This window comes from Thalassophryne amazonica, chromosome 15 (genome assembly GCF_902500255.1).
Source record: "Thalassophryne amazonica chromosome 15, fThaAma1.1, whole genome shotgun sequence".
NCBI classification, from domain to species: Eukaryota; Metazoa; Chordata; class Actinopteri; order Batrachoidiformes; family Batrachoididae; genus Thalassophryne; species Thalassophryne amazonica.
This window is the reverse complement of record NC_047117.1, coordinates 89,853,754-89,925,842: the sequence shown is the minus strand read 5'-3', so window position 1 is coordinate 89,925,842 and position 72,089 is coordinate 89,853,754. Positions and strand designations below refer to the sequence as shown.

The following is a 72,089-nucleotide window of genomic DNA, read 5'->3' as shown; positions in this document are numbered from 1 at the left end:
AGGATTGATCTGTTGCATCTGAAGAAATCTCCCGTGGAAGAGAGCTAATGAAAATGTTTCTTATGGTTTTATACGCCCTAATTTCAGTAATGTTCGACTGCAAACTGCATTATTTGAAACATCGTGATTGCTGTCTCGGATGAAGACGCATTAAAACAGCTTCATTTTGCATTTTTCATCAAATCTGGGGTACTATGGCTTTAAAAGTGGCTTATCTCAGCAGTAGGTGGGTTTCCATTAAAGATTTGCACAAAAGTTAAATGATATTTTCAGAATGTTAACAAAACGCTCCAGTGAAATGACAGCATTTCTGCCTAGTGATGGACTCCAACTACTGGGTTTTGTCCTCTTGTGATAACTGACATTCTAACGAAGCTCTTGCAAGAACTGTCATTCCAGTCGTCAAGGGGATGGAAAGGTAAGTCTCACTAAATACTGAAAATTTTTTTGTTTGTTCTTTATCCCATCTTGGCGCAATATCATCTCTTATCAGGTTAAAAAGCTCTCTGTCTCTAACTCCACATACCTCATTGTGTATGTTAGAATATGCTGACTCCTTCTGTATGTTATGTGACCTGTAATAGTGGAAAAAAGTGTTTTGATTGCAGTTTGTGAAATATGGCTTTTTCGAATTAACTGAAAAAATTCTTTTGCTATATTTGAGGGTTTTTGTTCCCCAAAATACACTTGATGATCACAAGTTGATCATATCATTTATTTTCCATTCAGTAGCTGCGCTATTGCTCATGATTCCAGAGCTGAACCTTTTTTTAATATTTCACATTTGGTGAAATTACAGTGCATCCAGAAAGTATTCACAGGGCTTCACATTTCTCACCTTTGTTATGTTACAGCCTTATTCCACAATGGATGAAATTAATTCTACACACAACACCCCATAATGACAATGTGAATAAGTTTTAGTTTTTTAATTTTTTTTTTCAAATTTATTAAAAATAAAAACGTATACATAAATATTCACAGCCTTTGCCATGAAGCTCAGAATTGAGCTCAGGTGCCTCCTGTTTTCAGTGATCATCCTTGCAATATTTGTACAGCTTAACTGGAGTCTATCTGTGGTAAATTCAGCAGATTGGACATGATTTAGAAAGACACACACACCTGTCTACATACAACCCCAATTCCAATGACGTTGGGATGTTGTGTAAAATGTAAATAAAAACAGAATACAATGATTTGCAAATCCTCTTCAACCTATAATCAATTGAATACACCACAAACACAAGATATTTAATGTTCAAACTGATAAACGTTATTGTTTTTGTGCAAATATTTGCTCATTTTGAAATGGATGCCTGCAACATGTTTCAAAAAAGCTGGGACAGTGGTATGTTTACCACTGTATTACATCACCTTTCCTTCTAACAACACTCAATAAGCGTTTGGGAACTGAGGACACTAATTGTTGAAGCTTTGTAAGTGGAATTCTTTCCCATTCTTGCTTGATGTTAGACTTCAGTTGTTCAACAGATCGGGGTCTCCGTTGTCATATTTTGCACTTCATAATGCACCACACATTTTCAATGGGCGACAGGTCTGGACTGCAGGCAGGTCAGTCTAGTACCTGCACTCTTTTACTACGAAGCCACACTGTTGTAACACGTGCAGAATGTGGCTTGGCATTGTCTTGCTGAAATAAGCAGGGACGTCCCTGAAAAAGACGTTGCTTGGATGACAGCATGTGTTGCTCCAAAACCTGGATGTACCTTTCAGCATTGATGGTGCCATCACAGATGTGTAAGCTGCCCATGTCATGGGCACTAACACACCCCATACCATCACAGATGCTGGCTTTTGAACTTTTGAACTGCGCTGGTAACAATCTGGATGGTCTTTTTCCTCTTTTGTCTGGAGGACACGACGTCCATGATTTCCAAAAACAATTTGAAATGTGGACTCCACAGACCACAGCACACTTTTCCACTTTGCGTCTGTCCATTTCAAATGAGCTCGGGCCCAGAGAAGGCAGCAGTGCCACCTGAGGGATCGAAGGTCACGGGCATTCAATGTTGGTTTTTGGCCTTGTTGATTACAAGTAGAAAGTTCTCCAGATTCTCTGAATCTTGTGATTATATTATGACTGTAGATGATGGAATCCCTAAAGTCCTTGCAATTGAACATTGAGAAACATTGTTCTTAAACTGTTGGACTATTTTTTCACTCAGTTTTTCACAAAGTGGTGATCCTCACCCCATCTTTGTTTGTGAACAGCTGAGCCTTTTGGGGATGTTCCTTTTATACCCAATCATGACACTCACCTAAACAGGTATTCTTTGAGCATTCATCAACTTTCCCAGTCTTTTGTTGCCCCTGTCCCAACTTTTCTGAAATGTTTTGCAGGCATCCATTTCAAAATGAGCAAATATTTGCACAAAAACAATAAAGTTTATCAGTTTGAACATTAATGATCTTGTCTTTGTGCCGTATTCAATTGAATATAGGTTGAAAAGGATTTTCAAATCATTGTATTCCATTTTTATTTACATTTCACACAATGTCCCAACTTCATTGGAATTGAGGTTGTATAAGGTTGTACAGTTGACAGTGTATGTCAGAGCACAAACCAAGCATGAAATCAAAGGAATTGTCTGGAGACCTCCGAGACAGGATTGTCTCGAGGCACAAATCTGGGGAAGGATACAGAAACATTTCTGCTGCTTTTTGAAGGTCCCAATGAGTACAGTGGCCTTCATCATCCATAAATAGAAGATGTTCAGATCTACCAGGATGCTTCCTAGACCTGGCCCCCATCTAAATTGAGCATCAGGGGAGAAGGGCCTTAGTCAGGGAGGTGACCCAGAACCCGATGGTCACTCTGTCAGAGCTCCAGCATTCCTCTGTGGACAGAGGAGAACCTTCCAGAAGGACACCAATCTTTGCAGCAATGCACAAATCAGGCCTGTATGGTAGAGTGGCCAGATGGAAGCCACTCCTTAGTAAAAGGCACATGGCAGCCCACCTGGAGTTTGACAAAACACACCTGAAGGACTCTCAGACCAGGAGAAACAAAATTCTCTGGTCTGATGAGACAAAGATTGAACTCTTTAGCCAGGCGTCATGTTTGGAGGAAAGCAGGCACCATCCCTGCAGTGAAGCATGCTGGTGGCAGCATCATGCTGTGGGGATGTTTTTCAGTAGTAGGAACTGGGAGACTCTTCAGGATTGAGGGAACGATGAATGAATGCAGCAATGTACAGAGACATCCTGGATGAAAACCTGCTCCAGAGCGCTCTTGACCTCAGACTGGGGTGACGGTTCATCTTTCAGCAGGACAATGACCCTAAGCACACAGCCAAGATATCAAAGGAGTGACTTCAGGACAACTCTGTGAATGTCCTTGAGTGGCCCAGCCAGAGCCCAGACCTGAGTCTGATTGAACATCTCTGGAGAGATCTGAAAATGGCTGCGCACCGATGCTCCCCATCCAACCTGATGAAGCTTGTGAGGTGCTGCAAAGAGGAATGGGCCAAACTGTCCAAAAATAGGTGCACCAAGCTTGTGACATCATATTTGAGAAGATTTGAGGCTGTAATTGCTGCCAAAGGTGCATAAAGAAAATATTGAACAAAGGGTGTGAGCGCTAATGTACATGTGATTTCTAAGTTTTTTAAAAATTATTAATAAATTTGCAAAACAAAAAACCAAAAAAAACCTTTTTTCATGTTGTCATTATGGGGTGTTGTGAGTAGAATTTTAAGGGAAAAAAATGAATTTACTCCATTTTGGAATAAGGTGTAACCACATAACTAATGTGGAAAAAGTACATATGCATATGATAAATTATGTGCCTGCATCCATTTATGCCTAATCGATGGTAGTGTAAACCAAGTTTGTGCATGTGCATGTCATTTCATGGTGATTCCGATATATAAAAGAGGAGTCTTCAGGATTTTAGAATTCTGATGAAAAGCATGTTTATATGCACATTTGTCTTTGTGCAGAATAATTAAATATAGATAGATCATTTTTTTATTTTAATTGAGAAAAAACTGAACTTGGCACAATATCTACTTTTTTTTTTTACAACTGTATTGTTATTTTACACATATCTTCCTGGCTAACAGTACTGTGGCAGGCCTGCATATGCATGTTTGAGTAACTGCCATCAGCCCAAACAAGCCATTTGGAAATAACTAAGAAGAAGCAGAGTATCAATAATTCATGGAAGAGCTCAAGACATCTTGTGATACCATCTGCTGGTTACAGTTTAGTGCTTCATGTTAAAACATTTAATTTAATAATAATAACATTTAATAATGGTCGCTGATTAGGTCCCAAACACATTGTGAGTACAGAGATTGGATGGCCCTGAGAGGGGACCCCCTCACTCCATACTCCTACAGCACCTCCCACAGCATCTCCTGGTGTCGCAGGCCAAATGGTCCACCCCTAAAAATTGGTCCGCCCTGCCTCCACTGTGTATGTGTCATTTGCAACCACAGCAGCTCCTGTGAGATGGACTCTCTTTACCCAAAGCGATCAAATGGATTAATGTGATTATTAACCATCAGATGACAAGGTAAACCTCTTAAATAATTCTAAAGTCAGTTTTAAGCAGACACGAGGTGTTACTGGGTGATGCTTTGAAATAACGGACGTGCAGTGAACGCATCAGCTAACAGCTCATGGAGCCTTGGCGCTCTGATTACTTCCTCCACCTTTTATGATGAAATAATGCTGAATTTATGTGGAAATGACTGTTGTACAAAAGGTTCAGATATCTGTTGCTGAGACAAATGATGACTGGAGGCAGTTTGAAGCAGAAATGAGGTGAGGGTGGGTGGACCGATTTTTATGGGGTCCATTCGGTCTCTGACACCAGGGTACCTGATCACACACCTTTTCCAAGTCCAGAAAACACATGTACAGGCATACTCCCAGGCCCCCTGCAGGATCCTTGTGAGAGTGACGAGCTGGTTGGTTGTTCCATGACCAGGACGGAACCTGCATCGTTCCTCTTCAATAAGAGGTTTGAGTATCGGCCGAACCTCCTTTCCAGCAACCTGGAGTAGACTTTACCAGGGAGGCTGAGTAGTGTGATGCACCTGTCATTGGTGCACACTCTCTGGTCCGCCTTTTTTAAATATGGGGACCACCATCTCAGTTTGCCACTCCCTAGGTGCTGTCCCAGACCTCCACGTAATGTTGAAGAGACGTCTCATCCAAAACAGTCACTCCACACCCAGAGCCGAGCCTTCAGCATTTCTGTACGGATCTCATCAACCCCCGGGGCTTTGCCACTGTGGAATTCTTTAACTACCTCATTGACTTCCACTAGGGAAACTGATGCTCATCTTCCATCAGCTTCCAGCTCTGCCTCTACTACAGAGGACGCTCGCTCCATGATGCAGGAGTTCCTCAAAGTGTTCCGTCAGGACAAAACACACCTGAAGTACTCTCAGACCAGAAGTCCCGCCCTGACTTTATACAGCTTGGGTGGTTCCCTATTTTCCCCTCCTGAGGTGGCTCACAGTCCTCCAGAAGCACCTTGGTGCCAACCGAAAGTCCTTCTTCATGGTTGATCCGAACTTAGCCTCCCTTAAAGCAGAGGCTGCCACCCTTCAGGCTTGACGGTATCTCGCAACTGCCAATAGAGCCCTGCGAGATAACAGAAAAAATGCATTCAAAAAGTTGTCCAGTGTGATTTTTTTTTGTTTGTTTGTTTGTTTGTTTCGTTAATCAGCTGCCAGGTTTCATTATTGTATCATCCTTTGGATGAGTCTCCTTAAATCACTCTTTGCTGCTCGACACGGTACAGTGTGTGAGCATGCGTAGGAACAGACAGAAATTTAAACAGACGCACGGATCTGATCGCCTCTGTTTCTTGTCCTGTTCAGGGGCGGGATTAGTAGGATTAGTGATCTCATCTTGTGAAAACATTCACTCATCCCATTCATCAACTGTAAGCAAGTGTGAAGATAAACTTATGAAGCTTCACCTTTACCCTCTTCCTCAACATGTATTTCATCTGTCCCTCACTCCTTTCATCCCTTCACTGAACATGGCATTTCACGTTAATTTGCATCCATAAATCGTGTGTTTTATGTTGGTGTAAATGTGAATGTCAGTGGCCAAGAAGCACCGATCACACGTCTGAAGATGAAAACACAACAAAGACGTGCTGCAAAGAACTCTGACACTTTGACACATAAAGGTCACCATCAAATTAATACGCAACAAAGTGATTCATGACCTTATTGTATGTGCAAAGGGAGGGAGAAAAAGAGTAGTCAGACAAAGTTGCAGCTTTGATGCAAAAAACAAAAAAGGTTTCATAGTTTCTCCCAGCATTTGGACACAGTTTTCTTCCTGGTGTCATGACCCTGAAAAGAACTGCTTTTTGAAATCAGCCTAACAAGCTGCCCGTCCTCGTTTATTACCACTGACACCAAAACTTAATTTAAAAAAAAGAAAAAAAATTAGTCTGACCTCTTCCTTTGACACTGAAGGGATGTTGTGTCATATTCATCCTTCCTGTACGTCTTGATGATTCACTGTGGTGGCATTATGACATCATAAGGGATCATTAATGACCAAATCTCATTAAAGGACTCTTGGTAAGAGCTCTTCAGAGAACAGGAGCAATAACGACATGCGTGCACGAGTGGATTCCACTTCAGTCACCTCCTCCACTGCGTTTTGTTCACTCAAGCAGAATCAAGTCCCAAAAGCTTTGATCACAACAGCTCTCTTAACTAATAAGGTCTTTAATATAAACTTCAAACCGAAGTGACATAGATTCATAATTAAACATTACATTCAAAATTTAGAAGGATTTCTGCAAGTGTCACTATTATTTTGAAATCTTTTCTTTTTTTTTTCTTTTTTTTTTTTTTTTTGAATGTACAGTGACAGTGTGGATGAAAAAAAAGCTAAAAAATCAGACCACATTTTGGAAGAGTCAATGCAATATTATTTTATTTACCGTAATTTCCAGAGTATAAGTTGCACCAAAATACAAGTTACTTATAATAATTATTAATCACAAAAGTATGGTTTTTCTCTATATAAGACATATACAAGTATAAGTAGCAGGACCTTCCAAACGAGTATAATAAATGAGTAGAATTTAATGTAAAACAAAGCAGTGAATGTCACAGAGCTTATGTTTCTAATTATTAAAGTGTTCATTCTTTGTGTTCATACACACACACACACACACACACACACACACACACACACACACACACACACACACACACACACACACACACACACACACACACACACACACACACACATTATATCTAATTTTTTTCAGAACTGTAAGTTGTGGTTGTAAGGATACATTTTTATCTTCCATACTTCCTTCTATGAGGTCTGTCCAAAAAGTATCGTACCTTTTTATTTTATTCAAAAACTATATGGATTTGAATCACGTGTGATTGCATCAGCCAAGCTTGAACCTTCGTGCGCATGCGTGAGTTTTTCCACGCCTGTCGGTTGCGTCATTCGCCTGTGGGCAGGCTTTGAGTGAGCACTGGTCCACCCCTCCCGTCGGATTTCTTTTGTCTGAGAACTTGCTGAGAGACTGCCGCTTTGCTCCATGAAATTTTTTTCAGAAACTGTTAGAGACAGGCAGTTGGAAACCATTCGAAAGATTCAGTTGGATATCGGTGAAGATTTTGTCGGCGTCACGCGGATTATGGACTGTTAAAACCTTTTTAAAGACGGCCCACAGCAGCGGAGGGCACACGGCACGCCGAGCGGCCATTAGATAGGCTGGAACGACCAGATCATTTCTAAACTGAACGCTGTGTTGATCCAGGACATCGTGTGACTACCACAGAAATGGCAAGAGAGCTGGACATAGCACTTTTGCGGCACATTCCACTGTTATAGGAGATTTTGTAATGAAAGACGTGCGGAGGATTTCGCGCGTCAGTACGAAGCAGCTCAGGACGCGCAGCAAAAAAACACCTCCGTCTTGGAAGTCTCACAGGACATGTTGGGGCATGTCCAGCTGTTACACAATTTCTCGGATACTCACTCGACTGAAAGCCATCGAAAGCCGTCTGAATCGTTTCCAACACGGAGGTGTTTTTTTGCTGCACGTCCTGAGCTGCTTCATGGACGGGTCCGTGCGTCGGGACGCAGCCGGCGCGGTGCGGCGGCACAGGAAAAACACCTCCGTGTTGATAACCATTTGTAAAATCCAGGCGGCTTTTGATGGCTTTCAGTGGAGTGAGTATATGAGAAATTGTTTAACAGCTGGATATGTTCCAACTCGTCCTTAAGGCTTCCAACGGAGGTGTTTTTCCTGTGGCGGAGCGTCGCGGCGGCTGCGAGCCGATGCTGCAATCCGCCTGCACGTCTTTCATTAAAAAAATCTCCTTTAACAGTGGAATATCCGGATAAAATGCTGAAACCGACTTCTTCTGAAACTTCTCTGTTCTCTCACGACGTCCTGGATCAATAGAGCCTGAAATGTGGAGGTTTTCAGCTTGAAACAGGCTGACGATGGCGCCTGGGAGTGCTGCACAACGTCTCGCTCTGTGGGAAGTCTTTAAAGCGACAGCATCACCTCAAAATCTCTCATCAGCCATTAAAATTTTCACCGAAAACCAGCTTAATTTTTCGAACCGTGTCCACTTCGATGTGTCTCACAGGTTTAGAAAAAAATTTGATCAAACAAAGCGCCAGTCTCTCAGCAACTTCTCAGACAAAGGAATTCCGACGAGGGGCTGGACGACTCCTCCCACAAGGAGTGCTCACAGGCAAATGACGTCACCGACAGGCGTGGAAAAACTCACGCATGCGCACGAGGGTTCAAGCATGTCTGACGTAAAAACATATGAATGAAATCCATATAGTTTTTGAAAAAAATAAAAAGGACCTATACTTTATTGACAGACCTCGTATATATAAAAAAATCCATATTAAAGAGAAAGTCTTAAAGTGACTGACGCTAAAGTAATGATTAGTGCATTATGATTCCACTGATAATGGAAACATGCACAATCATCAGCTCTGTGTGCATTGATTGTTTGCATCAGTTTTCCCCCTCATTCAGTGGCTTTTCTTGTGGTTCCAAATTTAGCAGGTTTTCTGTTCTCCACGTGTCAGATGACTGTTTCAGTTTAACATTTTGTGTAATTTCTTTGTTGTTCTACATGAAACAGCTCTGTGATAAAAATTAATCCATCTCTTTTGTGCTGGACACAGACTGGTTTACATGCAGATGACTGTTTGACCGTGTCTTCACTAGATCCATTCATGGCTAAAGATGGGTGTAGACAGCAGGCTCCTGCACGTGTGTACACTTTTACAGTGACTGACATTTCTAGAAGAGGACACAGTACATGCACAGCTTTATTACTCTGGCAAAAAGAAAAACGCACATCCACATTTCTGCTTTTGTACGTCTACACAGCTTTCATCGCAAAGTGCTTTCATTGATTAAGACCAGTTTTGAGGAAAGGGAGCGAGATTGTTCGTTAAATTACCTGCTCATGTGTTTAGTCTGGAACCAGTTTGAGTCCACTGATGTGAAAATTTAAAGGGACAATCCATAAATCAAAGTGTAAAATAACATTGCTTCTATTCTGAGGTGCTGAACACAGCACAGTTTCAAAGGCAAAAACCAGGACATGGACACCAAAACTAGGTTTTGTGTTGTCTTTGTGCTAGAACCACTCTGGTGTGTCCTTAGTCTCAAACCTCTGCACATGTTGGTGTGCAAACACAGCATGCACTTATCAGAAGGTGCAGTGTATGAGCAGAGGAACTAAAATAAGTAAGAAAGAGTCTGACTGAGTCATTCCTGTAACTCTGTCTGCAGAACATTTTTTGTGACAGCTTCACTGTGGAGGACTTTGGAGCGTGCACCTCTTATTACTGTGTGTACGTGTGTGCAGATGGCAAATGTGTGCACCTATCAAGGTGTGCATTCATGCGTGCAGGCAGTGAGACTTTGCAAGTCAGATCTTTGTCTTTTCATGCACAATATCTCTGTGACAGCTTCAGTGGGAAAGATGTCAAGCGGCAGATTGGAAATGACAGATTTATGTGTGTGTGTGTGTGTGTGTGTATGTCAAGGTAAGCGACTTTTTGTCTGTGTTCTTGTTGTGCACTTGTTTCTACTTAAAGGTCTTATTAGTCATCGTATCAAACAAAATGCGTGACAGTTTTACATTTTACTGCAGTGCTTCCCACACTGTGGTAGAAGTAGGACAAAGGGAACTTGAAGAACTTCTTTCTGGTTCTGCCACAAATGTACCTCTGGTACCTAAGACAGTTCATTGTTTGGTGAAAATCTGACATTTGACTCCAATGAACTTGACCAAGCTTCAATGACATTGACTTTGGCCCAAATGATCGACCTTTGGTGGACCTTGCCAGAGCAATTCCAGAATCAACCTCGAGTTGAGGACATAGGTTTACATACACCTTGACTAAATATGTTCAAGGTCAGTTTTCTGCTTTTGCACACACGTATGCCATTTTAGCAAATAGTGTATGTTAAGTCTGTTAGCACGTCTATTTTATCACAATATAAATGTGTTTGATACATATTCAATGGGGAAAAAATTTTAGTTTGAAAGGGTTTAGCCAATTTGTATGTAAATTTATGTCCGCAGTGGTACATATTGGTGGCGGATTTGGTTCAAATCAAGTTGAAAACCAAACTGAATGATGTCAACCCCAACGACCTTTGTCTAAATAAACCCCGCTAAAGTTATGGGGGTCATACTTCATCTATATTCCATGTTTAGAAGAAATGAGCTGAAGGACCTTGGAAGACGAGGCAAAAGACAAAAGCCAAGGACAAACATAACTTTGACCTCTAATAATTGATATTTGGTTAATGTGACCTCACATGGCCAATTTCAGAACTCATATGTGCCAAATTTTCATTTTTTTAGTGTTTAACACCAGTGACCTGGACCATTCATTTTCTACCTCTTATCTGGGTCTGGGTCACAGAGGCAGCAGACTAAGCAGCTCATCCCACACTTCCCTATCTTCAGCCAATTCCTGTAATTCTTTCCAGGGAATTCAGAGGAGTTTCCAAACTAGCTGGTGAATATAATCCCTCCAGCATGTCCTGGGTCTTCACCAGGGCCTCCTTCCAGTTGGACATGCTTGAAAGACCTCCCTGGGGAGACGACCAGCGGGCATCCTCAAAAGATGCCAGAACCACCTCAGCTGGCTCCTTTCCATCTGAAGAAGCAACAGCTCTATTCCGAGTCCCTCCCAGATAGTCGGACTTCACAGCTTGTCCAAGAGTGAAGCCCAGATACCCAACAGAGGAATCTCATTTCTGCCGTTTCAATCTGAGGTCTTATTCTTAATTCATTACCCAAGTTCACGATCTGGACCAGCAAGTAACAATTCCAGGCATGAAAATAAGACATGCTGAAAAATCCTAAAAATTGGCCGGGGGTGTGGAACCCGCTGTTGGAGCTCCTGGGTCTGAGGCAAAATTTGACTCATTTGAAGCCTTATTCTAGCAGCCAAGCAGATGCTTGAAAAAAGTCAGGAATACGTCGTCCAGATCATCAGAAAACATCCGTAATTCAGGAAAAATCATGAAAATCCTCATGACTGTACAACAAATCATAAGTCACCTCAAGACATTATAGTACATGAGTAAGTTTGAAACCAGTGGTTCCCAAAGTCAACAGCAGGTGGGTCATGAAAGGTCATTAATATTGAATGTAGCATATATATGCATGTGACCCCCCCCCCCACATACACACACACACACACACACACACACACACACACACACACACACACACACACACACACACACACTTTATCTTAGTCTTAAGTGTAAACCAACACTGTGATCGAAGTGTTGGTTGTGCTGCAGAAGATTTTCAGATTTCAAAGTGGGCTGTGGTATTCCTAAGTTTGGGAACAGCTGGTTTTGACCTTTACCCTCTTAAACAAACTTTCTGTCCATGTTTTATTGATGCTGGTGGACTGAAGGTGGCACTTGTTTAACAGCATCAGATCCTCTGCTTGTATTTGGGCAGCACGTTGCACCTTCAGGCCGCGGTGCCGTCACTCGTGTCTCATATCCCGGTGCAGTGAGCCGACATTGTTCCGTACTCACACCACTTCTCTACGTGTGACTCTCCAGCAGCGGGGCATCGGGACTGGCAGGACCTTCTTTGCTTTTCCGTATCATTGATAATCAGGCAGCTTGGAGGATGGAGGAGTGGAAAGGCACAGCGAAATGTTACTCTGTCACTGCAGCTGCTCCTGGCTGCCACGGCAACTGGGGCAGAAAATCAGACTTATCACTTTGTCACAATCAGAAATGAACTGCAACTTCTGCTCTCCTCCTCCCTCTGAAACTTTACCTTCATTTGTTTTTTCTGTCACAGTATGATGTGATTTTTATTTGCTTGTCTCCATCAGGTGGGTTTTATGGTGAAGTGTTTATTTTTGGCTTTCATTTTCTTTCAGGCTCCTCTGACTCCAGCCTGTGTATGTGCATGCGTGTATGTGCATGTGTGCGTAGGAAGCTGCCAGCTCTGAATCCTCTGAATCTACTGAACTTTTTAAGCGCTTACTTTTAGCATGCATGCAAAAAACACGAGAACATATCTGTGAAAGATATGAAACACCTGAAATTTCTGTTTCTCTCCACACCCACTCCAGTCTGTCCAACCTCTTCGAACACAAGTACTAACTGCAAGAGCACTCAGAGGGCACATATCTCTGCCGGCACAGGGTCACTCCGGAATTTTACACTGGGAGTAACAACAACATCACACTGTTGTCGTCTAATTTGTCAGAGTAGATTCAGGGCCTGATTCAGTGAAGGTTTGCACGTCTAGAACATTTTGCAAACACCACTGCACTCACATATGCACATGCACGCTGAGTTACGAAGAGTGGACATGTGTATAGAGTCTATTAAATGTGCAAAATAGTGCATATTGTCCATTTATCAAATTTGCCTTTATGAATATGCAATTTGGTGTTTGTCCACTCGAGTGCCCAAAATTCTGAAAGAACACATGCAAATAAGTGATGTTTGGACATGCAACATGATTTATCAAGGTCAAAGGGTAATAAGCCCTGCAATCGACTGGCATCCTGTCCAGAGTGTACCCCGCCCCTTGCCCAATGACTGTAATTTATAGGGCATCCAAAAAAAAAAAAAAAAATCTAAGCCCATGGTAATAAAGGCAAAAAAAACAAGAGTAGTCCCTTCTGGAAAATTAGCCAGTGAAATATTTCATGTCCACTTATCAATTAGTGTCTTATTTATTCTTCACCAGGGTGAAGCCGGGTACCTCTGCAAGTGAGACTGCAAGCAAAAGAAGCATAGCTTGGAAAACTGCATGGACACATTTCTCCATGTGCGTTTTAATTTTTGTACCATCACCTTGGCTCAGTTACAGTTGGCTAAAAGTTCACTTCTGCAGTCATCCAGACATAAAATTTAGCCTCATGTTAGACTAGACTGACACAGAAAAGAAACATGGGACATTAGGATCAAAGATAATTAAGGGTAAGTGTATAAAATAGCACAGATAGATGCACAGTGCTCTCTGCTGCAGTCTGTGACGTTATTTGCAGGGGGAAGATTTTAAATGGAAGAGAGAAAAACAGCATCACAAGGTAAATGAAAATCTGCTGTGACACAAGAGAAATGTTCAAAAAGAGGAGAGAAAGCAATAAAGAAAATGCACTCTTAGAATGCTCTTCTGTTTTTAAATAAAACTTGTTACCTCCATTTCCATCTGCTTAAATGAAATAAAGGTATATTGCAAAATGTTCTTTTTTTTTCTTCTTTTTTTTTTGGAGACATGCAACTTATACTCTAATGTGATTTATAATATGGAAAATTTGGTAAGACAGGCCAGTGCATTTTTTTTAACTGTCATTTTATAATTAATGCCTGATTGAGCATGCTCTTGAAAGTGTACAATGTTGCGTCTATCTGATGGCTCAAACTCATTCACCAGTTCCTTAGTTCGTTAATTCTTGGGTGTTAATTTGGGTCGTTCCAAGCTTCTCACATTTTTGTAAAATAGATTTTATAATTGCTCATGCAACCCAATTTCCACAAATCTTTCAATTTTCAATTTCAATTTATTTTCATTTATATAGCACCAAATCACAACAGAGTTGCCTCAAGGTGCTTCACACATGTAAGGTCTAACCTTACAACCCCCAGAGCAACAGTGGTAAAGAAAAACTCCCTCTGAGGAAGAAACCTCAAGTAGACCAGACTCAAAGAGGTGACCCTCTGCTTGGGCCATGATACAGACATAAATTACAGAACAATTCACAGAACAGTTCACGGAAGAATATACAAGAAATGACTTATAACCTATTGTTGAATCTTTTCAACAATTGGTTATAAGTCTGGTAGCGTGCTCTGGCGCCGTGCAGCACAACATCCAAAACTAAACTCCACAGAGCTGTCCAAGGTTCAGGGCTCAAGTTATTTCTCATTCCACCCACACAATGCAACCAGAAAGTATTCACAAAGTTTCACTTTGTCCACATTTTGTTATGTTACAACTTTATTCCAAAGTGGAGTAAATTCATTTTTTTTTCCCCTTCAAATTGTACTCACAACACCCCATAATGACAACATGACAATTTTTTTTATTTTTTGCATATATATATATATATATATATATATATATATATATATATATATATATATATATATATATATATATATATATATATATACGTATATAGTATTCCTACCCTTTGCCCAATACTTGTATCCACGACCTTGCTCAATGCATCTTTGGCAGCAATTACAGCCTCAAGTCTTCTTGAATATGATGTCACAAGCTTGGTGCACCTATTGTTGGGTAGTTTGGTCCATTTCTCTTTGCAGCACCTCTCAAGCTCCATCAGGTTGGATGGGGAATGTCGGTGCACAGACATTTTCAGATCTCTCCAGAGATGCTCAATCGGATTCACATCTGGGCTCTGGCTGGGCCACTCAAGGACATTCACAGAGTTGTCCTGAAGCCACTCCTTTGATATCTTGGCTGTGTGCTTAGGGTCATTGTCCTGCTGAAAGATAAACCGTTGCCCCAGTCTGAGGTCAAGAGCACTCTGGAGCAGGTTTTCATCCAGGATGTCTCTGTACGTTGCTGCATTCATCTTTCCCTCAATCCTGCTTATCAAGTGCAATCAAGTCACTTAAACACCACAAAAACCCTCGAGTGGCAAAAGTGACCTGACTAATTTTTGAAATTAAATGAGATTTGAAGTGGAAATGAACTAATTACTTCATTAGTCTGATATATGAAGACAAGTGGGATAATAAATGTTTCACAGCTTGTGTGCAGGAATACAGAGGAGTTTGTCAGGTTAGCAGGGACGATGTGCTGAGGTTTATATATACGTATATGATATGTTTGTGCGTATGTTAGTGTTCACGTGTGTTTGTGTGGGTTTGAGGCTGAGAAGCTTGCTGGGAGTCACAGCAACAGACCAAGCATACGTCTAAACAAACGGTGGCTTAATGAGACACACAAAGCTACCAAACATTACAAAATTTTGAACATGTGACCTGCATGCACCCTGTGTGATTTCAAGCCAGCTGTAGGGTGTCTCAACAAAATGTACCCAAAAATACTCTGAAATATGAATACCAGGAAATGGTTTTACTGGGAAATAATGGTGGTTTTCTCATTTCAGAAACCATAAAGCTTGTTCTGCAAGACATTAAATCCAGGAAAAATGCTGCAGTTGACCCTAATTCAGAGAACAAAAATCATCGAGCTCTGTGCAACTCATCCTAAGGGCTGACTTACATCTCTTTATATACAAAATTCAGTTTCAGAGGGAACTAACTACCCAGCAAATGGTAAGGAGACTTGAATTTGCTAGGTGGTTTTCCAGAAAACTGGAGACGGATGATTTGTTTCTTAGGAAACTTCAGATGAGGAGGTTACGTTGATCATGTGTTGTAAAAGATAAAAGGTTACAATATCAAAAAGGAAAGACTGAACCAAAAACTGTGAATTGGGGAGAAAATGACATGCTTCGTCCACATAATCATGCAGAAACTGTCTGATAATATTGATTGTTTTTTCTGTGCTGTCAAAATACTTTTGGGTCAATTTCTTTGAGACACCCTATATAAAAAGACCCCTTGGATTCATGTTTGTTTTTGCAGTTTTACCATTAAGACTCAGGAGACTAGGAACTGTAAAGGATTTATTCTGTAGATTTGACAAATGAAAGATCGTCTTTGGGACTGGCTCTGCTCCAGACAGCATCTGGGTACATTGTACTTGAATCCTGCCATTGGAAGAAGGCAGGAACAGAGCCACCACTGCTACACTGAAAAAAGTGAAACACAGTGCACTTCATTCAAAGTACTTATTTACATTGGTCTAATGGAAAATTGTGGTTTCCAGTTTAAATCTGCTGGAATCACTTTACAAAATCAAATAAATATACATTGTGAGAAACTAAAAAAATTAGCTGTAACAAATTACATCAATTTTTTTAAATTGATCCAAAGTAGCATTTTTTTCAGTGTTGAATACCCGTGACCTTCGATCCCTCAGGCGGCACTGCTGTCTTCTCTGGGCCCAAGCTCATTTGAAATGGACAGACGCAAAGTGGGAAAGTGTGCTGTGGTCTGATGAGTCCACATTTCAAATTGTTTTTGGAAATCATGGACGCCGTGTTCTCTGGACAAAAGAGGAAAAAGACCATCTGGATTGTTACCAGTGCAAAGTTCAAAAGCCAGCATCTGTGATGGTATGGGGGTGTGTTAGTGCCCATGGCACGGACAACTTACACATCTGTGATGGTATGGGGGTGTGTTAGTGCCCATGGCACGGACAACTTACACATCTGTGATGGTATGGGGGTGTGTTAGTGCCCATGGCATGGACAACTTACACATCTGTGATGGCACCATCAATGCTGAAAGGTACATCCAGGTTTTGGAGCAACACATGCTGCCATCCAAGCAACGTCTTTTTAAGGGACGTCCCTGCTTATTTCAGCAAGACAATGCCAAGCCACATTCTGCACATGTTACAACAGCATGGCTTCGTAGTAAAAGAGTACGGGTACTAGACTGGCCTGCCTGCAGTCCAGACCTGTCGCCCATTGAAAATTTGTGGGGCATTATGATGTTTGTTTTTGCAGTTTTACCATTAAGACTCAGGAGACTAGGAACCGTAAAGGATTTATTCTGTAGATTTGACAAATAAAAGATTGTCTTTGGGACTGGCTCTGTTCCAGACAGCATCTGGGTACATTGTACTTGAATCCTGCTATTGGAAGAAGGCAGGGACAGAGCCACCACTGCCCACCTTCCAGCATCAGACAGGGACCAAGTGGTGGCAGTGGGGTAGAGGAGGACCTAAGCAGAAAAGGTCAGGAGGAGAAGCTAGAGGTGTGGCTAGTGATCCCACAGCCACACAGGGAACAACAGAAGGTGGCAGCATGGAGGAGATGCAATCCAGGCCAGCAATAGGAAAAAACAGGAGGAGACAGGGTGGAAGAGGCAAAGTCCTGGACAGTGACTGCAAACAGCAGAGAGGTGAGTCAGGATTGACATCTTTGAATGCTTTTGATGTTTCGTATTGGTTGTGATTGATGACTAAATTGTGGTCCAGCTGCTTCTGATTTGAGATACAGCTGTTACTGGTTCACATTAGCCGAGTTTCACTTTTTTTTTTCATGCTCCTGTCAAGAAACGATTCAAATTTTCATGATTGGGGTTTTTTTTAACTCGCTATTACTAACTCAATATCAATATCAATATCACGATCCAATAGATTAATGTATATTTCGTGCTCCTGAATCACGGCATGCTGTGAGACTAGGTTGTTCACATATGTGAATGAATGCTTGAAACCTGAGTCTTTCTGATAGAACTTGCTTTCTTTTGTCTTCTAGCTACTGTTTGCTCAGACATTATTATTAAAGACAGAACTATGGAGTTGAATTCCTTCACGTGTTTGCTTTGAGTCACTTACAGGTCGGCCAACTGTTTGATTGTCTGAATAAATGACACAAAGCAAATTTGTCCATCAGATGGTCAACTGTCAGCTTTCTGCTCTTTCATTAATCACCACCTCTTCCACAGTTCTCACCCTCTGGTCCATACAAACATTCCCAACAACTTCCCAACAACAATCATCCTTCTTTCTGGAGAAAACGCAAACTGTCCATATTTGTCCAGCAGTTTACTGTCTGTTAGTCAGATGGTGTTTACCGACACCACAGCCTCTTATGTGGCAGTGTGCTGCCTGTTTGCTCAGAAATTGAGGAACAGTTTTTGTATTGTATGGGCAACTGTTTGTTGTGATTTGGCGCTATATAAATAAAACTGATTTGATTTGATTTGATTTGTTTTAAATAATTGAAGCAAGCCTGTCTGAATGTGAAACTGGTCATACCATAAGAGGTATTCTTCTTCATATTTAGTGCAAGGAGGAAGAAACGTTTAAAGAGCTAATGTCCTGTCTCCAGCTGACTGCAGGAGCCCTGGGTGTAACCTTGGATGTCACAGATAGCAATGCATGCTGGTCATTGTAGGCTCTTCAACAGTGAGTTGTGGTGAGTTGTGGTGCCTGTTGTCTTGGGTCATAACATCAATTTTGAAAGCAAGTACATATTTCTGTGCAAATTTCAACCAGTGAAAACTTTACCGGGGATGATGACAATAGTAAAAAGTAACAAAAGTATTGTATTTTCTGAAGTATGTTTTTTTTTATATTTATTTATTTATTTTGCTAGTTTGGGAGGTCCTGTGGTTCAACATATATACAAATAATCATGCATTTATTATTATTATTATTATTATTATTATTATTATTATTATTATTATTATTATTATTATTATTATTATTTATTTATTTATTTATTTATTTATTTATTTATTTAGGGCTTTTCCATGAATCAAAGCACTAATAAAAAAAATCTCCAATAATAAAAGTATAGTAAAAATAAATACCAATAATAAAAAAGTGTACAACAACAATGCACAAAAATCACAAATTAAAGATCATATAGGGAAAAGGTGCAAATTGTACTCAGGTGTGACTTATTGTCTGGAAAATATTTCAGTTTCAATTTATTTTCATTTATATAGCGCCAAATCACAACAGAGTTGCCTCAAAGCACTTCACACAGGTAAGGTCTAACCTTACCAACCCCCAGAGCAACAGTGGTAAGGAAAAACTCCCTCTGAGGAAGAAACCTCAAGCAGACCAGACTCAAAGGGACAGAACAATTCACGGAACAATTCACGGTTGAATATACAAGAATTGCTGTTGGCGCACAGGACAGGAGGATCGCCAACACGAATACAACTCCCATCTCTGGATGGAGCTGCACCTTAAACAGAGAGAAAAACAGGAATCAGGCATCAGAAAGACAAAAAAACACTGTATAATTTGCCAGCATTAAACAACAAGAAAAACAGAGAAATACTAAGGTGATTGCCGGCCACTAGCCCTAAACTTCACCAAAGACCCAGAATTTAGGTAAAGTTGAGGCCGCGGCCCACTCCAATTACTAATAAATGAATTAAAAGAGTAAAAAGCGTAAAACAAAACTGTACGAGTATGCTAGCCATATGAAAGGGAAAATACTGTAAGTGCATCTTAAGTCTGGACTTGAAAATCTCCACAAGAATCTGACTGTTTATTGACGCAGGGAGATCATTCCACAGAACAGGGGCACAATAAGACAAAGCTCTGTCACCTGCAGACTTTCTTATTCACCTTAGGGACACAAAGTAGTCCTGCACCCTGAGAACGTAAAGCCTGGGCCAGTATGTAAGTTTTAATTAGGTCAGCTAGGTAGGGAGGTGCCAGTCCATGAATGATTTTATAGGTTAGTGGCAGAACCTTAAAATCTTATCTTACTGCGACAGGAAGCCAGTGAAGGGATGCTAAAATGGGTGTAATGTGGTCGAGCTTTCTGCTTCGTGTCAAAAGTCTGGCTGCAGCATTTTGAACCAATTAGAGACCCCTAATGCTAGACTGCAGTAAACCAAAAAATAGAACATTGCAGTAGTCCAATCTAGAAGAGATAAATGCATGGATCAGGGTCTCAGCATCAGCCATAGACAGGATGGGACGAATCTTCGTTATATTTCGCAGGTGGAAGAAAGCAAGTAGTACTAGTAATATTTCTAATGTGGAGGCCAAAGGACAACAAAGGATCAAAAATTAGCCCAAGGTTCCTCACTTTGTCAGTGTGATGTATAACACACGAGCCGAGGCTGAGTGTTAACTGGTCAAATTGATGCCGATTGTCTCACTGGACCAAGAACCATCATTTCAGTCTTATCAGAGTTTAAATGTAGGAAGTTTCTAGACATCCAACTTCTCACTGCTGCAAGGCAATCTTCTAAGGATTTTATGTGAATGAGATTACCAGCAGTTATTGGCGTGTATAACTGAGTATCATCTGCATAGCAGTGAAAGGTAATCCAAAACGCCGCAATATGTGCCCAAGGGGTGCTTTATAAAGGGAGAAAAGCAGGGGGCCTAAGACAGACCCCAACATCTACCCAAATACGGTAGATGTTTGTAAATACAGTCAGGTCCATAATTAATTAGACAGTAACATAATTTGCCTCTGTACACCTCAACAATGAGGTTGAAATGAAACAATCGAGATGGTCTATCAGTGTAAACCTTTGGGTTTAATTCAAGGGGTTTATTATTTGTAAATAAAACATTAACTATTTAGGAGTGACAGCCCTTTTTATGCACAATTCTTCCATTTTCAGAGGCCATAAGTAATTGGACAAACTCATTATTTGACGTATTGTTCATACAAATCATCATTTTTACAGCCAGTGTTTTTAAAAGATGAATCGGGGATGGCTACCTGAACAAGTCACTGAACATGTCTTGGACTTCATTTACATCAAGCATTAAGAAATTCAAACTTGATGGGTAACGTACAGTGGTGGGCACTGTTCAGCCAATCCGATAACCGATAATTATCGAAGCTCATGTTGTTGTTAGCGGGTTAGCTTTTCAGATAAGTTTTAAAACCATCATCGGACCAATTATCTTCCGATAAATTTAGTTCTGATAACTTTCAGTCCACTAACATTTTTTTTTGCTGGTAAAGTGAGTAAAGTTTAACGGTCAAAAACATTTCTAAACCCTAAAATCAAACATTTTAATCCCTGTTGTGTGTAGATCAGTGGCTTATGGCAGACTGGCTGTCACTTGTTGATGACATCATCATTAAGTGCAAGATGTGATTGGCCGGATCATTGTGGGTAGTGTAGTTCAGGTTCACTTTGGCTGTTACACTGTTACCGTCCACTGGACACAAACAAAATTTAACATTATTTTATTAAAATAATTTTTACATTATTTTATTTTATTTCTTTTTGGCACGGGATAATTTAATTGCCAAGACTCGGTGGGAGAGAGGAGATCTCACGGCACATCTGCAGGGACTTTTCTTCACCATTTACACACCATTTTGGATATTCAGGATGCTTTATGTGCAATATTTTCTTCAGAATTTAATGAATTCCACTGAAACTTACAGGTAAGAATTTATATTTACTACATGTCTTTTACTCTACCAATCAATGCAATAATGAATGCAGTTTGGTGACTTAAGCCGCAGGGTTCAAAACGTGTGAAAAAGCAGCAGCTTTTAGTTTGTAATGATGGTGTATATAATACTGAGATAAACTGTGACTTCTAATACTGTGTTTTACTGCTTTTGAAAGGTGATGACAGTGTTTGGGGTTTTATTTTTTTGTTTATTCATTTTTCGTGCATTCTTTTTTGTGTTTGTGGTCCTTGACTTTACCCAGCAGCCCCTGCGGCGCTTATAGTGAAACTGCTTTCTCAGAAGCCGACAGTGTAATCTGATGTGGCTGCGTCCAAATCAATACTAAACGTTATCAGTTATCTGTAATAAACATTATTTTTTTTAGCAGTTTATCGGTTTAGCGTCATAAAAGATAAGTTTTCAGTTATCGGACTAATGGTTATCAAAGCTAACTTTTTGGTTAGCTGTGCCCACCACTGGTAATGCACATTAAACCTGTCTGTGCAAGAAGGAGATGAGTGAGGGAAGCCATCAAGACAACTCTGAAGGAGCTACAGATGTCTGTTGATTAGAGAAACTGTGCATAGTGAAAGTTAACACCTTGCAGTTGCAGCAAAAAGTCTACACAAAAAGCACATCTTGACCACTGTGGAGGTGTGCAGAAGCAACTGAGTCACTGCCCAACTACTTTAGTCCCAATTGTCTCTACAGGATCCGTGAGGTTTGGGATACCAACACGCAGCTAAAACTGTGGTAACATTTAGGAAACTTTTATATGGTGTGTATTACTCATAAAATATATGCGTGAACACTCACTATGATGTTAGATTGTTTTGTATATCTATTAAAATGTCATTGTCTGGAATAGCTGTGAACTGATTTATAGGAGAGGCATAGTTCTCATTTTCCAGGCAGCGGACGGAAACTCAGAGATCGATACCTGGATCACTTCATCCTCTTGGCTTGTAAGGCAAATAACTGGATAGATCGTGCTCCTGTAAGTGCTCACACTCACCACTTCACCTTTTATCAGTGAAAGCTGATATCTTCGCATTGCATGGATACAGTTCAGGGTTTGAACAGGGTGCGTGATGCCTAACATGGATCACTCCAGTCATCAGGGATCCGAACACATCCTTAACAGCTTCATGTGACCGTGGAGAGGTTTAGTGGGAAGCGTCTCTGTGGAGGGGAATGAACAGAGTATTAAGTTCCAGCCTCCCACTGATGATTTATGATAATGGACGGACTCGCTGTCTGTAAACCCATGTGATGGCCTTCAACTTTCCGGTCAGTGCTTCCTGAAAGACCTTCAGCCATTCATCATGTCCGTGCATCACTCAGACACCAAAGAGCCCTGCAGTTCAGCACATTTTAAAGACGTGAAATTAACCGAGGTGAACTTGAAGTCAATGATGACTGGAATCTCAAGTGCCTTAATTATGTCCTCTATTATCTGTCAATTATGTTATCTAGACTTGACATTGTCTATGTTGCCTGGAATGTGTGTGTCAAGTTTAGGGATGCAAAGGGGCGGTAAACTTCAGGTAAACCTCCACAAACTTTCACGCGTGCCATGTTCCCAAGTCAGGTAGGAAATAAAATGCTTCCAGCCTGCTCTCCAGGCTCCATCATGGGGTCTTTGTCCAGTTGGACATGCCTGGATGATCAGGAGGTCAGCTGGTTCCTTTTGATGTGAAGGAGCAGCTCTACTCTGAGTCTCTTCCAGACATTTGGACGTCTCACCCTGTGCCCGAGTAGCCCAGATACCTGACAGCTGAATCACATTTCCACTACTTGTATCAATAACCTTGTTCTTCATTCCCATTCATGAACGTTAGGTGAGAATCGGAGCGCAAATTGACTGGTAACTCAAGAGACTGGCGTTCTGGCTCAGCTCTTCTTCACCACCAATGGTCCAGCACAGTGTCCTCAGGACCTTGGACTCAAACCCAATCCGTCTGTTGATGTCACGCGCCATTTTATCCCAGTGTGAGCAAGATAATTGACCCTAGTGCACTCCTCCAGATGTGGGAATGGACCAGTTGTCTGCCACAGTGGTTGCTATCCACAGCTTCGTGATGTCGTGGATGCAGGAAAGTGCAGCACCAGTGTATGCTCCCAGACTTGACTTGGAGAAATACCTCTGCCCTGTCAAAGTGGGGATAATCCACAATTTTACACGATGTTAAAATAGGTCAGATAAATGAGGAATATGTCATTTAACTCGCATGGCTTTGTTTTTTTATTTTTTTACCTGAGGTCAAAATATGGCCATTGGGTATTGCGAAGGCCTTGCGTCCACCTGTCTGTCCGTTTGTCTGTCCGCTCATCTGTGGCCAGCATAAGTTCAGTCCTGTTACTGCCAAGGTCTTCAAATTCACAGGGAACATTCTTGGCACACAGACCTTGGACAAATTCAATCATAGCTAACCTTGACCTATTTTAAGAGCTCAAAGGGTTGCATTCTGTTTCCTATTGTTATTCTTATATGGCCGAGGGTATTTTAGCATTGCATTATATTTATTACCTCCGCCAAGGAGGTTATGTTTTCGGTCGAGTTTGTTTGTTTGTTTGTCTGTCAGCAGGATAACTCAAAAAGTTTTGAACGGATTTTGATGAAATTTTGTGGAGTGGTTGGAAATGACAAGAGGAACACGTGATTAAATTTTAGTGGTGATCTGGATCACGATCCGGATCCAGGAATTTTTTAAAGGATTCTTAACCATTGTGGGATAGGGGGAATTTTGACATTCTAGTTTCTAACTCCACAAAAACAAGGCAGAAAGGCTTGAAAAAAATTAGGGTGTAACATAGCCAAATGTTCTATCAAACAACAAAGTTTGGTGATGATCGGATCCGGATTCCAGATCTGGTGATCCAGAATATGCAAAAATATAGGGAAAATAGAAAATGTGTCAGTGTGAGGTGACAAATGAAGCTATAGATGCACAACTAACACCAAATTGTAGCTGAATCTGTACTGATTCAGTAAGGTGTCATCAGATTTGAGGTAGCTTCAAATGTTATGGAGCTAGATCCAGAAGAAAACCGCCATTACTGAAAAATGGATTTTATACAATAACTTTTGAACTAATAAAGACATAAAAGGGTGATTCTTAGACTACGGGCACTTATTATGTCCTTTGATCATATTGTATGAAAAACAGAAAAAAGGGGAAATTTCACACTTTTATAGTTATCTTTACAATGAAAGTGTTTTAAGAAATTTGTTCTAGTAGTCTATGATGACCTTTTCACCTTTTTTCAGCATCATTATATGCAAATATTGCCGTTTTGTGCTTGTCCCACACCCAGACTTTTGATCTTCAATGATAAAAATGAATGGTAAAAAACATTTTTTCTAATGTTTTAAAATATCTCTGAATAAAATATCAGTAAAATAATCAAAACATAACTGGGGTATTCAATGTCATACAACTGTTGTGATTTTTTTAACAAAATGTAGTTGTCCCACACTATTCCCGTAATTTCCACCACCACCCTGTAATGTGCCTTTAAACAGTTTGTATGAAAGATTGTTTGGGTAGTTTCTATGGAGATAAAACAGTGACATCAGAGCACATGTATATAGCACCAAATCACAACAAACAGTTGCCCCAAGGCGCTTTATACTGTAAGGCAATGGTGTGGTGGAAATTACATTACAAGGCCAATAGTGCCTGTAGTTAAAGAATCACCCAAAAGTGATTCCAAGTTCTAGTGGTATGTTTTCATGGTCAAGGATGTCAATATAAAGGAAAGAAAAGTGTATGTATCATAGTTTTGGTTGTAACACTGAATTGTTGAATAGATCACTGTGCCAAGGAGGGATCTCTTTAGGGTCAGTGACCCTATGGCCTTGTGTAGCACATGCAACACTTAAAAATAGTTCTGTTTCAGAATTTACTGTTATATTTAGATAAGTGTTTCATAAATGTTAACAAATTCATATATTTGCAGTGTAGTTGAATAATAAATTGAATTTTGTCTCTTATTTGTTTTTGTCTATAAGCACATGCAATATCAATATCAGTGCTCAGATGACAGTAGCTTCTGGGAACGGTGCAAGATGCAATAAACTGTGATGCCAAGCACTAAGGATACATGCTATCCAGTCACAGCAGATGAAACTTTTTTTTAGCAAACTTCATTGTTAGACTTTTTTAGGTTCAATGATTCCACGGCGTGTAGATGTTATGGCGTCAGTGACCCAATGGCCTTGGTGGAGGTTTGCACTCTCCGAGTGCTTCTAGTTACTTCTGGTTAAATTTTCAAAATAAGATTTTTTTGGTCATATTAAGCATTAATATCGAGCGTAATGCTAAAGTACCCTCAGCCGTATGAGCATAACAAGAGGAAACAACTTGGCCAACTCACGCAGTAGTGCCAATATACTGCCCTGGTGGACAAACCCCAACATAAAATATGACATTTTGATCCTGAAAGTAGGCTGAGGTCAGCTTCCTTCAATGTCCTGCAAGTTCATTACCCTGAGATTACGCCCTGTAAATGTAACACTGCCACAACAGAGAGAATGGATGTAATGAATGAAAGAGTGTGTAGAAAAAATGTGGCTTTCTGACCTCTTAAAATAGGTCAAGGTTAGCCATCTTTGAACTTGTTCAAAGTCTGTGTCCAAAATTGCTCCCTGTGAATTTAAGGACCCTGGCAGTAACAGAAATGGAGTTATGGTGAGCACAGATAGATGAACGGAGGGACGGATGGATGCAAAGTATTCACAATACTCGATGGCCATGGCTTCTGGTAAAATCCTTTTTTATCTTAGCTAACTATAGGCCAATCTCCAACCTTCCTTTTCTCTCAAAAATTCTTGAAAGGGTAGTTGTAAAACAGCTAACTGATCATCTGCAGAGGAATGGTCTATTTGAAGAGTTTCAGTCAGGTTTTAGAATTCATCATAGTACAAAACAGCATTAGTGAAGGTTACAAATGATCTTCTTATGGCCTCAGACAGTGGACTCATCTCTGTGCTTGTTCTGTTAGACCTCATGCTGCTTTTGATACTGTTGACCATAAAATTTATTACAGAGATTAGAGCATGCCATAGGTATTAAAGGCACTGCGCTGCGGTGGTTTGAATCATATTTATCTAATAGATTACAATTTGTTCATGTAAATGGGGAATCTTCTTCACAGACTAAGGTTAATTATGGAGTTCCACAAGGTTCTGTGCTAGGACCAATTTTATTCACTTTATACATGCTTAGGCAGTATTATTAGACGGCATTGCTTAAATTTTCATTGTTACGCAGATGATACCCAGCTTTATCTATCCATGAAGCCAGAGGACACACACCAATTAGCTAAACTGCAGGATTGTCTTACAGACATAAAGACATGGATGACCTCTAATTTCCTGCTTTTAAACTCAGATAAAACTGAAGTTATTGTACTTGGCCCCACAAATCTTAGAAACATGGTGTCTAACCAGATCCTTACTCTGGATGGCATTACCCTGACCTCTAGTAATACTGTGAGAAATCTTGGAGTCATTTTTGATCAGGATATGTCCTTCAATGTGCATATTAAGCAAATATGTAGGACTGCTTTTTTGCATTTGCGCAGTATCTCTCAGCATATCTCACCCATATTGGCCTCTCTTCATTGGCTTCCTGTTAATTCTAGAATAGAATTTAAAATTCTTCTTCTTACTTATAAGGTTTTGAATAATCAGGTCCCATCTTATCTTAGGGACCTCATAGTACCATATCACCCCAATAGAGCGCTTCGCTCTCAGACTGCAGGCTTACTTGTAGTTCCTAGGGTTTGTAAGAGTAGAATGGGAGGCAGAGCCTTCAGCTTTCAGGCTCCTCTCCTGTGGAACCAGCTCCCAATTCAGATCAGGGAGACAGACACCCTCTCTACTTTTAAGATTAGGCTTAAAACTTTCCTTTTTGCTAAAGCTTATAGTTAGGGCTGGATCAGGTGACCCTGAACCATCCCTTAGTTATGCTGCTATAGACTTAGACTGCTGGGGGGTTCCCATGATGCACTGAGTGTTTCTTTCTCTTTTGCTCTGTATGCACCACTCTGCATTTAATCATTAGTGATTGATCTCTGCTCCCCTCCACAGCATGTCTTTTTCCTGGTTCTCTCCCTCAGCCCCAACCAGTCCCAGCAGAAGACTGCCCCTCCTGAGCCTGGTTCTGCTGGAGGTTTCTTCCTGTTAAAAGGGAGTTTTTCCTTCCCACTGTGCCAAGTGCTTGCTCACAGGGGGTCGTTTTGACCGTTGGGGTTTTTCCGTAATTATTGTATGGCCTTGCCTTACAATAAAAGCGCCTTGGGGCAACTGTTTGTTGTGATTTGTGCTATAAATAAAATTGATTTGATTGATTTATCTATATATCTATATATCTATATATATGCACAGTGGATCAGTAACATTGTTTTGTGGCAGCATAAACCATTATGCATAGGTTTAGGTCATTCTATTGTGGATTTAAGCAAGTTATGTCTATAAGGCTGTGTATTTATGTCTCACCAGGTGTAATTTACAGGTGTTACAATCGATTTTAATTTATTTTTTTTTATTCACTGTGCCCTGGACACTAATCATGGGGCACAGTAAATCAACTTAGGATTAATGAAAAACACAAGATTATAATTCATGGAAAAATAAATTGTATAAGCTTCACTAGCAATATTTATCATCCACTTGATAGTGGGGCTTAGTAAATCACTTTCTAGACTGATTCACTGTGCCCCGAGTGCATGTGACACACAGGAGTCATGTTATCAATAGGTGATAGTCTGGAGAAAACATAACACATGCTCATCAGTTGGATGGGGTAGTCTTCTAAATAATTACAGCTTTTGGGGCCACCTTTCCCCTGTTGTGAGAAATAAATACAAAGGACACTGACATCCACAAAATGTTCTTTTGAAAGTAAAAAAACGACTTCACTGGCCATTTAGTTTAACCCCTAAAAATATATATATATGTATATATATATATATATATATATATATATATATATATAAAGGAACAAACCAAACGTTCATTGGTTCGTTTGACGGGCCGAACCAATCCCTCCCCCGTTTCTCCCCGGTCCTCCCCCATCCGGCTCTGCAGCGGGACTCGGTGTGAGAGCCTGCGGAGAAGCGGCGGTGCCGGCCCATGTGCGGTTTTACAGACGGACTCCGCCGTGTTCGGACGCGGGGGTTTTGGATTTTCTTTCTTTCTTTTTTTTTTTTTTTTTTAATTAATTTATTAATAAAATTTATTATTATTTAATGAGCTGATGTTCGGTCGCTGCGCTCAGGAGGATGAAGTTTTCCGCGGCGGCGCTGATGTGGTTCATGTGGTTCCTCCTGATTCTCAGGACTGATGCTCAGGGTAAGAACCGGAAAAAATCCTCCTCCGTCCTCCTGCTGACTGACTGACTGACTCACTGACTGATCGCGTCCATTTGAGCAGATTAAGCGCTAATTTTGCACTTAATTGAGTCTTGGGATTCGTTTTCGCCTCTCGCCGTCTTTAAGTTTGACTCCTGCGATTCTCTGAGCAAAGACTTTGTCCAGACGACGATGTTTTATGATTGTGTTTGTCGGAGGCAGGACCGAGTGATTTATCAGGTCAACGGAGCGCAGTGATAATTTATTAATGAATGGGAGCGCAGCGCCCCCTGGAGGTGATGGAGATTCTGACTCTAAACAAAAACAAAACATATGGAACCAAAATCAATCCTGGTAGAGAGGGTATAAACGTGCTCTAATAGGACACACACACACACACAAACATATATATATATATATATATATATATATATATATATATATATATATATATATATATATATATATATATATATATATATATATATATATACAAAAATATAAACGCAACACTTTTGGTTTTGCTCCCATTTTGTATGAGATGAACTCAAAGATCTAAAACTTTTTCCACATACACAATATCACCATTTCCCTCTAATATTGTTCACAAGCCAGTCCTAAATCTGTGATAGTGAGCACTTCTCCTTTGCGAGATAATCCATCCCACCTCACGGTGTGCCATATCAGATGCTGATTAGACACCATGATTAGTGCACAGGGTGTGCCTTAGACTGCCCACAATAAAGGCCACTCTGAAAGGTGCAGTTTTGTTTTATTGGGGGGGATACCAGTCAGTATCTGGTGTGACCACCATTTGCCTCATGCCAGTGCCACACATCTCCTTCGCATAAAGTTGAAGGGAACACCTCTCCAACGTGCCAATGCCAGCGAATGTGAGCATTTGCTCACTCAAGTCGGTTACGACGACGAACTGGAGTCAGGTCGAGACCCCGATGAGGACGACGAGCATGCAGATGAGCTTCCCTGAGATGATTTCTGACAGGTTGTGCAGAAATTCTTTGGTTATGCAAACCGATTGTTTCAGCAGCTGTCCGAGAGTGGCTGGTCTCAGATGATCTTGGAGGTGAACATGCTGGATGTGGAGGTCCTGGGCTGGTGTGGTTACACGTGGTCTGCGGTTGTGAGGCTGGTTGGATGTACTGCCAAATTCTCTGAAACGCCTTTGGAGATGGCTTATGGTAGAGAAATGAACATTCAATACACGAGCAGCAGCTCTGGTTGACATTCATGCTGTCAGCATGCCAATTGCACGCTCCCTCAAATCTTGCGACATCTGTGGCATTGTGCTGTGTGATAAAACTGCACCTTTCAGAGTGGCTTTTTAATTGTGGGCAGTCTAAGGCACACCTGTGCACTAATCATGGTGTCTATCAGCATCTTGATATGGCACACCTGTGAGGTGGGATGGATTATCTCAGCAAAGGAGAAGTGCTCACTATCACAGATTTAGACTGGTTTGTGAACAATATTTGAGGGAAATGGTGATATTGTGTGTAGTGGAAAAAGTTTTAGATCTTTGAGTTCATCTCATACAAAATGGGAGCAAAACCAAAAGGGTTGCGTTATATTTTTGTTTGGGACAAATTAAACATTTCCTCACTCAGTTGGATAAGGAGTTGAATGCCCAGTAAGTTGGCCTGGGTTCGATTCCTAGTCACACCACCTGTCTCTGTCCTTGGACATAACCAGGTACCAGCCTTGACTGGGGAAGCAACTTGTGTTGGACTGGTGTCCCATTCAGGAGACGTCATGAACGCTCATCTGCTTCACACTACAGAATCCTCAGATAAGCACTGGCACCATCGGGCCCTCGGGCCCTATAGTGAACTTACTTCTTCTTTATGACGTTGTAAAAAATGTGATGGGAAGTTGAAAGTCAAAGGTATGCTCTCTCTGAGTGTACGCCTAGTTTTAATGATGTGCCGCCTTGTCTTGCATTTCCAAGAATGTTAGAGGTACTATGAGCTCCATCAGTGGTTTCATTAGTATAAAATGTATGTGTCTTGTTCTTGGTCCAATGGTGTTGCATCTCTAACATTCCCAGGGAAAGAAACTAAGATCCAACCCCTGAGGCGCATCGGCCGGGTGCTTATCCCCGGATACTGACAAACCTGATGGAATGCAATTCCATCAGGTTACTTCCCCAGCGAAGGCTGGAACCCATTTTACACCGGGGTGGACTGATATGATGCAGATGAAGTGTCTTTAGTGAGGACTCAGATCGGTAGTGGGAAGTGCAAACCTGGAATCAAACCCAAGTCTGTAGATTGGCATCCAAGTCCTGTTCCTATCTGTTGTCTCCAAACTTGCATGTTAAAACATACATATTAAAAAAAATACTAGAATCCAACCAATTTGCTGTTTTGCAGTTGTGAATCTCGCACCGTCTCGTGGCCCGTGACTCACGTGGGAGGTCGATTTCTGCAGAGTTCCGGGTTTCACCGCACAATGTAAACACATCTCATGAAGTATGGACAACAAGACAACATCGGGACACAGTAGAAGTTCATCACAGGCGCTACACCTCTTCTAGATAACCCTCTCAACACGGGAGAACACATCATCATCATAATCACTCGTGAACTCACTGAATCGATGCTGTGCACAGCGTCATTATCCATTGTTAACATGGCTTTGAAACACTGAAACTCTGCTGATTGACGCGGTGTATTCTGGGAGGCACAGGGGGATTATGGCAAATGTTAAAGTACCAAATATGGATTTCTTGGGGTGCAAAAAATCTATGCTACTGATATTTACAGACATAAAATGGCAATGATTCCTGACATTTCATTATTAACCCTTATGACAATGAATTGTAATTGAGGCTTAATATTTTAGTTTAAACATGAAATTTATTGAAAATAAATATATTTATAACCAACAACCAACCAACGTACATCACACTGCTGTCACTTGGATTAGCAGTCATCATGTCACATCACTCAGTTTTTATATAAAATAGTCTTATGGTCTATTTTGCTCCCCAGCTAGCTGGCAGCCATAGCGCCCACTTTGTCTGATGCTGTAAAACACCCACTCTGGTTGAAAATGTTTGGCATTTGGTTGCATTGCCTCAATCTTTTGTAGCTAAAGTGACCAAGGGGTGAAGGGGGTCCCAGCCCTGCATTGTAATCAATGCAGAGCACCTGCTGCTGGACAGACTATGTAATGGCACCATTTCCAACAGCCAAAGTGCTTCCTGCATTGTTTGTTTGGTAAAATAATCAGTTTTCATATGGTCCAAAAATGCCACCGATGCAGTATGTTTGTGAAAGGCTCTACTGGCCGACATAATTGGCCAGCAGATATATTGGTCGGGGTATTAAAAATACATATCTTGACAATGTTAAAGTTGCTTATAACAATATTCATATTGGATACATAATCCATAATAATAATGTTGCAGAGTGTGCTAAACTGGTTATACCTCTGTGCACCGTAGGCTACCATTTGTTATCAGCTTGATTTATTGATGTTGACTTTGCATCTAAAACTGGTTAGCAGCTCTGAACCATAACATGCTCAGCTGCTAGTGGCTAAATTCGATTTTTGATTAGATTTCATATAATTTATTTGGAATTGTTTTGGACCATCTGAAATGTTTAATGTTGTTTGTTTCTTCCATAAAAATCACCTCATAAAACAAATAATATGCACATGATTTAAGACTAGTGGAAGAATAATGATGTTTCAAATTAAATACCCCCCTCCACCCCAATCCAAAAAAGTTTTTTTTATCAAATATTTCTTGCCTTGTATGTCATTTGTGTGATCGTAAATTCCACCAGATCCATGATCTTCAAAATATGTGCAAACACACTGGATTCATAATCTTGTCAGCATACCATTATCAATTAATATGAATATGCGCATGCTGCTGACATGAACGAGTGAAGCTCCTCACCATCTCACCATGTCATTTAGGTCCTTCACACTTTTTTCCAGTAAATGGTTCTGGGGAGCATTAGCATGGCTAAAACCCTTAACCTTTTGGGGGGCATTGCTCCCCCAACTACATCCCACTTAACTCCCCATTTTAAGCATTTTTCTTTATTTGCTTTTCACATGCTTGGAAACTCCTCACAATCTATCCATGCCATTTAAGTCCTTCAGACATTTTTTCATTAAATTGTTCTGGGGAGCATTAGCATGGCTAAAACACTTCAGCTTCTTGGGGGCTTTGAATCAAACAAAAAGTAACACAAAAACCTTACAGAGGATGAACATACCACAGCAAAACAACATACTGAAAACAGGTTAATCTCCTGTACTGTTTATTCCAGGAAGTGCTCAATATTTGACATCTCCTGTTTCACTGTAGACTCAGAAATTTGGCACTTCCTGTTTGAGGCCTCCCTGTACCATGGGCGAGCTTGTGCCAGTGCCTTTGACTCTGTCGCTTCACTCATATTGTTGTTATTATTTGTAGTAGTAGTTTATACAAAAAGGGGTTTCTGGTTCCTTTATTTCTTTATTCATTTATTTTTAAAAGTGCAGCTGTATTGCTTGCGGAGTTTTAATTCCCTTTCTGTTTTTATCCTTCTTGAATTTTGCCATCAAACTTTTTTTTTCTCCATTTGTTGTAAAAGGACGTCATTAGCAAGCGGTGACACATAGCGGCGGTGGGACTGTGTTGAAGGAGGGTAAAAACACACACATTACATTATTGTTTCCTTCTGTTTTTGTCTCATTCCATTACTTCTCTCAGTGGTTCGTCCCGCACTGAACAGATGGTGGCGCTGGCAATGTGATTATACCACTGCCTTGCCTGTGGGGTGCTTTAGATTGAGGAGGATGCAGGGGGCTCCATGAGTGCTGGATCACACCATCATCAGCCATGTGGCGATGAACCCCCCCCCCCCCAAAGTCTTTTATCTTCCTCCTAATAGCCACATTTACAGATCCACACTAATGCATCATATTTCCGCACATTGATTCAATCCTCAGTCATCATGCTGTAGTGACGGATCAATACTCTGCCCTTCACCTCTGCTCAGTCAGCCACACACCCACACAACACACACACACACACACACACACCAGGCTCTGCTGGAGGAATCAAACCCTGCTCAGCTGTTTCTGCTGATGACTATCACGTGGGGTAAAAACCGTCGGCTCAGATTCAGCTGACTGCGTAGTGACGGCACATTTCAGGCTCTTACAACCAACTGCTTTAGGGATGATGTGATGCATGGGAGGGTAATCTAACTTCACTTTCCCACACACAGAAAGGAAACAGAAGCCGATTGAGGACAGGCAGAAATGAAACAGATCATTTGTCCATGAATTCGCGGTGGTCTTCCACACATGCATACAGACATTTGTCCCATTAAACTTAAAACTGATCAAATGGGAGAGGATAAACCCACAGAAATCTTTTTAATAGAGTGATTATACTATTTTGTAGCAGTAGGAGGCGCTGTTGCTGAACTGATGTAAGTATTCCGTGGTGCAGGGGTCACCGACCCTGTTCCTGGAGGGCCCCTGCCCTGCATGCTTTCTAACTCTCCCTGTAACACTCCCAGGCAATGAACTCTATCAGCCAATCAAGAGCTGGAAAACACAGTTTTTCCTGTCGCGGCGCACACAGATTTGCCGAGTCGTCACGGAAACGACTCGGCGAATTTGCGCGCACGTCTTTCATTACAAAATGTCCTTAAACAGTGGAATGTCCACATAAGTCCTCATGCCGGCCTCTTCTGAATCTTCTCTGTTCTCTCACGACATCCTGGGTGAATTAAGCCTTAAAGTAGGATGTTTTCAGGTCGAAACAGGCCGCGGACAGCGCCTGAAGTGCTGCACGACGTCCCGCTGCGTGGGAAGTCTTACAGCGACAGAAACACCCCATAATCTCATCCCGTTAAACGTTTCACCGAAAACCAGCTTAATTTCTCGAATAGTGTCCACTCAGATATTCCTCACAGGTCCAGAAAAAATTTTGATAAAGCAACGCGCGCCGTCTCGAGCAGCGTGTGAAACAAAGGAATTCAGCCGAGAGGGCGGACCACATCTCACTCAAGGCCTGCCCACAGGGAAATGACGTCACCGACACGCGTGAAAAAACTCACGCATGCGCACGAGGGTTCAAGCATGATTGGTGTAATCGCATGTCATTCAAATCCATATAGTTAAAAAAAAAAATAAAAGGGTCGGTTATTATCTAATAGACCACGATCTATCTATCTATATCTATCTATCTATCTATCTATCTATCTATCTATCTATCTATCTATCTATCTATCTATCTATCTATCTATCTATCTATCTAAATAGCATTCTCTGAATTCTATCACAAACAAGGTCCATTATATTATATTATATTATCACAGTGTAGTAGTTCAGAAAAAGAAAAACGTAGAGATGACTCTTGGTGCAGTGGAACAGGGGACCAGGGATGCTTGCCTCTACTGGTGGTTGGCTCTCACTGCGGTATTGTATCACTTCCTGTTCCGGAGCACAGCGGTGTTTTCTGTATCTGTTAGCTGTTTAATCTGCGCAGTTAGATTGATCTAGTTATCTAGATTACGATTTGTTTCCCAGTGTAATCTTTACGTGCCTTAACTAAAGCACTCCTTCTGCTGAATCACCTCTAAATTATTTACACATATTCACTTTGCGTGTTTTTAGGAATCCGCTAGCTTAGCGTAGCTACTATCTCTTAGCCGATTTAGCATGGCGGCTTCTCCTGTCTCTCCCGCACTTTTCTGCTCTGGGTGTGAAATGTTTAGTTATTCCTCGGCCTCCTTTAGCAGTAACGGTACTTGTAATAAGTGTAGCTTATTCGTAGCTCTTTGGAGGCCAGGCTGGGCGAATTGGAGACTCGGCTCCGCACCGTGGAAAATTCTACAGCTAGCCAGGCCCCTGTAGTCGGTGCGGACAGAAGGTAGCTTAGCCGCCGTTAGTTACCCCCTGGCAGATCCTGAAGCAGCGGGAAAGCAGGCTGACTGGGTGACTGTGAGGGAGGAAGTGTAGCCATAAACAGAAGCCCTGTGTACACCACCAATCCGTTCACATCTCTAACCGTTTTCCCCACTCGACGACACACCCGCCGAGGATCAAACTCTGTTGGCGACTCTGTTTTGCGAAATGTGAAGTTAGCGGACACCAGCAACCATAGTCAATTGTCTTCCGGGGCCAGAGCAGGCGACATTGAAGGAAATTTGAAACTGCTGGCTAAGGCTAAGCGTAAATTTGGTAAGATGTAATTCACGTCGGCAGTAATGACACCCGGTTACGCCAATCGGAGGTCACTAAAATTAACATTAAATCGGTGTGTAACTTTACAAAAACAATGTTGGACTCTGTAGTTTTCCTCTGGGCCCCTCCCCAATCAGACGGGAGTGACATGTTTATCCGCATGTTCTCCTTGAATTGCTGGCTGTCTGAGTGGTGTCCAAAAAATGAGGTGGGCTTCATAGATAATTGGCAAAGCTTCTGGGGAAATCTGGTCTTGTTAGGAGAGACGGCATCCATCCCACTTTGGATGGAGCAGCTCTCATTTCTAGAAATCTGGCCAATTTACTTAAATCCTCCAAACCATGACTATCCAGGGTTGGGACCAGGAGTAGAGTTGTAGTCTTACACACCTCTCTGCAGCTTCTCTCCCCCTGCCATCCCCTCATTACCCCATCCCTGTAGAGACGGTGCTGCTCCCAGACCACCAATAACCAGTAAAATCTATTTAAGCATAAAAATTCAAAAAGAAAAATAATATAGCACCTTCAACTGCACCACAGACTAAAACAGTTAAATGTGGTCTATTAAACATTAGGTCTCTCTCTTCTATGTCCCTGTTGGTAAATGATATAATAATTGATCAACATATTGATTTATTCTGCCTTACAGAACCTGGTTACAGCAGGATGAATATGTTAGTTTAAATGAGTCAACACCCCCGAGTCACACTAACTGTCAGAATGCTCGTAGCACGGGCCGGGGCGGAGGATTAGCAGCAATCTTCCATTCCAGTTTATTAATTAATCAAAAACCAGACAGAGCTTTAATTCATTTGAAAGCTTGCCTCTTAGTCTTGTCCATCCCAAATTGGAAGTCCCAAAAACAGTTTATTTGTTATTATCTATCGTCCACCTGGTCGTTACTGTGAGTTTCTCTGTGAATTTTCAGACCTTTTGTCTGACTTAGTGCTTAGCTCAGATAAGATAATTATAGTGGGCGATTTTAACATCCACACAGATGCTGAGAATGACAGCCTCAACACTGCATTTAATCTATTATTAGACTCTATTGGCTTTGCTCAAAAAGTAAATGAGTCCACCCACCACTTATTCATATCTTAGATCTTGTTCTGACTTATGGTATGGAAATAGAAGACTTAACAGTATTCCCTGAAAACTCCCTTCTGTCTGATCATTTCTTAATAACATTTACATTTACTCTGATGGACTACCCAGCAGTGGGGAATAAGTTTCATTACACTAGAAGTCTTTCAGAAAGCGCTGTAACTAGGTTTAAGGATATGATTCCTTCTTTATGTTCTCTAATGCCATATACCAACACAGTGCAGAGTAGCTACCTAAACTCTGTAAGTGAGATAGAGTATCTCGTCAATAGTTTTACATCCTCATTGAAGACAACTTTGGATGCTGTAGCTCCTCTAAAAAAGAGAGCTTTAAATCAGAAGTGCCTGACTCCGTGGTATAACTCACAAACTCGTAGCTTAAAGCAGATAACCCGTAAGTTGGAGAGGAAATGGCATCTCACTAATTTAGAAGATCTTCACTTAGCCTGGAAAAAGAGTCTGTTGCTCTATAAAAAAGCCCTCCGTAAAGCTAGGACATCTTTCTACTCATCACTAATTGAAGAAAATAAGAACAACCCCAGGTTTCTTTTCAGCACTGTAGCCAGGCTGACAAAGAGTCAGAGCTCTATTGAGCTGAGTATTCCATTAACTTTAACTAGTAATGACTTCATGACTTTCTTTGCTAACAAAATTTTAACTATTAGAGAAAAAATTACTCATAACCATCCCAAAGATGTATCGTTATCTTTGGCTGCTTTCAGTGATGCCGGTATTTGGTTAGACTCTTTCCTCTCTGATTGTTCTGTCTGAGTTATTTCATTAGTTACTTCATCCAACCATCAACATGTTTATTAGACCCCATTCCTACCAGGCTGCTCAAGGAAGCCTACCATTATTTAATGCTTCGATCTTAAATATGATCAATCTATCTTTGTTAGTTGGCTATGTACCACAGGCTTTTAAGGTGGCAGTAATTAAACCATTACTTAAAAAGCCATCACTTGACCCAGCTATCTTAGCTAATTATAGGCCAATCTCCACCTTCCTTTTCTCTCAAAAATTCTTGAAAGGGTAGTTTGTAAAACAGCTAACTGATCATCTGCAGAGGAATGGTCTATTTGAAGAGTTTCAGTCAGGTTTTAGAATTCATCATAGTACAGAAACAGCATTAGTGAAGGTTACAAATGATCTTCTTATGGCCTCGGACAGTGGACTCATCTCTGTGCTTGTTCTGTTAGACCTCAGTGCTGCTTTTGATACTGTTGACCATAAAATTTTATTACAGAGATTAGAGCATGCCATAGGTATTAAAGGCACTGCGCTGCGGTGGTTTGAATCATATTTGTCTAATAGATTACAATTTGTTCATGTAAATGGGGAATCTTCTTCACAGACTAAAGTTAATTATGGAGTTCCACTAGGTTCTGTGCTAGGACCAATTTTATTCACTTTATACATGCTTCCCTTAGGCAGTATTATTAGACGATATTGCTTAAATTTTCATTGTTACACAGATGATACCCAGCTTTATCTATCCATGAAGCCAGAGGACACACACCAATTAGCTAAACTGCAGGATTGTCTTACAGACATAAAGACATGGATGACCTCTAATTTCCTGCTTTAAAACTCAGATAAACTGAAGTTATTGTACTTGGCCCCACAAATCTTAGAAACATGGTGTCTAACCAGATCCTTACTGTGGATGGCATTACCCTGACCTCTAGTAATACTGTGAGAAATCTTGGAGTCATTTTGATCAGGATATGTCATTCAAAGCGCATATTAAACAAATATGTAGGACTGCTTTTTTGCATTTACGCAATATCTCTAAAATCAGAAAGGTCTTGTCTCAGAGTGATGCTGAAAAACTAATCATGCATTTATTTCCTCTAGGCTGGACTATTGTAATTCATTATTATCAGGTTGCCCTAAAAGTTCCCTAAAAAGCCTTCAGTTAATTCAAAATGCTGCAGCTAGAGTACTGACGGGGACTAGAAGGAGAGAGCATATCTCACCCATATTGGCCTCTCTTCATGGCTTCCTGTTAATTCTAGAATAGAATTTAAAATTCTTCTTCTTACTTATAAGGTTTTGAATAATCAGGTCCCATCTTATCTTAGGGACCTCGTAGTACCATATCACCCCAATAGAGCGCTTCGCTCTCAGACTGCAGGCTTACTTGTAGTTCCTAGGGTTTGTAAGAGTAGAATGGGAGGCAGAGCCTTCAGCTTTCAGGCTCCTCTCCTGTGGAACCAGCTCCCAATTCAGATCAGGGAGACAGACACCCTCTCTACTTTTAAGATTAGGCTTAAAACTTTCCTTTTTGCTAAAGCTTATAGTTAGGGCTGGATCAGGTGACCCTGAACCATCCCTTAGTTATGCTGCTATAGACGTAGACTGTTGGGGGGTTCCCATGATGCACTGTTTCTTTCTCTTTTGCTCTGTATGCCACTCTGCATTTAATCATTAGTGATTGATCTCTGCTCCCCTCCACAGCATGTCTTTTTCCTGGTTCTCTCCCTCAGCCCCAACCAGTCCCAGCAGAAGACTGCCCCTCCCTGAGCCTGGTTCTGCTGGAGGTTTCTTCCTGTTAAAAGGGAGTTTTTCCTTCCCACTGTAGCCAAGTGCTTGCTCACAGGGGGTCGTTTTGACCGTTGGGGTTTTACATAATTATTGTATGGCCTTGCCTTACAATATAAGCGCCTTGGGGCAACTGTTTGTTGTGATTTGGCGCTATATAAAAAAATTGATTGATTGATTGATTGATTGATCTAAAATAATCAATATTAATTAGCTATTTTTTAATTTAGCTTGTTGTCAGTGACATATTTCTATATATGCTAGAACTTTTAAATTGCAATTATTACAACTTTAAAATTGCAAAGCAATGATTACAAGAACAATTTAAGTGTTCATACTATATGCAAAAGTCCCCCAAATTTCCCCAGAACACTGTACAAAAATAAGGTCCCTAGCACTGTCTCAGAACCCAAACTAACTTTCATATTTTTTCATTCAAACAGACACAGGACTAGAATCAATGCTTGATAAATAATACACTCCCATGCAGCAAATTAATTTCCACAGATATACTTCTCCACATAGATGTTTTTAATTCAAATTTGATCCTGCTGCAAATTTTACAATGAACTTCAGCAGAATGCATTTTTGTCATACACCTAGCCTTAACCCCATTTGAAAATATACTGTTTGTGACTGTATATTTCATTTCAACTAGGTCTTCCCACAGTGCTTCATGCAAGCATTCCCAGAACATACAAAATTGAGTAATGTTTTTTTTTCATCCAAGTGTTTGATTCCAGAAACAAGTTGCCGACAGTTACTGATTCAAAGACTTTGGACAAGGAAAGAAAGTAAGATTAGAGGTAATATCCTTGTGAAATGTTCTGTCAAATTTCCATCGACTATAGACGTGACTTATTAATGAAGTATTTCATGTTTCATCACATAGACAAATCAAGCACATTCATTTATTTATGAAACAGTTCTTCCAAGCAGTGTTTCATTCAGTTGTTCCCACAACATTTGGTAATATTACATACATTGTCAAATGTATGCGTCATCCAGACGTTCCAGAACATTCTGATCACATTACTATACAGTATATCACTGAAGGAAGATGCTATGAGAAGTAACAGCCTTGTAAACTGTTTGTAAATTCTTTCTTGACTATACACGCAACCTACTAATTTATGTTTAATAATTCATGAAATAGGCTGTCTGGACAGAGTTTAATTCAAATGTTCCCAGAACTTTCTGGTAACATTACTACCTAAAGTCATAGTCTAGTCAGTGAAAGAAAGTTGGAGTAAGAAAAATGGTGAGACTAGAATTAATGTATTTGTCAAATTTCCCTCAAGTACAAACATGACTTGTCAATATAAAAGGAAGTAATGTTCGGAGACATACTAGAAACGTTTCTCATAACCATAACCTAAATATAACCAATATATAATGTTCCCAATTCGTTATGTGTTAGCTGGGTACCGTATTTTCTGGTATATAACTCACACCTGGGAAAAAAGGCCTCTTGAAGAGGACAAACCCATATATAAAGTCGCACCTTTTTTCTGTATTATCAACTCATTAATTTGGGATTTTTGGGCAATGTTGTTATGTACTTTTTTTTTAACATTTATTCTTTTATTAATTATTAGTTTCTTTTTTGTTAGTACTTTGATTTCTGTGAATGTCCCATATAAATAGTTACTATAATTATTATTATAAATAACAAACTCATTTTTCAGGATATAAGTCACACCTGAGTGTAAGCCAGAACGCCTCTGAAACTAGTTAAAAAAAAACTTCAACTCCAGACAATACAGTATTTAAGCCAATAAAACCAGGGAAATAGTGAGACAATGTATCCCACAAGAATCAAAGCTGGACAGAGGTCTGGTCTGAGAGTGTGCACTGGTGCCGTGCCAGCCTTGGGTCCTGGATTGCAACTGCCTAGGCAGAGAACCAGTCTACCTCTCACCTCTTGAGTGTAATCATCTATCTATCTCCTGCAGCCAGGTGAAATGTGAACAGTCCCCTGGCTGTCCTCCAGCGATGAGGCACCTGTGTGCTGGATCATGCACAGAGAGTGTTCCAGCTGACGTTCTGTCACAATGAAAGTGAGAGTTCTGATCACAGTGTACAGTGATTTCCTCCACTATCAGAAACAAACTGAAGTGAGAATTGCTTTTCCCACCGGTATACGTGATGTGGTTTGTTTTTCACTCCCTCTGCCCAGTTAAATTCTGTTTCTGTACGAGTGTGTCCTCCGTGCCTTGGTCCCGCTCTCTCGTGACACTTGTGAGAAATGCTCTGGGTCACTCTGGCTCATTCACCTCTTATCACGCTCTCTCCACCCACTTGCTCTTCATTCTCTATTCCCCACGTGAGACGCTGCTGATTTCAGCCCCTATTTTATCTGCCTCTGCAGCCACAAGCTGCACGACCATCGGCAGTGCCGGTGCCAAATATCACCCTGCATGTTCGGCTCCTGCAAATGCAAATATCACATAATTCTCTGAGCATCCAGCCGAAGGCTGCGGCTACTCTGTCTTAGAAAGTAACAATGCAGAGAGTCAGTTCAGCACAATCAAACAGGACATAATCCTCCACAGACACCAGAGACAGATCTTCTGAGTCGGCCTACTTATTTATTGAATAAATGCATCATACATGAAACAATACATCTCAGCCAAATGTTGAGTTGATTAGCTTGACTTTTTTTTTTTTTTTTAACTGGAAATGGGCTGCAACTAATGATTATTTTCATAATCAGTTAATTGGGGAAATAATTGATCGATTAATCAATTATATGATGGGTCCATAAAGTGACAGAAATAGTGGTTAATGTTAAAGTTTTCCCAGTTAAAGATGATACATTCAGTTGTTCTGTTCATTTTGGACGGGATGTCACTTTTGAGACAGGTTATTTCCACAAGTCTGGTACCTATTACAGCTGGGTGGACTGGGACAATGCTGATGAAAATGTCTTGTCCAAGTACACAGACCGGCAGCATGAGCGGGAATCAAAACCAGGTCGACATATTGAGAGTCCAACTCCTATCCCACTGAGCTACCCTGCTGTCTGGCACCAGCATGTTTCAGAGCCTTTATCAGACTTACTTGAGGCCTGTTTTTGATTTAATCAGGATCAATGTTGAAGTGACGTCTTCTGACAGGGAGATGCAAGTGGACCCAGAAGAGGAGGCAGTGACCCCTGTGCCACATGACGTGGTTTTTCTATGCAGAACTATAAATCAGTTCCATTATTCAAGCTCATTGTGCCCTGGAAAGCCCATTGGGTCCTTCTCACCAACTAAACCATGACAAGAACCTCATTAGATTAGATTACACTTTATTGTTCCCTTGGGAGACTCCCTCAGGGAAAGTGAGGTTCCAGCAGCATTGTATAGCAGCACACAGGGTAAGAAGCACACAGTGTCAAAAGTGAAAGTAAAAAAACAGTTGCAAATATTAATATAAATACACAAATATAAATACCAGACATACAGATCAATACTGGCTTATTGGCTACTACTGTTCATCTCATTTCCAACCTCTGTCTTCTGTTATTCTCTTAAAATTAAGATTAAGATTGATGAGGATCTGGCCAATGGATACCATGCAATTTATTCCTTCTTGAAGTCGTCTGCTGCTGCAGTTTCACAGCAACATAGATGCACCATTTCCTACAGAAGACAGGTTTTGAAGCCAAAAGTTAAGGAAAGCCACCAAGGAGGCAGCCTGGCTGCCTAGGCCAGCTCAAGGTGTCTGTGACTGACAAACAGCTCACAGTTGGCCTGTCGGGGCTGCCTCATGCAGACTAGGTGAACGGGCTAATGGGCAAAATGCTGGTAACCCTGTAGAGGATGCAGAAGATCCCAATAATCCACAATGTCACCAAGAAAGGAGGAGGAACTTGCAGCTCCAATCCTAAGTAGTTCCCAATCATCATCAAGATTTTTTTTGGGGGGGGGGGGCTCAGAATAATTTCAGGTTTTAATGTTGGCCCCTGTGTTCTTGAGTTTGGGAGGAGTGGCAATGCTCTATCGCCCCTAGTGGCCCACTAGCTGCAGGAGACGGAGCATGCTGCCTGTCCAGATGTCTCAGTGACTTCTCTCTTACACCTTACACTAATGCAGAACATGTTTTCAGCTGAGGGCTGAGGTCAAAACTGAATTACACACACACACCACACACACACACACACACACACACACACACACACACACACAACACACACACACACACACCCACACACACACACACCACACACACACTGTTTTCTGTGTTTATCAGTAGGAACATCAGATTGTGTTTCTTGTAATCGCCTGTCTCAGAGTCCAAATGTGTGCCAGCTGTGTGCGTGGTGCGTTCACTGTCCTGTGTCCTGCTCAGCTCTGACACTCTTTAACACACTATTATGTCTTGTGCCTGGCTGCAATTTCAGTCTGAGCTCGGCTCATATCCCCTGGCATTTGTTTTGTCTGAGGTAATCATGTCAACCTGATATTTAATCAGCTGGGGAGCCTTAATTATTTTTTTTCTTTCGATGTAGCCAACTGTCAGCCCAGAGGTGTTTCATTTTTAAGCTCTGGAGCACTTTGTTTCACATATGCCGGCCTCTTTACTTATTTAATCTCAGTGAGGTCATTCCTGTTTCAGTGGGGAATGATGTCACATGTTGTTTCAGATGAGTCAGACACATTTGTAGAAAAATGAATCATTCCAAATAGGCCTTATTGTACAATGACAGAGTCTGATAGGAAAGTTTTTGGTATCAGTTAAAATCTGGGAATTTTGAAATGAAAGCCTCCACAGACTGATGTTAATCACTCACTGGCAGGTCTATTGTGTTTGGGTTATTTTGATCCAATTTTTATAACATAATGCAGTTCTTTTCCTCAGGATGTCCAGAGAATTTAACTCAATTCAGTGTTTCCTGTAAAAAAAAAAAAAAAAAAAAAAAAATCCTCAGGCCTGGTGGTACTTACTGGAAAGAAAAAGAAATCCTTCAAATGTCAAAATACTGATAGTGAAAAACTCAAGGTGCTCAGAAATACAAAAGCAGAAAGAAAAAACAGTCAGTCATTATCTTTGAAAACATTTACCGTTTTTTTTATTGTATAAAATTACCTTTAATTTACATTTTGCATATCAGGGTTTTCATGATTTCACAACACAGTGGTGATCCTGGGCCATTGAATGAGCATCTGTGTGTGTGTGTGGGGGGGGTTCTGTTACATAAGTCACAAAGGTCTCAAGCAAGCTATGATGTTTATAGCATATCCGTGAAAGCACTTATAGAATTGTGTGACTTTGGAGATGTTTAACATTAAACCTTAAGCACGTGTGTAACATGTTGACTAGAACCGGTTTTGACATCTATAATAATTAATAGACATCAATTATAATATGATGTCTTTAATAATTATCTTACTTTATCAAAGACTTTTTTCATTTTCAGATTTGATCCCTAAAAGCTAAACCCTGGATGAAATCCTTTATGAATTACAGATTTTGCCTATTTAACAAATGCATGGCTGTTTATTCAAGGATTCAAAGGATTCAAAAGAATTTTATTGTCATATGCACAGAAGAACATTTTCCCTGCACAATGAAATGTGTCTACTGCATTTAACCCATCCTAATTGCCAGTAGGAGCAGAAGTCGCCATTAGGCACCCGGGGACCAGCTCCAGATGTACATCCCTGCCTTGGTCAACAGCAGGGCTGAGCAAACCAAGACCGACCCATAACAAACGATGCACACATAACACACAACACACATAGGCCGGCCCGGTACATAAACATATAAAAAAGCACACACAAGGTAAGGAAGAGAAAAAAAACCCTCAAGGTTGCTGCCTTCGAGAAGCACAACAATGAGGAAAAAACTCTTATCAGCACAGAGAACAGTAAACACACAGACAAACAAGAACACAGGACGACAGCCAAGATTTGAAAGTCCAGTTATCAGAACACTCCGGTAGCAGCCCTTTTTGGCGCTAAACAATGGCCATGACTGAATCCTGGAAGGGAGGGGGTGTTCAGCTCTGAGCAGTCACTGTTCACAGTCAACGTCAGAGCTGGAGAAGCTGAGGGAGGGGGAGACCGGGGAAGCGACGGCTTGAGTGTTTAATCTTCTTGGAGGTTTTTTATCGCAGCGGCCTTGAAGTGCAGCTGTCTTGGGGAAGCCAAATGAATGTCTGATTAGCAGACGCCTGAAAGATTCCACAGTTCTGAGAACAAAGTGGCTCTCAATGCATCTGAATGTAGAAAGGATGTGGTCATTACTGACGGTCAAGGCGGTTTTCCAGTGCTGCAATCCTCCCAGTGATGGTTTCCAATGTGCGGTTAACACCCGCCGACTGAGCAGTCACGTCCTCCAATTGAATCCAATCAAGTGGGGCAATCTGGACGGCCCAATCAAACAGCCTCCACTTTTTTAATTTTCCAGAGTAACCAGCGCTATGCCCGCGCCACACAGCAGAAAGCCGGTCACTCCTAAGCCAAATACAACCCCTGGCAAAAATATGGAATCACCGGCCTCGGAGGATATTCATTCAGTTGTTTAATTTTGTAGAAAAAAGCAGATCACAGACATGACAAAACTAAAGTCATTTCAATGGCAACTTTCTTGGCTTTAGGCTTTAAGAAACACTATAAGAATAAGGAAAAAAAAATTGTGGCAGTCAGTAGCGGTTACTTTTCAGACCAAGCAGAGGGAAAAAAATATGGAATCACTCAATTCTGAGGAAAAATTATGGAATCATGAAAAACAAAAGAACGCTCCAACACATCACTAATATTTTGTTGCACCAACTCTGGCTTTTTATAACAGCTTGCAGTCTCTGAGGCATGGACTTAATGATGACAAACAGTACTCTTCATCAATCTGGCTCCAACTTTTCTCTGATTGCTGTTGCCAGATCAGCTTTGCAGGTTGGAGCCTTGTCATGGACCATTTTCTTCAACTTCCACCAACGATTTTCAATTGGATTAAGATCCAGACTATTTGCAGGCCATGACATTGACCCTATGTGTCTTTTTGCAAGGAATGTTTCACAGTTTTGCTCTATGGCAAGATGCAATTATCATCTTTGAAAATTATTTCATCATCCCCAAACATCCTTTCAATTGATGGGATAAGAAAAGTGTCCAAAATATCAAGGTAAACTTGTGCATTATTGATGTTGTAATGACAGCCATCTCCCCAGTGCCTTTACCTGACATGCAGCCCCATATCATCAATGACTGTGGAAATTTACTGTTCTCTTCAGGCAGTCATCTTTACAAATCTCATTGGAACAGCACCAAACAAAAGTTCCAGCATCATCACCTTGCCCAATGCAGATTCGAGATTCATCGCTGAATATGACTTTCCATCCAGTCATCCACAGTCCACGATGCTTTTTCCTTAGCCCATTGTAACCTTGTTTTTTTCTTTTAGGTGTTAATGATGGCTTTCGTTTAGCTTTTCTGTATGTAAATCCCATTTCCTTTAGGCAGTTTCTTACAGTTCAGTCACAGACGTTTGACTCCAGTTCCTCCCATTCGTTCCTCATTTGTTTTTTTGTGCATTTTGATTTTTGAGACATATTGCTTTTAAGTTTTCTGTCTTGACGCTTTGATGTCTTACTTGGTCTACCAGTATGTTTGCCTTTAACAACCTTCCCATGTTGTTTGTATTTGGTCCAGAGTTTAGACACAGCTGACTGTGAACAACCAACATCTTTTCCAACATTGCGTGATGATTTACCCTCTTTTAGAGTTTGATAATCCTCTCCTTTGTTTCAATTGACATCTGTCGGTTGGAGCCATGATTCATGTCAGTCCACTTGGTGCAACAGCTCTCCAAGGTGTGATCACTCCTTTTTAGATGCAGACTAACAAGCAGATCTGATTGATGCAGGTGTTAGTTTTGGGGATGAAAATGTACAGGGTGATTCCATAATTTATTCCTCAGAATTGAGTGAGTCCATATTTTTTTCCCTCTGCTTGGTCTAAAAAGTAACCATTACTGACTGCCACAATTATTTTTCCTGATTTCTTATAGTGTTGCTTAAAGCCAGAAAGTTGCCATTTGAAATGACTTTAGTTTTGTGTCATGTCTGTGATCTGCTTTTTTTCTACAAAATTAAACAACTGAATGAACATCCTCCGAGGCCGGTGATTCCATAATTATTGCCAGGGGTTGTAGATACACATCTTCGACGTCCTCCACAGACAGCGTGTAAAGGCACATGACCTGACCTGCCATCTCCTCCACGAGTCCATCATGTAGCCCATCACATGCGTCCCGGCAGGACAGGTCGGGTCCTCCACCCCCGAATGTCTTGTAGAAAAAATAGTGTCAATTGCGTTCAGAGACCACTTTAACAAATCCATTTTTGTCGCCTTTCAGAAGAGCAAAAACTGGAGCCTCACAGACAACACGCCACAGAAGCAGGAAAGATAAGGAGGGTTGGAGAGAAGAGAAAATGCGTCCGTCTCAGCCGAGTGCAGCTGGCAAAAAATTCAATGCTGATTAAGATTTAAATGAGCCTACAGTGCAAAACTCCACTGATTCACACAACAGAATCACATTTTGCACCATATTTTATATACCACCATGTCTTCCTCTGAAAATGACTTTGAAGCGAGTTGCATCTGTAAGAAAAGTTTTTAACAGATGTTTTCAGTCAGATGCGCATCACAGAACAGGAAAAGTATAAAAAAAGGAGCTCTGATCTTTCATTAGTCACTTTTTTTTACAGCGTCAGGTCTGCAGGGCTGATCAGAGAGCTGCAGGTATCCAGAATGACAATCATCCTTGCAGCTTGCAGATTGGGATTGTAACTTTTTCTGAAAGCACCTTCACAGCTGTCTGTGCATCTTAATACTTAATACATCTCACTGCACTTAAAATCATACAAATAACTCCATTAACTCATTCTCACTGTAGCATCTTCTCTCATTCAGCCCAGGAGGACTTTGTCTCCTTGGCTGAGCTGGAGGATTCTCTGCTGAGGAATCTTTTCAGAGGTTACCAGAAGTGGGTGCGACCTGTCCAACATGCCAACGACACTATCACTGTACGCTTTGGACTCAAGATCTCTCAGCTGGTGGATGTGGTGAGGACCTACACAAATACATAATTGCTATGTGTGTAAATTCAGGTACATTTTAACATAATTCACATTTTATTCAGACCTGTTTTAGTTGCTTTTCTGGATCTTGTAATTGAAGATAGCAAGTGATGCAGATTAAAAAAAAAACTTCAGTGTGCCTTGGCTTTGATTCTACAACCTTCTGGAACTCTGGGTGGGATGGAACACCATTCTTCCATCAAATATTCTCTGTTTTGGTGCTTTGATGATGGTGGTGGAGATCGCTGTCTCACACGTTGCTCCAAAAGCTCCCATACCTGTGCAGTTGAGCTCATGATATTACGATGGCCACATTGTGATTCTCGTCCTTTTCATCCTCGTGAAACTAATCAGGGACCCCTTGTGCTATATGGAATTCCACACTTTAGCCACATCAAGATCAACATTCAGGAGAGTAGAGTGCCCTCTTTTGGTCCTCTGAGAAACCACAGTGGCATCTCACAAAACCACCTCAGATTGATCCTTGCTCTTAATCGGATTTGCCCGAGTGCCTCTTAAAGGCAGGCAAACCACAAAATCTATTCCAGAGACTTCCTCAGCACTTTTACATCTCAGCAAGATTTTCCATGAACATGAATTTGATTCCTGCTGTAATCTTTCTGACTTAAAGTCATTTCTTCCTTGGTCCTTTTTTTTTGTTTTCTTTCACTGTTCCATTATCCTCTCTCCATACCTCTGTGTCTCACTGACAGTTTCATATCAGCCCACTGAAGCGACGCCAACAAACAGTTTTGCCAGTGAAATTCGTCACTGAAGGTATTCTGTTGCTACTCTGTCAGTAATAGTGTGTTTGCCGAGGGAGACTGAAACATTGATTAACGTAGACCAGCGGTAAGATCCACCAGACTCTGAAGGAGCTAAGTTAACCTCAGTCGGGCAATGCTGATGTTCATCATGGTCCTGGAAAGTTTTTCCATCTTCAGCATTCATCCTAAAACGTTGGCAACAGTTGACCTCCGCTACCAGAATGTCACCTCTGCTAGTACGCAGCTACTGCTCCGTGCACCTCCACCGGTGTTCGCTGGCCAACATCGGAGGCTTTACTGGACACACCACCACTTCTGGATCCTTTGGGCATGAGGAAAAACGTACAAATATGAAGGAATGTGTAGAGTTACATCGTGTTTATGTAGGTTATGTCATGTGACATGAAGAATGGTTATGCTACGGGTCTGTGTTACCAAAGTGCCCGTCCTCCGACGGTGAAAGCTGAATTATGTCCTACAGTAAGTCAGTGAGTGTTGCCAGATATGTATATCACCCTCCAATGAGCTTCATCGACTTGTGTGGAAGACAGGAAATTTGGACCCTTGGCTTTGGCCTTCTATGGCGTTTCACAGATTTTTTGAGAATCTCCTACGTGGAACCGCGTCGGAAGCATCACGTCATAGTGTGAATGAGCCCTTAAATTCTGCACCCATAGTGTGAAGCAAGGCACTAAACACCCAAGCGGTTATACTCAGCTTTCCTTTTGGTGAGCAGCAGAAGAAATTAAGACTTTTAAATAGATCTCCCTTTCTAGCAATCTTTCAGCACTTTCTTCTGATTTGTCTCCAGCTCCTCATTCGGCTGTCTCATCATTTGTGCATAATAAGCACCATAGGGATTTATAAACAGTGAATAAAGTCACTTTCCTTTTTTTCTGCAGGATGAAAAGAACCAACTGATGACCACAAATGTCTGGTTGTTTCAGGTAAAGATGAAAACAACTTATAGCATTCACAGATGTCAGATCTGTAAGTTGTGAGTTGCTGGAGAGTCCATAGTTTGGGGTTGGCCTCCTTTAACACCTTGTCTGTATGTGTCACTCTAGTATGAGACATGTCTGGTTCAAACCATAAAGAATAGTTCCCAGTTTTGTGATTGTAGCTGTGATTTGTTGAATCCTTTCCTTTTCACATGAACTAAACAAGACACACCAAGGCAAACTATGAAAAGAACCAGACAGTGACACGTTCCAACAAAGACGATGTTTGCAGCAGGAACAACAAAGATGCCAACAAGGACTATGAAAAAATAAGAGGAAAACAAGAAACAAAGAACAAACCATGTTTACTGGAGGAGGTGCTCAGGATCATGTCCGGGATCATAAAAATATGCAGGTTTTTATTTGAGTTTGAGAACATGTGAGTTACATGAACGTAAGAGTGCATATGTATGTGGGAAAGCCATGAATTATGTACAGCGTGTAAAAGATTTAAACACCAACATGAGTGGCAGTCAGGAGTTGCACCAGTGATGCAACTGAGATAGAGCCCCATGACCATCAGACACAAACCACCCCCAATGGAGAGGACATACACAAGGACAGTACCCTTTTCTTGTGCCACCAGGAGGTGAGAAGTGATTCTCTGGGACTGCAAACCAGCCACCCAACCTCCCTGCATCAAGGAGCAAGGCTGCCATGTGTGCATGAGCCAGAGGGCACAGACCACCAGCCCCAACCCCGTGCGGAACCCAAAACCCCACAGAAGAGTGGGCCAATGCCTCACCTGGGACCACGCACCACAGCAAGAGTCAGCAACACCTCTATCAATCACTGTACCATAATCACTCACTCACTCACTCACTCACTCACTCACTCACTCACTCACTCACTCACTCACTCACTCATCTTCATCTGCTTACTCCAGTTCAAGGCCATGGAGGGCTGGAGCCTATTCCAGCTGTCATAGAGCGTGAGGCGGGGTTCACCCTGGACAGGACACCAGTCTGTCGCAGGGACACATATAGACAAACAAACACATTCACGCACACACCTACGGTCAATTTAAATTTTCCAGTCCACCTAACCTGTGTGTCTTTGGGTGTGGGAGGAAACCGGAGCACCCGGAGGGAACCCACGCAAACTCCACACAGAAAGGCCACAGGCGGTAATCGGACCCATGACCTTCTTGCTGTGAGGCAACAGTACTAACCACTAATCCACTGTGCTGCCATAATCAATCAATCATTAATCAGAAACAGCCATAAAGGTGGAAAAGGAACAACTAAACACTCCATTTGCCTTTTGCATCAGTTGCTGTCCATGGTGCTGAAATAGAAAAGCTTCTTCCATCAGGCTTCCTGAAAGCCAGATATGTCAAGATGCATTATATGATGGTACAGCAGTGTAAGTGAGACAGCAGACTGGGTGAGTTACACACTTTCTTCATTGTTTTTTAAAGGAGTGGACTGATGTGAAGCTGAAGTGGAATCCAGAAGACTATGGAGGCATTACTTCCATTAGAGTGCCTTCAGAGACTATATGGCTGCCTGACATCGTCCTGTATGAAAAGTGAGCGTGTTAAAATATTCCAGTAACACATTCTCTAGTGCAGTATAGTGACACTGTCGACTGAATGTTTTTTTCCTTTCCTTTCTGTTGCTCCTGTTTTTACTTGACTCTGTGATTCTTGAGTGTGCCCTCAACACATCCTTTCCCTCCCTTTCTATCTAACCTTTTCCCAGTGCTGATGGTCGATTTGAGGGTTCTTTGATGACTAAAGCTATTGTGCGATGGGATGGGACCATAATTTGGACCCCACCTGCCAGCTACAAATCCTCCTGCACCATGGATGTCACTTTCTTCCCCTTTGACCGACAGAACTGCTCCATGAAGTTTGGCTCCTGGACATATGATGGAAACATGGTAGATCTGGTCCTGGTGGATCATTATGTGGACCGTAAAGACTTCTTTGACAATGGAGAATGGGAGATCCTCAATGCTACAGGAGTAAAAGGGAGCAGAAGGGATGGGGTTTACTGGTACCCATTTGTTACATACTCCTTCATCCTGAAGAGGTTGCCGCTGTTCTACACCCTCTTCCTCATCATTCCCTGCTTGGGTCTGTCCTTTCTTACTGTGCTGGTCTTTTATTTGCCATCAGACGAAGGGGAGAAACTGTCACTTTCCACATCTGTGTTGGTGTCGCTTACTGTATTCCTCCTTGTCATAGAAGAAATCATCCCTTCATCCTCCAAGGTGGGTTTTGTCAAGGGCAGTGTTCATTCCAAAGTTCCTACTGGCCAGCAGTTTTTAAATCTACCCTGTTTCCTCCCCAGCTATCTTAATGATAATCTTAATTACTATATGCCTTCATTAATGGAGATCATAACCACGGTCCTAATTTACCTACAGTGCAGCTTAAGATGCAAGTCAGCTCAATTAATGAGCTTTCAACTTCAGCGCAATGTAGAATTCCAATTAAAAAGCAACGTCATTGGAAAAGCTGTCTAATCTGATCAAATCACTTTCTTTTTTTTTTTCAAAATTCCACCATCTGCAAACATCTCACATCCTTAAATGATAAAAATCTATAACAATCAATTCTGGAAGACACCAAAGCATGAACCAAAATTTCTGTAATCATCATAGGCAAGTAGGTAAATAGGTCCAGTCATTGCACTATTGTGCAAGTGAAAATGTGCCGTCCTAAAGGCCTCCCGAATGTGAAAATTAAAAGACAATGACAGATCAACTTTTTCAGCTGGGATGACTCACACAGTCACCCAGTGACCGTGCTAACTGGTCGTAATATCTCTCAGTCTAGCAGGACAAACATTCACCATCTTGAGCTTCTGTGCTTTCAAAAGCAGGAAATTAGACAACATATACTGTAATTTTTCACTGCACATAAGAAAGCTGCTGGGCTTACAATCTCAGCAAAATCACCATGATAAAGAGGCAAGTACATCTGCAGGTCATCAACAAAACAGTCACAGTTAATTTCATGGCTACATATAATCTGACCAAGATGTGCTACATAAGGAGAGAACAGTGGACCCAGAACAGAACCCTGAGGTACCACATATTTGGTAATTAAAAATTCAGATGTGTTGCATAAAAAGACCTGTTGAACTGTGCTTTAACTTCAAGACATTAGAATTGTTTATTTTCAGTTTGCGATTTATTAAGCCTTTCCTGGATAAAATGGATAAAAGTGAGAGGTGTACAATCATCATGTATCTGAATTTAAAAACATTGAGTTCCTCACAAACCCATTCTGATATGATTGGGATCTGTTGCACCTTCATTTGGAAATGTGAAAAGTTGTGTCATGGAAGTCATGAGGAGGACAGAGAACTGTAAAATCTGAACGGCTTTCAACTTTCTCCATCTGCATAAAATGGGATCATGTGCACCCCAGAGAGATGGAAAGTACTTGATTGGCTGTTCACTTCACAGCAACTGCTACTTCATAAAAGAGCCGAGAACATTCTGACCAAAGGACTTTGAATGGCAAAGGTTTCCACTCAGGCCTGATTTTAAAAGCCTTTTCTCTTTATTTTCCAGGTGATTCCCCTGATTGGAGAATACCTGCTCTTCATCATGATTTTTGTCACCTTCTCCATCATCGTCACCGTCTTTGTCATCAACGTCCACCACCGCTCCTCTGCGACCTACCACCCAATGGCCCCCTGGGTAAAAAGCCTCTTCCTTCAGAGACTGCCCAGATTGCTATGTATGAGGGGCCACACTGACAGGTAACAAAAACCAGAGTGAAGATCTACCTGCATACAGAATGCAAAAAAAGTGTTCCGACCTGTCGGCTATTACTTTTTTTCATGTTTTTGGTACATTCTGCAATGGTCATCATTGTGGAAAAGAAATCACATGAGATACATCTCATGTTTTGTTTTCCACAGTGTTTGTTTGGGTGTGTTCTCCTCCATGATGAAGCTGTGACTGTTGAAACGACAGGTGATGTTTATGATGTGTACAGTCTCTCCAATCACAGCCAAAAGCTTCCACTAAAACTCCTTCAGAGTTGTCACGGGTGTTTTGGTGGCTTCCTTCACTTGTGCAGTCATTCCATTTTTGAGAATGGCCCATTCATATTTACACCTGTGCCATACACTTTCCAACCACCAAGGAGGTGATGTTTGCCACACGTCTGTGTGGCTATCAGCAACAGTGTGTGGAAACCAGAGGTGGGACGAAACCAGACTTGACTTGGGACTTGCTGAGTCATGACCTGAGTGTGACTTGATGGTGACTTTGTCCCACCTCTGGCAGAAACTACCGGGTTGATTTTCATGAACATTAGCAGCAGAGTGGAGCACGAGCCATGGAAGAAATCAGCTGATCCAGACATTTTTTTCCCTCTTTCTTTAACCTTCTTAATGGGGACATGCCTATACAGTCCTATACAGGCCTGATGGGCCTGCATACATGTTCGGAACACATTATCATAGAACAGTGTACTATTGGTCTTGGTGTCAGTCTTCATTCTCAGAGTGCACTTTGACTTAATGATCAAGTATTTTGAATTCCAGACAATTTTTGTTACTTGGAGATTTTCTTGTATTTGTTCACTGGCATGCTTTTCAATTTTCTTCTCCTACAACCTTTAAATACCTTTTTCTTCTACAGTGGAGAAGCTTGAATCTTCAACTGGACTGGGTTGCTTGACGCGAGGATGTTTTGCTTCTAATTGCAGAAGCTTCCTCAGCTAAAGTTCTTGCTCTGGAAGTCTGACATCTGTCTTGACTCTTGTAGAGAAGAATAACAGAAGCCAGCAAAGGCTGGAGTTTTAAACCTAACCAGACCCCTCCTACCGAAAGGCAGATTGCTGTTGACTAGTGACTAACAATTGCTCTAATTAGCACCTACTGTGCTCTAGTTAGCACCCTCCTAATGACAGGACTAAGGATGGGTATCGAGAACCAGTTCCTTTCGGGTATCGTTAAGAAATGATTCGATCCACCGACATCAATAACCTTTTTACTTAACGATTCCCTTATCGGTCCTTCAGAGTGGCCGTTGTTTTGGGGGGTATTTGTCAGGAAAATTATAATTTCTCTATGTTGATTACAGACCCTGCAGCGGGTCTGTAATCAACTTTTCTGCAGCACGGCTTTGCTTTGAACCTTGAACCAATCGAAGCAGTGATTCGCAGATCGAAGCAGTGCTTCTATCATTGCTTCATGGATTAATTTTTTTCTTTCACTTTCCCCCACTAAAACCCTAAAGAGCATATGGCTGTGAGTATTATTTACCTTTTTTTATGTTAAACCGACCTCTTATGGTCTTCTGAAACAGTTGATAGATGTATTTTATAACTTAAAAACGGGACCGATGCTAACACATTAGCATATCTATGGCATTTTCAATGTTAAAGTTAGCATTAAGCAGTTGCCGCTGTTAAGCGTTTGTTGTCATAAAAGAGTCAAATGTATTACAAATTGTAACATTTTTTTTTATTTATTTTTGTTTATATATTAATAATAATAGCAAGCACAACAATAATAGTAATAATAACTAATCTAATGATTATATACAATTTTAGAGAAAGAGACAAAAAGAACCTGAATAAAAACACAACAGAAAATATAAAACCAACTAACAATGAACATACATAAATAAATAAATACATACATACATACAGAAATAAATAAGTGTTTCCTGTGAACACATAGTGACTCTTACACCTCAATTTCATCCCTGTCTTATTTAAGTTTAATGACAGTTTTTTTTTTTTTTTTTTCGGTCAAACCATATTTTCAATGTGTTAATTTCTTCAGTGGTTTCCTCCAGAACTATCTGCCAAGCTAGAAAACTGCTGCATCCTAGTAAGAGCAGAATTTGAATAAGGAAAGTTGTTTTTTTTTCTCACTAAATGGATGCTGCACTCACTGCAGTTTATTGTCTGGAATAGTCCCAGATTGCATTTCAGAGCTTCTAGAATTCAAACATTTTCATGCACATGGTGTTGGGGGGTAATTTTGGGTTTCAGCTTTTTTTTTGTTTTTCACCACTTTCATCCCTGAATATGTGAAATCGTGAGTCATTTTTGTGCGGATTAAAGTTACTAACTGGGACTCCTGTCTTGTTGCGAGAAAGAAATGAGAATCGTCCTCTGTTCTGTTCACACAGCTCCAAACACTGCGCGGCTCTCTGCCGAGTCAAGTTAGAATGATAGAGTCCAGTCGGAATTAATAACTTCAAAGCAAAATACCATTTTGTTTATTTTTATTTATGTCCAGAGATCAAGGATACAGTGACCAATTTCATATTTATTTACTTTAAGACTCAATGAAATACATAGAAAACCTGTAAAGCCTACTTTTAGTACAAATTTCACAAGAGGTATCGTTAAGGGGATCCATAAGGAATCGGATCGATAAGCAGAATCGATAATGGCATCGATATCGATAAAATCTTATCAATACCCATCCCTAGACAGGACAGCTGCCTCTCCTGACGACTCTCCTGATGACGTGAAAGACTCATTACCATGAAAAAAAAGACTGAAACTGCTTTGACCTGAGTACCCCGTTGTAAACAGGGGACAAAACGTGTCTCAGACCCCCTCCCCGGTTAAGGCTGGGTTTCAACTGTTTCACATATACATACATACTTCACTCCCCTCTTAAACCATTTCTTTTCTCTGGCTAAGATTTTAACTTCCTTGTCCTCAAACGTGTGGTTAGTGTCTTTAAGATGGAGATGAACTGCAGACTGAGGTTCACTGGCGCCCTCTCTGCGGTGCTGGTATAGCCTTTTGTGCAACGGCTGCTTAGTCTCATCTATGTAGTGTTCATTACAGTTTTCCTGACATCTGATACAATACACTACGTTGCTCTGTTTGTAACTAGGGATCCTGTCCTTAGGGTGAACTAATTTCTGTCTCAAGGTGTTAACAGGTTTAAAGTAAACTGGAATTTTGTGCTGTCTGAAGATCCTCTGTAGTTTTTCCCCTACTCCTGCTAAATAAGGGAGAGACACTCTTCTTCTTGGCTCCATCTCCTGTCTGTCTGGTGTCTTTGTTCTTTGGTACTTTTGCACTTTATCCAGGGACCATCATGGGTACCCACATACGTGAGGGCTTTCCGGACAAGTTGTTGTTCTTTAGCCCTTCCCTCTGTAGTTGTGGGCACCTGTAGGACTCTGTGTTGAAGAGTCCTGATCACCCCGAGCTTGTGTTCAAGGGGGTGGTTTGAGCCAAAGAGCAGATATTGGTCAGTGTGAGTGGGTTTTCTGTAAACCCCTGTCTGGAGCTGCCTGTTCTGTCCAATCATAACATCACAGTCCAAGAAGGCTAAATGGTTGTTTCTGGCATCCTCCCATGTGAACTTGATATTGGAGTCCACCGAGTTGATGTGTTCTGTAAAGGCTTCCACTTCCTGTTGTAACCCATGTGTCATCGACATATCTGAACCAGTGACTGGGAGAGATGCCCGTGAACGACGCCAAGGCTCTCTTCTCCACTAACGCCATGTACAGACTGGCCACAATGGGATCACACAACCATGGATCTGCCTGTAGTAATTCCACGTAAACTGGAAATACGTGATGTTAAGACAGATCTCCAAGAGTTGGCAGATGTGGTCTAGTGTAAGTTTGGTCCTTTCAAGTAGAAACGCGTCCTCCAGCAGCCTCTGTTTCACAGCTGTGACGGCCTCAGCAGTGGGGATGCAGGTGAACAACGATGTCACATCGAATGACACGATAGTTTCTTCTGCCTCCAACTGAAGGTCCTCGATCTTGTTCACAAAATCTTGTGTGTTCTCCACATGGTGGTCTGAGTTACCCACTAGAGGAGCCAAGCAACCTTCATGTCAAGCAACCTAGTCCAGTCGAAGATTCAAGCTTCTCCACTATGGAAACCACCTGGACAACTGAGAGCCTTCACTGAAACTTTTTCTTCTACATTCATACTATAATGATCATAACATATATATTTATGCAGCAACCACCCACCCACCCACACACACACACACACACACACACACACACACACAGATATAACACATTTTTTTTACTTATATTAAAAGGAACGGTTGCTTATGCAACTTTTTTGTTTTATATTTCTGTTTTGTAATGTCCTTTGTTACAATATTTTAAAAATGATATCAAGTTATCTGAATTTTACAGCCCAGTCTAATGCTTTTTTTTTTCATTTTCCCGTCACGAAATGAGTCACATTTTCGTGATTTAAAAAAAAATTATTTAACTATTTCTAACCCTTCCCCTAAGCATAACAATAACCTGCCCAGGACCCCCGTGCCACCCTGCATTTCATGCTCCCATCACAAAATTAATGTGTGCCCCTGTCACGAAAAGTGCAAACCATAGATGAATTTACTTTTTGTAATGACATCACAAAATGATGTGAGACTGGGTTGGAATTTTATCACTTAATTTTGATGTAAAAAGACTATCAAATAAAGTTATTTTATTTATATGGCACTAAAGTACAACAGTAAAGTGCGTTACATAAAGAAAAAGGATGAGATTCTAGACCAGACATCACCAGTCCTGCTCCTGGAGATCACCTGTCCTGCATGTTTTCCAACTGTTCCTGCTCCACCCACTGCTAATTAACTACTTCAGGTGTGCTCAGCCAATCAAGAGTCAGGAAGTAGCAGGGTTGGTGCCCCCGGTTTGGACTTTACTCACATGATGAACAAGCATATTGGTGGTGATAGCAACGAAAACCTTGTTAACAGGACAAAACTTCAAGGAGACCCATCTCAGTGGGGTGGTCATCTGCGGCCCATTGGTGCTGCTGACCCTCGAATTCCACAGCGGATAAGTGGGTGGACAGGGCAATGCAAATGACCACCTCAGTCCAAGTCCTTTCCACTGAGCCACCTGCTCTGCATTCTCTGTTTTTATAGGCTCTGTCTACATAAAGAACATATGTGGACTTAATTAAACACTAAATGTGTTTACTTTGAGCAGATACCACTACCCAGAGATCCACAGTCCAGACCTGAAGCCCCGCAGAGGTGTGGGAAGGAGAGGTGCTCCTGGGCATGGCGGTGGCCAGCAGAGAGGTTCCATCAGCGTGAAGGAGGAGGACAACCAGGCCTGGCTGGCCATGCTGGAGAACGCCACAACTTCAGTTCGATACATCAGCCGCCACATCAGAAAGGAACACTTCATACGAGAGGTGCGGGAACAGAGCTTCACCGGGGACGGCAGCACCTTCTGCAATGTTCACCTCAAATTTCTTCTACATCTCCTTTCTCATTAATATTTCACTTCATCTCTCAGTTGTGCTTCTTGAAGTATTTCTTGTGGTTCTGAATGAGTTCATGACTTTTCTCTCGTCGTCTTTCTCAGGTGGTTCAGGACTGGAAGTTTGTGGCCCAGGTGCTGGACAGAATTTTCCTCTGGGCCTTCCTCACTGTGTCTATATTGGGGACTGTCCTCATCTTCACTCCTGCTCTGCAGATGTACCTCAGCATGCCGTCATAGACACACGCTGGTCGCATCATCTCCAGCAGCTCACGCTCGTTTCCGCTTTTGGCTATGAATCATAGAACTCCATCAAACATTCATGTTGTTTTTTCTTCGTAGAACCTGAAGCTATGACCCTTTGTTTACCTACTGGATGGTTTTTCAGCCAGAAATGAAACTGCAGCGTTCTTATTGCCTTCATTGCAAAACGCATGCACAGGAGTGGAAGCAGTAAGCAGGCTATTGTAGCACAATCGGACTTCCTATATTTAGATTTGTAACCCTGATGGTACACGCATTTCTCCAGCGCGCCATAAACCGTTTTATGTGTTATATGCATCATGTTGTCCAGCCATGTGCGCTATAATGATGATTAAAATAAGAAGTCCAACCACTTCTGTGGTTTTGTCTGCAGATTAACTTTATACTATTATCCAAGAGTCTCTGGTGGATCCACATGGAAAACTAAACAAGCACTCATTAGATCACATACCTCTGACATGAGGAAACAGCCTGTCGCTGCTCGATTCAGTACTTAATGAAATACAGACAGAAAGCTGAGCAACGTGCTAAAATCATCAGGAACGGATCGAGCTTTATCCGCAATACTAAAGAATAACATGATTATTAAATCCTAAGTCATCAAACTACATCAAAATCATATGTTGCAGAATCAGATACATAGTTACGACGCAATTGACCACAAGAGCGTACTCCTCCAGTGACATCACATATAAATAGATCTATTATTTTAGCTCTGCCATTCACCAGAGGGCCATAGGTTACGCAGTCACCTCTGCTTTTTTGTTCATCCATATAAAATATATTAAATGAACTGATGGTTCTTGGATCAAGTGAAGAGTTATTTCATTTTTGGTGGTGAGACAAATCTGTTCCAAAATTCCAAAGATTTGTCACACTGCAGTTGATTTTCCTTTGATCTATTTCTATTTCTTCAACTTTATGACATCACAGCAACTTGATTTTGGGGGAATGACAGAGTTCTCTCTTATAAGTTCCTTGCTTGTCAATGTGATATTTTGCCAGTAGAGATATGAAGATATGACGTTTGGAACCTCTTCTAATTTTTTATTTATTCACTACAATTGGGAGGGATTAATTATTAGGACAATCATAGGACTAATGAGACAGTCAGTTAATGAGTGGGTCCACAAATTTCCATAAGTAAAGTCATAAAATCTACAGCACATTCAGGGCTGATATTGTGGGTTCTGATAGACAGACGTGGGGACCAGTGAGCCACGGGTTTTGGTTCATGTTGGCATCTTCTATCATGCACAATGAACATAACAGAAAAAAAATAAAGACTGACCTATCCAATTGCTTGCCTTGGGGCTTGTTGGCCACGAGAGGGCACTGTTGCTTGCTTATTTGAGTCATTGGTGGAAACAAACAGAAGCTGACTGGTGGAGGCTGCAGCTGCTTTGGCTTGTAATGACACCACACAACACAAAACAACGGCCACTCTGAAGGACCGATAAGGGAATCGTTAAGTCAAAAGGTTATTGATGTAAGTGGATCGAATCATTTCTTAACGATACCCGAAAGGAACCGGTTCTCGATACCCATCCTTAGTCCTGTCATTAGGAGGGTGCTAACTAGAGCACAGTAGGTGCTAATTAGAGCAATTGTTAGTCACTAGTCAACAGCAATCTGCCTTTCGGTAGGAGGGGTCTGGTTAGGTTTAAAACTCCAGCCTTTGCTGGCTTCTCTTATTCTTCTCTACAAGAGTCAAGACAGATGTCAGACTTCCAGAGCAAGAATTTTAGCTGAGGAAGCTTCTGTGATTTGAAGCGAAACGTCCTCGCGTCAAGCAACCCAGTCCAGTCGAAGATTCAAGCTTCTCTACTATGGAAACCACCTGGACAACTGAGAGCCTACACAGAAACGTGGACATCATCCACATTTGATATGATCCTCAAAGACTAACAATCAAATTCAATTTATTTCAATTTATTTTATTTTATATAGCGCCAAATCACAACAAAGTTGCCTCAAGGCGCTTCACACAAGTAAGGTCTAACCTTATTAATCCCTAGAGCAAGCACACAGACGGCAGTGGTAAGGAAAAACTCCCTCTGATGATTTGAGGAAGAAACCTCAAGCAGACCAGTCTCAAAGGGGTGACCAGACCCTCTGCTTGGGGCAGACCCCCTGGCCCAAGCAGAAGGTCAAAATAAAAAATATTATAATATTGGTGCACTCATAGGATTTTAAAATGGAATAGTTTACACCATCTGTTATGCTTAGTTACTGTATGAGGTTACGGGGTAACATACTATGTCATATTTCATAGAATCAAATAGACACTTACTTAATCCTATTAGCTTACTCAATAGTTTTCAACACTTTCATGAAAATTGGAGGAACTTTAAGTTTTGACCCCTGTAGAAATTGACCTGTGTCACCATTTGTTGCTGTTTTTACCCCATAACTCCATATCATTCAGTCAAAGATAGTCCAAACAATACCTTTTTGGAATCTTTATGATCAGACAAATAATGTGGGGTATTTTTCAATATGATTGGAGCATTTTCAAAATGTTGACCTCTATCTCTGGCTACTGTGTTGGCCCTGGTACACTGAGGCTGAATTATAAGTGTTCTTTAGTTCCATTAAGTGGTACTTATTAAATCAAAATTGTCGACTGGCTCATGGCCTATATACGTTGCACACACATACTGCAGAAAATATGCATTTTGCACATTTTTGTTGACCTTGATCTTTGTACGATCCTCTCCAAACATTAATCATCTCAACACGTGCCCTGGTAGTATTACCATCAAGTTTGATGAAAATTCATCGAGCCATTTTTTAGTTATCTTGTTCACAAGCACATAGGACCAATTACAATACTCAGATCACCGCCAAAATAGAAGCCTAGTGCAACATAAGTCAGTACAAGTATGCATCCTCTTTAATAAAACATGTCTAAAGCATCACTGTCAAATCTGACAGACACATGAGCAAATCTACAGTAATGGAATTACAATGACAACAAAATCTGAACAGATTTCAGTTTAACATTTAAGATTTACTGTAGTTGTAATCAGATATGATATTCCAGTCATTTGTTTGGCCTGTACAATTTATTTTCTGTACCTCCAATATTAGAATTAAAACAGCATCATGGCAAAACGCACGGGTCGTTTTCTCTCCATATATAAAAACTTAATTTTCTGCTTGACAGCTGTTATCACCGCCGTGAACTAAAGCTCATCAGGATGGAACAGCTGAAGCATAAAAATTTCCACAACATCTATTGTTAATGAAAGATGTCCAAGCTGTGCATTGTGGTAAAACTACACTGATGGTGACTTTGCAGTTAGGGTTTTTTTTTGGGTTTTTTTGGACTGAATGTTTCTCTCCTGTGCCGAGCGTTATGTCTGAAGGTTGTCTCTACTTTTAAAAATAAACGGCATCATTTCTGCTTTTTGGAGTTTTTCATGTGAGGTTTTACATGTGAATGAAAGTAGTCGACCTCTGTCTTACTCATACCTCATGCTCACCAGGGGCAGATCCAGCTTCAGGTGAGAGGGGAGCTGGGGGTTGTGACTTAGGGGAGCCTAGAGTCACCCCCTCTGCAAAATAAAAAATAAATAAATCTACAGCCTGTTTCCTGCATTCTAAGGCAATCTGGGAAGCTTAGTATTCACTCACTAGTCATAATCTTGTATGTGTGATGGAGGTCAGCAGGAGTTGCTGTGCATGTGGTAGTAAATAAGCCTCACTCCCCTGACAGCCAAAGGATTCTCTGTCCACTCAGGCCAGAGCCTGGGTTTGAGCCAACTGGTCAGAGGGTTTGCCTCTCATGCAGGACACTGAGTTTGCATGCCAAGTGGAGCGGGTGGGAGGAGTCAAAAACACAATGCAGAGTGACATTGCTGCACATGCAGCATAATTATTTATGCAAGACTTACCCCGCCCCCAGAATCCGTCATGACTTACTTTAACAGATACGCATCTTGGATGCTCATTTTAAAACACTGTCCATACCTTGGAAAAGCTGAGAGCAAACTGGGATGTTCCATGATTGAGCTGTGGTCTTGCTTTAACTGTTCCAGGATTTTTAAGATGTTTGAAAATTCCTTTATTCTCTCACAATCTTTGACATACCTGGTAATATTGTCACACATGCAGTGACATAATCCGGGTGTCTACAGCTGTTTTTGCAGTGCCTGCTTCAGCACATTCGAGTGCATCTGTGACCTTCACATGCCAATTTGTCAAGGTTACAGACTGTAACATTCTGTGATGCAGATCCTTTCCACCACTGTAGTCAGCATGAGGATGTTGGTGAAATGTTGTCACTGTAAAGAAGGCAGGCCAACATCAAGTTTGTTTTTCCTTTAAGAAATGTTGAGTAAATTGTTGTTTTTGCAGTGAAGTATGAGAATAAATCACAGCCTGATGCATGGATGCTGTTGGTGTATTCGTGATTTACATTTAACAGCATGCGGATACTTGCCACATGCTAATGTGCTGGGGGAAGGGGGGCACAGTCAATTCAATTTAATTTATTTTTTCATTTATATAGCGCCAAATCACAACAAAGTTGCCTCATGGCGCTTCACACAAGTAAGGTCTAACTTTACCAACCCTCAGAGCAAGAACACAGGCGACAGTGGTAAGGAAAAACTCCCTCTGATGGTTTGAGGAAGAAATCTTAAGCAGACCAGACTCAAAGGAGGGACCCTCTGCTTGGCCCATGCTACCGACACAGTTGACAATACAAATATACAGGAAATTTTTGTCTTTTGTTTCTATCAGCACCTGCGCGAATGACAGTCTCTGCTGCATTTGCAGTGTTGATAACATCCTCCATCTTCAGCTATGCTGACGAACATTTAAAATGTGTACAAACAGATGTGAAAACACACACAAACACAACTTTCCCCCTGCTGGCTCACCCAGAAGGACATATATTTAATGTGAACTGATGCCGTTCCACATCCACCCTGTCCACACTGAGGCCAGAGGGAGACAGAGAGTGAGAGTGGGAACCGGGCGTACACACACCAAGGCAGAACGTGATAGATTGTGAGAGCTGCAGAACCGCTGTAGGCATTTTCGTAATGGTCTGAGGACATCAGTGCATCTGATCTGCAAAGCTGCACAACACCGGTGCAAGAAAGAAAGCAGAGGGGAGGAAGAAAGTGGAAAAAAAACCCCACCAGCATTCAGGAAGCACAACGCCAACAACCAACAATCCTGGAAGTTTGCTTAATTTTCAAAACATGGTTGGAAGTTTTGAAAATTAAGCAAACTTCCAGGATTGTTGGTTGTTGGCATTGTGCTTCCTGAATGCTGGTGTTTTTTTTTTTTTTTCAAAACATGGTTGGAAGTCCCCCTCTAGCTGCCACCTTATCGTGGTGGGGGAGTTTGCGTACCCGGATGATCCTAGGAGCTATGTTGTCGGGGGCTTTGTGCTTCCTGTAGGGTCTCCCAAGGCAAACAGGTCCTAGGTGACGGGTCAGACTAAGGGCAGTTCAGAACCTCCATGACCAGTAAAAGATCAAGGACCGAGACGTCGCCCGGTATGGTGGAGCCGGGGTCCCACCCTGGAGCCAGGCCCGGGGTTGGGGCTCACGCGCGAGCACCTGGTGGTCAGGCCTTAGCCCATGGGGCCCGGCCGGGCTCAGCCCGAAAGAGTGATGTGGGCCCGCCCTCCTGTGGGTTCACCACCTGCAGAGGGGGCCATGGGGGTCGGGTGCAGAGAGGATTGGGTGGCGGTTGAGGGCGGGTGGCCCGGCGGCCCGGTCCATGCTCACAGCCCCTGGTTGTTGGGACGTGGAATGTCACCTCGCTAGGGGGGAAGGAGCCTGAGCTTGTGCGGGAGGTTGAGAGATACCGACTAGAGATAGTCGGGCTCACCTCCACGCACAGCTTGGGCTCTGGTACTCAACTCCTGGAGAGGGGCTGGATGCTTCATTTTTCTGGCGTTGCCCACGGGGAGAGGCGGAGAGCTGGGGTCGCATTGCTTATTGCTCCCCAGCTCAGTCGCCAAGTGTTGGAGTTCACTCCGGTGAACGAGAGGGTCGTGTCCCTATGCCTTTGGGTCGGGGACAGGTCTCTCACCGTTGTCTCGGCCTATGGGCCGAGCAGCAGTGCAGAGTACCCAACCTTCCTGGAGTCCCTTGGAGGGGTACTAGATAGCGCTCTGACTGGGGACTCCATTGTTCTCCTGTGGGATTTCAATGCTCACATGGGCGGCAACAGTGAGACCTGGACGGGGGTGATTGGGAAGCACGGCCTCCCTGATCTGAACCTGAGTGGTGTTCAGTTGTTGGACTTCTGTTCTAGTCACAGTTTGTCCATCACGAACACCATGTTTGAGCACAAGGGTGTCCATAAGTGCACGTGGCACCAGGACACCCTGAGCCGGAGGTCGATGATCGACTTTGTTGTCGTATCATCTGACCTTCGGCCACGTGTCTCGGACACTCGAGTGAAGAGAGGGGCAGAGCTGTCGATTGATCACCACCTGGTGGTGAGTTGGATCCGCTGGGAGGGTAGGAAGCCGGTCAGACCTGGCAGGCCCAAACGTATCATGAGGGTCTGCTGGGAAAGACTGGCGGAACCCTCTGTCAGCGAGGTCTTCAACTCCCACCTCCGGGAGAGCTTCTCCCAGGTCCCGGGGGAGGTTGGAGACATGGAGTCCGAGTGGACCATGTTCTCCACCTCCATTGTCAATGCGGCTGCTCGTAGCTGTGGTCGCAAGGTCTCTGGTGCCTGTCACGGCGGCAATCCCCGAACCCGGTGGTGGACACCGGAAGTAAGGGATGACGTCAAGCTGAAGAAGGAGTCCTACTTATCTTTGTTGGTAGATGGGACCCCAGAGGCAGCTGACAGGTACCGGCAGGCCAAGCGTGCCGCAGCCCGTGCAGTCGCAGAGGCAAAAACTCAGGTCTGGGAGGAGTTTGGGGAGGCTATGGAGGAGGACTATCAGTCGGCCTTGAAGAGATTCTGGCAAACTGTCCGATGCCAAAGGAGGCGGAAGCAGCTCTCCACCAGCACTGTTTACGGTGTGGGTGGGGAGCTGTTGACCCTGACTGGGGATGTTGTCGGGTGGTGGAAGGAGTACTTCGAGGATCTCCTCAATCCCATCGTCACGTCTTTCGAAGAGGAAGCAGAGACTGGGGACTCAGAGGCGGACTCATCCATTACCCAGGCCGAAGTCACCGAGGTGGTTAGAAAGCTCCTCGGTGGCAAGGCTTCTGGGGTGGATGAAATCCGTCCTGAGTACCTTAAGTCTCTGGATGTTGTGGGGCTGTCTTGGCTGACATGCCTCTACAACATCGCGTGGCGATCGGGGACAGTGCCTCTGGATTGTCAGACCAGGGTGCTGGTCCCTCTGTTTAAGAAGGGGGACCGGAGGGTGTGTTCCAACTATAGGGGGATCACACTCCTCAGCCTCCCCGGTAAGGTCTATTCCAGAGTACTGGAGAGGAGAATTTGACCGATGGTTGAACCTCGGATTCAGGAGGAGCAGTGTGGTTTTCTTCCTGGTCGTGGCACACTGGACCAGCTCTACACGCTCCATCGGGTGCTCGAGGGTTCATGGGAGTTCGCCCAACCAGCCCACATGTGTTTTGTGGATCTGGAGAAGGCGTTCGACCGTGTCCCTCGGGGCACCCTGTGGGGAGTGCTCCGGGAGTACGGGGTCCGGGGTCCTTTGCTAAGGGCTATCCGGTCCCTATTCGACCGCAGCAGGAGCTTGGTTCGCATTGCCGGTAGTAAGTCAAACCTGTCTCCAGTGCACGTTGGCCTTCACCAGGGCTGCCCTTTGTCACCGGTTCTGTTCATTATTTTTATGGACAGAATTTCTAGGCGCAGCCAGGGTGTAGAGGGGGTCTGGTTTGGGAACCGCAGAATCTCATCTCTGCTGTTTGCGGACGATGTGGTTCTGTTGGCTTCATCAAATCAGGACCTTCAGCGTGCACTGGGGTGGTTTGCAGCCGAGTGTGAAGCGTCCGGGATGAAAATCAGCACCTCCAAATCCAAGGCCATGGTTCTCGACCGGAAAAAGGTGCTTTGCCCTCTTCAGGTCGGTGGAGTATCCTTGCCTCAAGTGGAGGAGTTTAAGTATCTCGGGGTCTTGTTCATGAGTGAGGGACGGATGGAGCGTGAGATCGATGGACGGATCGGTGCAGCATCTGCAGTGATGCGGTCACTGTATCGGACCGTCGTGGTGAAGACAGAGCTGAGTAGGGGGGCGAAGCTCTCGATTTACCGATCGATCTACATTCCGATCCTCACCTATGGTCATGAGATTTGGCTCATGACCGAAAGAACGAGATCGCGAGTACAAGTGGCTGAGATGAGTTTCCTCCGCAGGGTGGCTGGGCGCTCCCTTAGAGATAGGGTGAGGAGCTCGGTCACTCGGGAGGAGCTCGGAGTCGAGCCGCTGCTCCTCCACGTTGAAAGGAGTCAGTTCAGGTGGCTCGGGCATCTTTTCCGGATGCCCCCTGGACGCCTTGCTGGAGAGGTGTTCTGGGCACGTCCCACTGGGAGGAGGCCCCGGAGAAGACCCAGGACACGCTGGAGGGACTACATCTCTCGGCTGGCTTGGGAACGCCTTGGGGTTCCCCTGGAGGAGCTGGGGGAGGTGTGTGTGGATAGGGAGGTCTGGGTGGCTTTGCTTGAGCTGCTGCCCCCGCGACCCGACTCCGGATAAAGCGGAAGAAAATGGATGGATGGATGGATGGTTGGAAGTTTCACAGCTTATTAAAACTGAAATTTCAACTTAATTGTCATTTTTGTGCATGACAGAAATATATCAGCAAATAGATGATGGATGTAAATTAACATGACAAAGAACAGATCACAGATGCATCACACCAACTAGAGGTGTTTTCTGTCTGCTGAACACATAGTCACTGTCTGTCTTCTTGTGGAAGGTTTCCTCTTCATGTGCACCCTGAAGGTGGTTTCCTCCAGGTGACAGAACTCCAGTGAAGCTCAGGCTGTCTCGTTAGAGATAATTATGTGATGCAATACGATTTAACAACTGGCCACATGCACCAAAATTTACCACACCGGACTCCTGCCACGCTGACTATAATTAAAACCAGTGGTGCGCACTAACATGAAACCATGTTCATCTAAATTAATTCATTATCTCTGCAACTACAGCACAGCTGAAAATAGCACTATGCGGCTAATGTGCTGTGTTATTAGAATCACAGTTGAGATTCTTAGTTTAGAAATGAAACAACAAAACTGCAAAAGTGACGAGATGAAAAAGCAGAGTAGCAAGTCAATTACAAAACAGGGGAGATAAAAAAAGAGAATAAAATCTCAAGTTGAAGAGGTCAAACAAAATTATACAAAATTAAAATGCGTACCATATTTTCCAGATTTTATGTCGTAATAGAGTATTCATGGCTTTGGTCTAAAATGCATCACTAAATATAAAAGTCACGTTGGTGTATAAGTTGCATTTATTTTTGAAGTGTGATGCAATTACTTCACACAACAGTACCCACAATTAATTGAATTTTATGTTTATGTATAACACAAACACTGCATTAGCAAGCAGAAGCTAATGGGCTAATTAATGTTAATGCACAAGGCACAAAGAACTCAAGAGTAAAGGGCTCCTTGTTGTCACTGAACAAACAAAAACATGAAGAAGAAGTTAATGTGTGCATGATTATCTCACTAAATGCAAATAAAGGTTTTAAAACATTATAGTTGCCTTTACATTAGCCTAGCCAGTCTCCTCGTTGCTGTTCTGGATGTGCCACAATGTGCAAACAAGTGGAATGTTTGAGAGTATGAAGGATATTCCCTATCTTTAATAGAGAGCATAGTATTTCAGTTTGAGTATGGTTTATTAATTTCAGTTGTTGGCATCCAGCTTAATGATGTATTACCCCAACTTTTGCCCCACTGCATGCATCAGACAGTACTTCATTCAGATCATTATACAGAAACAGCTTATCATACATGTAGACAGTGCCATCTTGTGGTGATAGATGATAATGTAGTATTTTTCATATAAAAGTCACTGTAGAATTTAAATTGCAGGCCCAGCCAAACAAGTTTAAAAAGAAAAAACAAACAACAAATGCACCAGTCTGGAAAATACAGTATGTAAATGCAATCACTCATTTATGTTATTCCACCATACTAATGTACTGGACAAGAAGCATTACTGATGTTGAGTGAATCCACATGGGGAGTGAGACTTTTGTTTCCCCTTAATGTTTGAAAATCTTCATGCAAAGAAGAATGGCTGAGATTATGTAATCATCTCCGTCTGTCCATGTAAAGACGAGACATCTCAAAGGCGGGAGACAGACTTGAATGAAATAAGGTCAACAGATGGTCCAGTGTCAGCAAAGAGTTACATAATAATAATAGTAATAATAATTATAATAACAAGTAGACCAGGTCAAGTCTGGTGTGGTGTGGTCAGTGGTGTTGCATGATGCCATGTTCACACCCCTACAGACTCACCCTGGGTTCCAGTTTCCAACCACCTCGACAGGTCACCAGTGCATCTGTACCTCCTGAGAGTAACCATCAACCTGCCACAGTGAGGTGATACATGGGTGTGTCCTTGGTCTTGTGCACTTGCTGAGTCCTCAGCTGGGGAACCTGCATGTTGGGGCACTGTGGCCATATAGCCACAGTGCTGTAAGTGAAGCTCCCTCACAGTGCAAGTAGTACACCTCATCTGAGTCTCCCATGGTAACCACTCATCTGGCAAAAGTCATTCCAACAATACCCAAGTTTTCTCCAGACAGACCCGGCACAAAGAATGCCCAGTCATCAACTTATGCCACTAGTAGGTGTTTAGATCTTACCGTAAGACTGGAAGCAACAACAATCCAGAGAGGTGGACCTTTGACTTCCTACAAAGATGCTGGCATCATCAAACACCCCTGACTGGTGACCTCGAGAATCCATAAACACTTTCTCACAACCTCAGACTCTGTCTCAGAACCTCACAGACTGACGTCGCAGAGACATGAACATCACTGCTAAGATAAGAGAATGTCTCAGGACAGGACATCCATATAATAACATGGACAGCATTTCTAGTGCTTTTCCAGCTCATGCAATCTCTCAAAGTTATTTACAGTGATGCAGAACATTCACACAAGCTCTCACACACTGCTGTGTTCATCTGAACACCGAATGCAAGATTAAGGACCTTGGTCAAGGACACTTTAGTGATTTTTCTCCCTGATGAAAAACTGTAATTTGTACAAGCCTGTTTTCCAAACCTCGAGGTCACCGCTTCCCATACAGAAAAATATTTCACTAACATACGAGAGGAAATGTCCCATTTCACCTGAGGTAAGTAGATGGATCCATCCTTACCCCCCAAACTGAAGCAAGCTCAAACACAGGTACAGTTTTAGCAGAAATAACATTGGAAATGCATGGAAGGTGATGGTCTAGTGGTTAAGTGTTGGGCTCCAGACCAGGGGATCCTCGGTTCAAACCACAGCCTCACCGGAAAATCACTAAGGGCCTTTGGGCAAGGTGCTTAATTCCTGAGTTGCTCCCTGTGTGTAGTGAGCACCTTGCATGGCAGCACCCTGACATCAGTGTGTGTGTGTGTGTGTGTGTGTCTGTGTGAATGGGTGAATGTGAGGCATAACTGTAAAGTGCTTTGAGCATCTGATGCAGATGGAAAAGTGCGATATAAATGCAGTCCATTTACCATCATGAGCCAAGATACTGTATCACCATCATTTTGCTTCCTCTCCAGGATTTCATGGTCACACTCTTGCAAAATTGGATGAACTTGTATGGATTTCTCATGTAACACGTAAAAAAAATCATAACAAAAATAAGCAAATAAATAAACAAGGACATTAAGCATTGCAAACGATGTTTTCCAATCAAAAGTTTATCAGACTGGAAAATGAAACGTAATATGTTGAAAAAAGCAATGCATTCTGGGTCCATTTTTCTTATATTCTCAGTTTGGCTTGGTTTGTGAGTGTGCATCAATGGGTAGATGTGAGGCATCACTGTAACACAAGTTCACTTGCTTTAGCTGGAAAAGCACTAAATCCATTAACATTCCATGAATG

At 41.9% G+C, this 72,089-nt stretch overlaps 1 protein-coding gene across 1 annotated transcript; it reads left to right on the top strand.

Annotated features, from left to right (window-relative positions):
• Nucleotides 1-28,797: 28,797 nt before the first annotated feature.
• Nucleotides 28,798-65,593, top strand: chrnb3a (cholinergic receptor nicotinic beta 3 subunit a). Its single transcript, XM_034188584.1, has 10 exons — nucleotides 28,798-28,885; nucleotides 48,655-48,806; nucleotides 50,491-50,535; nucleotides 52,010-52,119; nucleotides 52,293-52,806; nucleotides 54,118-54,308; nucleotides 59,512-59,722; nucleotides 59,896-60,036; nucleotides 65,021-65,023; nucleotides 65,582-65,593. The coding sequence occupies exons 1-8, from the start codon at nucleotides 28,816-28,818 to the stop codon at nucleotides 60,028-60,030; spliced, it is 1,428 nt and encodes a 475-aa protein (XP_034044475.1). The 5' UTR covers nucleotides 28,798-28,815; the 3' UTR covers nucleotides 60,031-60,036; nucleotides 65,021-65,023; nucleotides 65,582-65,593.
• The last annotated feature ends 6,496 nt before the right edge of the window (nucleotides 65,594-72,089 follow it).

Coding starts and splice junctions, on each gene's coding strand:
- chrnb3a (XM_034188584.1), top strand. CDS start 28,816: ATGAAGTTTTCCGCGGCGGCGCTGATGTGGTTCATGTGGTTCCTCCTG. Junction 52,120..52,292: donor GACATCGTCCTGTATGAAAA/GTGAGCGTGTTA, acceptor ACCTTTTCCCAG/TGCTGATGGTCGATTTGAGG. Junction 59,723..59,895: donor AGGAACACTTCATACGAGAG/GTGCGGGAACAG, acceptor CGTCTTTCTCAG/GTGGTTCAGGACTGGAAGTT.